The sequence below is a fragment of the Lampetra fluviatilis genome, chromosome 40 (genome assembly GCF_964198595.1).
Source record: "Lampetra fluviatilis chromosome 40, kcLamFluv1.1, whole genome shotgun sequence".
Taxonomy (NCBI): domain Eukaryota; kingdom Metazoa; phylum Chordata; class Hyperoartia; order Petromyzontiformes; family Petromyzontidae; genus Lampetra; species Lampetra fluviatilis.
In genome coordinates, this window is record NC_136314.1 from 7,100,276 (window position 1) to 7,156,962 (window position 56,687).

Consider the following 56,687-nt stretch of genomic DNA (forward strand, 5'->3'; position numbering starts at 1 on the left):
TGCTTCAGAGAATAGACATTTGCAAAACAGCACACAGCACATTACGAAGCATACTCTCTCTCTCTGTGAAATGTTTTAAATAATTTTGGTTAAAACAGTGATTTTGATATTAAAATGACCAGTGATAAGGTCCAGGTGTAAACAATCACTTACATACCCGTCAATTTCACGAGTCTATATTTATTTCAAACGTCCGGTGTTTGGCACAAATTAAAAAAAAAATGCAGGTTGCGATTGTTTTGTTTGTGTGTGGCCATCAGGATATTACTGGTCGAGGTCTCTCCACAATGGACTGACAGACCTTTCTCTTTCTTTACGATCAGAGGAAACAACAAGATGCTCGGTGTAGTCGGCACTTTGCTTCGTTCATTTCGTTTTTTTTAATGCTTTGCTTTATGTAAACCCCCCCCCCCCTTTTTAAAGGAAAGATTTCACAATTGATTTCACGCTCTGCTCTCCTTACCCCTTACCCCTCTCTCTACCCCCCCCCCCCTCTCTCTCTACCCCCCCTCTCTCTCTACCCCCCCCCTCTCTCTCTACCCCCCCCCTCTACCCCCCTCTCTCTCTACCCCCTCTCTCCCTACTCCATGTCCCCCCTATGTTTTCTATGTAATATTTTTTTATTTAAATTTTTTTACAAGTGCTGCATCTGCACCCAGCCATTCTCGCAGTTCTACGGCCTCCGACGGGTAGCTCACATCTACATGCAGAGCACTCCGTCTTCTGCCACCGAGCACACGGCCTCCTCCCGTGCCCACCGCTCCTTGAAGGCCGCTCTCTGATACGATCTCGATTCAAGAGAGCGACAGAGCGACCTCTGATGAGGTCTCTATTCAAGCGAGCAGTCTCTGATGGAGTCCTCCATTCAGTCGACTGACTGAGCGGGTCTCCAGGCAATGCATCAATCCTTGTTTAAAGACAACTCGTGACCCTGTGTATGTGTGTGTGCATTAGACGTGCAAAATGGTGATGTGCCATGCGAGGCATAATGGAAGGACCGATCCTTTGGTTACAATCGAACCTGCTGTTGTTGTTTACTCATCTTTCGTGCGTATTGTTAGTCTTTTTTGTTTTGCAGCCTGCACACACAGTCTGATGAGTTTCTCATCATTTACAGAAAGACAATTGATTTACCAACATTCCTACCTAGACACCGACAGCATACACACCTGATCAAATTTCAACATGAACAGTTGATGACATGCCCAGCGGGCTATGATTTTCGTGCAATAATTCACAACAAGGAACAAAGCCTATCGTTCAAGGACAGCTGGAGGATGCGCTTTCCAATGGAGCACCGTGACAAGATTTTACTGGACAGGAAAACCTGGCCGAACACGTGTTCTAATTAACGCATGTTCTATCTAACGCGTGTTCTAACTATCGTGCGTTCTATCTAACCCATGTTCTATCTAACGCGTGTTCTATTGTGCGTTCTATCTATCACGTGTTATATCTAACACGTGTTTCGGCTCTACACCGTTTACTTCACGAGGTCTGTTTTCCGGAACGTGTGCCGAATGTTCCGGCTGTACGCCGTTTAAAGCCGCTAGGATTTTGCTCAGGTAGCTGTTCGCCAGGCTTGCGAGAGGCGGGAGTTGCTGCTTCAATTGGAAGGTAGTTTTGGTGTGAACGGATCGACCGTGAGAACGATTTAATACCGTGTGCTGTGTTTTTGCGTGATACGTAACATCCTCAACAGGCACAATGCAAATGTTCACACACGGTCATTGAAATGCTGAGACATAGTTAAATGCAGTGGACAGTTTTGTCCCGGATATGTTTGCAAACTACGTGCTTAATTCGTAAATAGATAGCTAACTAAATAAACCATTCAGATTCTTGCATCATAAAACGCAATCTAGAGTGCAACAAGGGGAACGCACGTGATGTCACCGGTGCCGGTCAATGCCCGTTGCAGTGACAGCATTCGCATCTTAGGCGTGTTCACATGCAACTACTTTCATGGAGGCTGTGAATAGAAATGTGCTGTTGCACATTTAACTGCATCGTCGGGTTATGCTCGTTCCAAGTGCATTTCCACGTCATCTGAATCGCAACAATCTCCAAAATACGTCTCCTTGTACACTGCACACACACGCAATCGTCTGCGCACTCCACACGTTTCTCTAAGATGCATGTCGAGTGTAGGTCTTCTTCTTGGTTCTTTCGGTAAAGTCACGTAGAAGGAAAATAATAATAATAAAACATAATAAAATAATTCTCACGACGTTTCGGCCACAACGCAAGCAGCCGTCTTCAGGTGGAGAACAGGTCTGTCGAGAAGGCTGCTTGCGTTGTGGCCGAAACGTCGTGAGAATTGTTTTATTATCTTTTATTTTTATTATTTTATTATTTTCCTTCTACGTGACATTACCAAAAGAACCAAGAAGATGAATCCCTGCAGTCACGAAAGCTTTAAATCGAAAGAGTGTAGGTCTGTTCCCGCACGACGTCATTCTGTGTTCACACGTGGGGGCGAGCTCACGTGCTACATGAGGGAGTCGCGCTAAACGATCGGGGTGCGTAAAAGATGACACATCCCTGTGTCCAAATCTCTCGAAACGTGGCCAATGTCATTAAGATCTCGAAAGCTAAGCAGGACTAAGCCTGGACAGTGCTTGGATGGGTGCACGCCACGATGCGTCAACCAGGTTGTCATAAGGCAGCGGAATCTACTCTTCTACAGTACCTCTAAGCTCCCGGCAACCTTCACCATTTATTTACCATGTAAAAAATTAACACGTAAAAACTAAGTTTTTCACTATAAATCCTTTATATGCGTGGCGGCTAGAGTCCTCTCGTCCTCTGGCTTGAGATGGCTGCCACCTATGGGTCAGATGATTGCCTGCCACCATTAAGCAATTGGTAATTAAATATAATTAATTTTTTCCTAAAAAGTGTAAAGTTATGGAAAAAAAGTTTCCACGAAAATAAATTGTCACGCACAACGAGTCTGTGTGCAAAATGTCAGCTCGATTGGATCACGGGAAGTGGGTTAAAAAACGACCGAAAGATTTGCACGGTCGTAAGCGCGCAAGCAAGCAAGTGAACTTAATATAAAGGATTTAAAAATTAGCACGATTGGCTAAAATAAGTTTTAACGTACGTACACAAACACGCAGCGTGGTGAGGTGTGGTCAATAACCCTCCTTGTCCTGATGATATCGTACTCTTAGGTTCTTTCGGTAAAGTCACGTAGGTAAAAAATAAAATTAAAAGTTAATAAAAGTAATAATGGAAATAAAATAATAAATCACGACGTTTCGGAGGCAACACAAATCTCCATCATCAGGTGGGACCATCACAGCTAAATTTACTGTATCAATACATTTAACTGTGACGGTCCCACCTGATGACGGAGACTTGTGTTGCCTCCGAAACGTCGTGATTTTTTATTTTATTTTATTTCCATTATTAATTTTATTAACTTTTAATTGTATTTTGTACCTACGTGACTTTACCGAAAGAACCTAAGAGTATGAATCCTTGCAGTCACGAAAGCTTCAAATCTAGAACTGATGATATCGGCCGTTGTCCCGGGTGAATCGGCCATTTCGTCTCAGGTCTACTTCGATGCCATGCGCAGAGAACATTGTTGACGGCGTGAATTGTGAGCCCCTAGCGGAGCCAGCGGAAGGCCCTGCTGGCTGGCTCGTGTGTTGTGAAGGTGCAGCACGTGCTGCACCCTCCTCCTCCTCCTCCTCTGCAGCAGAAGATGAGCGCTTGGCAGAGGTCGCAAACGGGTTTTGATTCCTTACCCGTATCCGTACCCGGCCGCACCAGGGTCGCAAATGGGTACCCGTACTCGGCCGGGTACGGGTAGCTGGGTATCGGGTAGGGTACGGGTATCGGGTACCCGGTTGCGACCTCTGGCGCTTGGTGTCTTATTCCTGGTGTCTTGCATAGCGGACCTGTACCAACAGGGCTTAGAGAATGCATTGAGAGGTAGTTTAAAGTGTGCACGTTGTGGCTGATGATTGTTTTTAAGATATGGTTTCATGGGGAACAGAGGCGGAGCCCAGGACCTGTTCAGATATCAATCACCGCTGTTGTTAGCAGTGGTAGAGAATATAATAATAATAATGAGAACAGCCTGTCAATTACGAAGTGATCAATACATGTGGAGTGTACTGATCATTTAATGGGTGACCGGACGATGGATTGTCTGGGAACTCTTGTAAAGGGGGCAGCTTTTGCAGGGATTGGCAGGCTTTGCCCCTGGATTGAAAACTTCAGGGAGGGCATTTGACTGGACTCAGATATGTCTTCCGCGACCACTGCTTGCAGTGGTTACCAATAACGTTACAAACATTATAATCAGTGCCTTTTCAGTCGGCAGAGCTGCAGGGCTTCCCATCCAGTGCTTTGCAGGTGAATATTTGCTCGGGATAGAAAGCTCCAGGCAGCTTTCGTCGCATCCTTCAGAACGCAACAACGGTTACTTCAAGTTTCATGCAATAGTTAAAAAATCTATGAAATTATTAGAGACTCGGAGTTTGTGTCTTTAAAAAACCTGAAATGTTACTGCGGACCTGAGTTTCCATCTCGTTCGTTAAAGGTGACGCTTAAATATTTAAGTGAGCGCGGCAACCACAAAGGCGTGCAGAGTGTGGCGGGGCTGGGGACGCGTCCACACGACCCGCGGTCACAGGGCTCCACTCAAAGGAGAGCTGAACATCTCCTAGTCACCGTGGGGGCGCCACAGCGGCTAGGAGATGTTAACTACCTCGCCTGGTACACAGGAGGTCGTGGGTTCGATCCCGACCCTGACGCCTGCTGCTGTACATTTGGAGTCTGCGTGTCTCTCTCCCCGTGGTTGCGTGGATTTTTATCCGGGTCCTCCGGTCTTTGCCTCCACGTTTAGAAGCACGCGTTTAAGAGTATTTGACTGTTGTACATTTCCACGTGATAAGCCACTTCGTTGAGCTATCATTTGTGGCCAGGTCGCTTATGAAAAAGAGCTATACAGCTCAGAGGGCCTGACCTGGTAAAATACAAAATAGTTTAGTTATAGAACCCAAAACCAGACCCTCTCCTGCGCCTGCAACTAGACCCCATCCTGGTTCTAAAAACCACTCTGTCCCGGGTTTAATCATCAACCCTTCCCCCGGGTGTAAAAATAAATCTTTGATGTGATCCAAAGACCAACCGTGTTGGTCTGAAATAAATAGTACAAATTTACAAATATCTTCAGACCTTAGACATTACTGCCATTTTAACCCTGCACGTTGACTATTATTAGGGGAATGGAGGAGAAATGCTTTTAGAGCTCATGTTAAACAAAAATAAGTTACAAAAATAACTGCATTGTTGAACCCTACAGACAATTTGTGGAGACCCAGCCTCCATTCTTCTGAGATGATGTATACATTCAGATATCTCTCAGTGCAGTGCAATCCGGCATCTGAGACCACTTCACAGACCTCTCGTCAACACAATAAGGAGTATCGCTTTCTCGCCTATTCTGCCTCTGCCCGTGATGTTCATCACACGACAGTCAACCAATATCGTTCATTCTCTTTGTTTTTTTTCGGTAAAGTCACGGAGGTAAAAGATAAAATAATCACGACGTTTCGGAAGCAACACAAGCATCCGTCATCAGGTATGACCGCCCCAGCAAAACCACTGCAGCGTGATTTAATTTAGTCGTTTTCATTCATTTTGTTTTATTTTATATTTTACCTACGTGACTTTACCGAAAAAAATCAAACAGTATGAATCCTTGCAGTCACGAAAGCTTAAAATCTAGAATATCGTTCATTCCCACAGCTAGAATTTAACCAAATTAAGTTTCAGAATCAAATTTAGCGTGATGTTTTTTTGCGTGTGAAACCATTGATGTTCGGGCAGAGACCATCAGCTCTCGCTACATTTTGCGAACTCAGTTTCATGACGGGCGACCGTCTGTATTCAAACCCAGGGTCTCGCCAGTGCCGGTTAAGTCCTCTGACCTCTGACACTGGATACACTCTCAGAATGTGTGTGACCTGATAAGTCTGCGACGGCACGAGCGCTGTGCGGCATGCCGGGGCGGTCAGGGCAGGTGGCGCTTTCAGAAGCGTGCCAGCGTGCGCAGGGCAGTGGGGCCGTGACTGCTGATGAGCTCCAAGACGTGCACGCCCGAGTGGAATCCGCCACAGAGGATGCGCCCATCGCCACCCGAGCACATCGCTGTGAGTGGGCCACCCAGGATCGCTACGCACACACACTCTGCACACAGACACGGCGTCGTCACGCAACCTGCACACAGACACGGCGTAACACACACACTCTCCATACACACACAGCGTCACACACACACCCTGCACACAGCGTCACACACATTCTCCACACAGACACACAGCGTCACACACACACCCTGCACACACACACAGCGTCACCACACACCCTGCACACAGCGTCACTACACACACCCTGCACACAGACACAGTGTCACCACACACACCCTGCACACAGACACAGCATCACGACACACATTCTCCACACAGACACAGCATCACCACACCCTGCACAACAACCGCCATTCGCCACTAAGTGGCGGTGACGTCACCACGACGCTTGTGCCAGGCCATGTGCACCTTGAGGCCACGTGAAGTGTCGAACGCCCGCTGGCAGGAGGTCACGGGGCAGACCCAGGTGCCACGGGTCGACTGACCGAGATGACCGAGATGACTGGCTGATGCACCACCTGTGCCCCCTACTGTGCCAACTTGCTGTGCTTTAGCCACCCGGCGCTCCGCTCGTTGTTGTGAGCGTCGCTCCTCCGCCCTCCGTTGTTGTTGGAGGGCGACTGCCTCCAACTGCCCAGTAGCGTCCTTCACGAGCCTCCTCCACTGAGGCCGATCTTGACACCGCTGGTACCAGTCATCGGCAAGTCCACTCAGCTCCACGTCCTCCTGTACCACATCACTCCATCTCTTCTCTAGCCCGTGCCGCGCCCGTTTAGCCCCCTCGATCCGGCCGAACAAAAGCTGTTTAGGCATGCGGTGGCTGGGCATGCGGGCTACATGACCCAGCCAACGCAGCCTTGCCTGCCGGAGGAGCTCACTGATGGGACTTTGCCCAGATCTTTCAAGGACTTGTGAGCTCCTCACACAATCCAGCCTGGTTAAACCCAGGATGGATCGTAGGCAGGCCAGCCTAAATGTTTCCAACCGGCGAAGATGCTCCACTAGGGGGGTCCACGTTTCGCAAGCATAGAGAAGGGAGGGAATGACCGTGGCCGAGAAGACCTGAAGCTTCGTGCGGAGCGACAGACCAGGTAGCTTCCACACAGCGTCACGCAACCGATGAAAAGATATTGCCGCTCGACTGATTCGGAGTGAGACCTCTGCTGATAAACTGGAGCCGGTCATGAGCACACAGCCCAGGTATGGGAAACTCTCTACTCTCTCCACAACTGCCCCATCACCGATTGGGAGTTGTGGGGGCGGAGTGCCCGATGGTACAAAATACCCAGGCAGGTGCTTAGTTTTGGTGGGGCTGATGGTAAGGCCCCACCTCTTAGTGGCACGCTCCAGTCTCAGCAGCAGCGTCTCCAACTCCTCTTCTGAATGAGCAGCTATTACCAAATCATCGGCATACATAACGTGGTTGACCAATAGGGAGCCATCCCTTGATCGCACCCGGGCGTCGATCAGCCTCCCATTATATCTGTACCAAATGGTAATTCCCCCGGTACAGCTATTGAAGGCTTCACGAACTACGCAGTCGAAATAGATGTTAAATAATGTGGGAGCCAGAGGACATCCCTGTCGCACCCCAAGGTGTACAGGGAAAGGCTCCGACTCCCGGCCACGTAGTTTTACCCGGGCCCGCTCACCATCATGAAGGTCCTTAATGATCGTGAGCAGAGGGTCAGGGACTCCGAAAGCACGAAGAACAACCCAGAGCCCAGTCCTACTGATGGTATCATAGGCCTTGACCAGGTCAATAAAGCAGAGATGTAGGTCTTTTTGGAATTCCCTACACCTCTGCTGTAGCAGACGGACAGAAAATATGGCATCTGTGCAGGACCGCCCTTTCCTGAAACCACATTGGGGCTCCGCAAGCCTCTCCTCAGCATGCCTAGCAAGGCGATGTTGAATAATCCTTGCCAGGACCTTACCCGGCACACTGAGGAGTGAGATGCCCCTGTAGTTGTTACAGTCGGTACGGTCCCCCTTCTTAAAGAGGGGGACCACCAGGGCATCCTTCCAGTCCTGCGGAACCCGTCCAGTGGTCCAGACTGTTGTTATGATGTCATATAGGGCAGTCTGTGCACAAACGCCACCCTCCCTCAGCATTTCGCCTGGGAGATCATCTCTGCCCGGTGCCTTCCCTGGTCTCAGACTCCGGATCGCCCTCAGTACTTCCTCAACAGCCGGTACCTCAGCCAGCCACTCACAGGGGGTGACCTCTTCCAATATTTGAGGCACCGCAGCCTCAGCAGGGTTATCCCCACTTTGTGCCATGATGTTTTCCTGGCTGAGAGATTTTCCCTCCCCCAGGACCTCACAGAAATGCTCAGCAAATCTGCAAACCTGTTCCTGGGGGTCGGAGATTGGATCACCGTTTTTTCCTCTAATGATGGTAATAGGTGTGGCGCTGCAGGTTACTTTTTTGATGGAGTTAAATAGTGATTTGTGATCGCGGGCCACTGAGGCAGACTCCATCTCCTCAGCAACCCGCGACCACCACCCATCCTTACAGCGCCTCACGGCTCTCCGAACCTCCGAGCGAAGACTGCGGTAAACCTCCTCATTCTCTGACGTGGGATGCTGTAGGCGATGAGAGTGGGCCTGTCGCTTTTTCTCAATTAACCTGAACACCTCCTCCGTCAGCCAGGGTTCCCGGGGAGGTCTGGACCGCGTACCCAAAGCAGCCATTGCAGCTGCATGAGTCACAGTCTTAAACCTCGCCCATTTACCCTCGACATCAGGTGGAGTGGGGGACGATGCCAACCCCAGCTGCAAGCGATGATGAAATTCTCGCTTGCAACTTTCATCAGCTAACTTAGACCAGGCCACTTTTGGTTGGAATGGGATCCTGGGTGTACACCCACCACCGGAGTGGAAGAATGGCAGGCGCATCTTACAGATGACTAGTCGATGGTCAGAGGGCAGATCAGCTCCACGGTAGGTCCTGGTGTCAAGGACATGGGCTCGCATCCGCTGGTCCGTCACTACGTAGTCCAGCAGATGTTCTTGCTTGGACCCGGCATGCATCCATGATGTTGTGTGGATGCGCCGATGCCGGAAGAGCGTGTTAGTAATTACAAGCCCATGGGCTGCACAAAAATCTAGCAGCCTCCTACCGTTATTATTGAGCTGATCTGGCCCATGCCTTCCAATCACTCCAGACCAGGTGCCAGCATCATGACCAACTCGGGCATTGAAGTCACCCAACAAGATGACTCTGTCCCGAGTGGCCACTTTAGCCAGCACCTGTGACAGGAGGTCATAGAAAGCGTCCGACTCATCGGCTTTGCCTGCATCCCTCCACAGATGTTCGTCTTCGGTGGGGGCATAAGTAACCACGACCACCACTCCTCGCCTCTGGTTGATGGGAAGGCGAGCCCAAAGTATCCTGGGGCTTACAGCTTCCCACACCTCACCGCCACGCTCCCACGCCCCCTTCATTCTTTTGTTCAGAAGAAGAGCCACACCCTGTTGTTTGGCAGTCTCCTGCCCCGAGTAGAGGACTGTCCACCCCTCATGGTGGCAGGAGCCAGAACCGGTCCACCGGACCTCCTGAATGCCACAGAGATCCAGGCGGTACCGGTCCAGCTCCCGACAGAGGAGTGGCAGCCTCTCCTCCGCAGTGAGCGTTCGAACATTCCACGTGGCCATCCGCAATGGTTTTTCGTTGTTTCTGGAGGAGCCCCGAGGGTTAAAATTCAATCTCCTGGCTCCGCCAAATGGGGTTTGGCCAGGAGACGTCATAAAAGCCTGACCCCCCGGGGCCTCCGGCACAAGCTTATTAATTACAGGTTTATGTTTACTTCGTAGTTTAGTGGTGGTTAATTGAAGGTGGAGGGGTTACCAGCTCCTCGCACCCGTCCAGAGCCCCCGTTTAGCCACTGTGGTGGTCACAGACGCCATGAGGGGAGAGGCCAATGGGCATTGGCCCTCCCCCCACAGCACTGCCCACGACAATGTTGCCCGTCCGGCACCGCGAGGAGGTAGGAGGTTGTTTTGCCGGACACCCTGCACACACACACAGCGTCACACACACACCCTGCACACAGACACAGCATCCCGACACACATTCTCCACACAGATACAGCATCACTACACCCTGCACACACACAGAATCACACACACCACCCTGCACACAGACACAGCATCACGACACACATTCTCCACACAGATACAGCATCACTACACCCTGCACACACACACAGCATCACTACACCCTGCACACACACAGCGTCACACACACACCCTGCACACAGACACAGCGTCACACACACCCTGCACACAGTGTCACACACACCCTGCACACAGACACACAGCGTCACACACATACCCTGCACACACACACAGCATCACCACACACACCCTGCACACAGACACAGCATCACACACACACCCTGCACACAGACACACAGCGTCACTACACACCCTGCACACAGACACAGCGTCACTCCACACAGTGTGCACAAATCCCGACAGCATAAAAATATACATTACACTGCAATGCTACGCAGTATGTACAACTCATCAGCAGGAAAGCCACACACGCCGTATGCAACACGGACATGCCCATGTGTACATGTCGTGCGCCTGCATGTACGTGCTCGCGTGCACGCGCTCGCGTGCGCGCGCTCGCGTGCGCGCGCTCGCGTGCGCGTGCTCGCGTGCGCGTGCTCGCGTGCACGTGCTCATGTGCACGTGCTCGTGTGCACGTGTGCACGTGCTCGCGTGCACGTGCTCGCGTGCACGTGCTCGCGTGCACGTGCTCGTGTGCACGTGCTCGTGTGCACGTGTGCACGTGCTCGCGTGCACGTGTGCACGTGCTCGCGTGCACGTGCTCGTGTGCACGTGGGCTCGTCGTGCCTGTGGCGTGCAGCTCCCAGACGCGCGCGGTGCCGTCGTGCGAGGCCGTGCCCAAGAGGCCCCCGGGCAGGAAGCAGCAGCTACTGCTGCTCTGGCTGTGTCCATGGAACTCCCGCACAGCGCCGCACGGTTGACGCCCGTCCCACAGCTGCTGTTCGCACGCCACACGGCCACGCGGCCACAGGGCAGGGCAGTACTTGACAGGGCATGGCAAGGCATTTCATCACCATTGGTACCTCATTTGCCAGTAAAAAATATGATAATTGTTTTTTTTTACCCTTTTATCTGGCAACAAAACTGACACCTTTTTTACGAGGAGTCATGTTTACATATGTAATAAAGGACTCGATCCTGGGTCTGTCTCCGTTGTCCTTTATTCGGGTTCTTACACTTTTCCCACACGGCCCTCGCTCAGAGCTCTCCCCTTGGCAGCTCCATAGCTGCTCTCGCTCCCGTAGCCTCCACACCTCTGCAGCTCCGCTGCAGATCCCCTGTGCAGTCCTCCGGCTGCCCTCACTGCAGCTCCACCGCTGCCCTCACTGCAGCTCCACCGCTGCCCGTCGTTCCTCCGCGCTTGGTCACCGCTGGCCGACGGTGCCAAGTCTTACTTCCCCGTGTGTGTGGCGATCTCGCCACTCCTCGACCTCCGCCCTGCGTGGCCTCACTCTAACTCTGTCTCCCACACTCTCCCGTCTCTTCCGGTATCTCTCCCTTAAGACCTCACCCCTCTCTCTCACGTGACCTAACTCCTCCCCCCCATGACGTCATATCCGCGAAGCCGTTTACGCCCGCATTACACATAGACCACAATACCTGCAGTCATAATGCAAACAAAAAACATAACGCTGACAGTGCATACATTATCAGAGTTGTGTTTTTTGTTTGCATTATGACTGCATCTATTGTGGTCTATGCAAACATGACTCCTCGTAAAAAAGGTGTCAGTTTTGTTGCCAGATAAAAGGGTAAAAAAACAATTATCAAGACATTTCATATTTACGATATAGTTTTTTTTGCATCTGAAGTTTGCGACCTGAATTCCTGACCGCAGGTAACAACGACGACAGGTAGCCTGTCCTGAACCATCTGCCCCCTTTACCAACCCGCACTGGCTAGCAGAGTCAAGACCCCCACCAACACCAACAGGCCGTGGGGAGGCCTTCGTCTAGCCTTGGATTGTCAAACGGCTGTATCGATATCGCTGATGACGTTTTCAGCAAAGATGTTGGTGGTGATAAATGGTAATAATGGTTGGTGGTGATGTTGGGTAGTGCGGAGTTGTGGAAGTGGCGGTGTGTGGTGGAGGCAATTGTGATGGTGGCAGTGGGGAATGATGGTGGGGTTGTGGTCGTGGGTGGTTGTTGATTTTTGTAGTGGTAGTGTGTTATAGTCGGGAGTTACAGTAGTGGATGTGGGTGGTTATGGAGGTGGTAGTGCGGGCTTATGGTGGTTGCAGCGGTGGTCGTGAGTGGTAGGAAGAGATTATAGTGGCGATGGTGGGTTGTCACAATTGTAATTATTCGCGATGGTTCTACACTGAATCGTAGGGTCACCACCTGTCTGTGTTCGGATGGCAGGAACTAATTTGTTTATTGCAGGAAACTGCACAGTGCTGAAACGCCGAGGTGGATTGGAATAGGGGCTCTAGGTGGCAACCCCGCCGTACCGTGGCCTCGCAGCCCTCTGCGTTGACCCCGGCGCTGGTGCTGAGGAGATGGGTGGCGCTGGGGGACACTGCACAGCTCGTCTGGATGTGGCACTTGGGGGGAAACAGCACCGACACCTTCGCCGTGCGGCTGTCCCACAGCCTATGGCAGCACCGCACAGCACCAAAGCAGCAATGAAACGCCACACCACAACACGACACTACAACACGACACCACAACACGACACTACAACATGACCGCCGTACAGACCACAAACACAATGAAACACAATGCACGACAACACTGTAACATTACAACACCACAAGGTGACACAACACCACAACACGACACTACAACATGACCGCCGTACAGACCACAAACACAATGAAACACAATGCACGACAACACCGTAACATTACAACACCACAAGGTGACACAACACCTCAACACGACAATGTAGTATTGTTGTGAGTGATTTGGTAGTTTGGTTGAAGTGGTGGGGGGCAGCTGTTGTGTTTTTTGGTGCGTGGTGGTATGACTAATGTCGTATTAGTGCGATTGATGTGACAGCGGTGTGAGTGATGGAGTGTTGGTGTGGTTATTGTGGTGTTGTTTGACACGGTGGTGGTATGATTGCTGTATTATTGATATGGTTGATGTAGATTTGAAGCTTTCGTGACTGCAAGGATTCATATTCTTAGGTTTTTTTCAGTAAAGTCACGTAGGTAAAAATTAAAAAATTTAATTAATGAAAGTAAAATAAAAAATCACGATGTTTCGGAGGCAACACAAGCTTCCGCCTTCAGGTGGAACCGTCACAGCACGATTTTACTTTTATGAATTTTTATTTTTATTTTTTACCTACGTGACTTTACCGAAAAAACCTAAAAATATGGTTGATGTAGTCGTGTTGTATGTTAAGTGGTAACGGTGTGATTGATGTGGCAGTGGCGTGGTGAAAGTGGTGGTGGTGGTGGTGTGGTCGTGGTGCTCCTCTGACCGCACAGTTTTATCCTCGGATGCCTGGGCCACCAGAGCGCTGCCAGGCACCCAGCACACGTCCGTCACCTGCGCAACCACCACAAGCAACCGCATCACCCAGAGTCACAGAGCGGAGGGCCAGCGACTCAGGGGGCCTGCGTCCATCCTTGCACTGAGCCACCGCCATCCCCGAGAACTTAGGCCTCGAATCCAGGCAGCCACACACGGTTAGTGGCGTGAGATGATGGTCTCGGCCCGGTCACGAATGAACACCTCGGCTAAGCATGTTCACTCAGGGCACCCTCACTGAGTCTCAACTCTCTTTTTCAGGAGGGTCCTGCCAAGTTTTCGCAGCAAAGGGGCGATGTTGCTGCTGTGTTTGTAATCCCAACCGAGAAATTTCCAGGTAAATTTTTCAGCATTGGGAAAGCTGGCCATTTCCAGTTACGTTGTATTTATTTTAGCTATGGGAGGTAATTGGAGAATCTTGAGGAGACCCATTGCATAACAGGGGTAGAACTACAAACTCCAAACAGAAAAGTGCTCAAGTCGGGAATCGAACCCAGGCTCTTCTTATTGTGAGGCAGGAGTGTTACGACTGTGCCACCCTGCCACCCAACCTCACTGTTCCCAGGCTCCTCTCGCACACTCTGTATCTGTGGCCTAAGTCTGGCCACAGTCGCATGCTGTGGACGAGGTGGACAATCACTCTCTGAGCAGACTGGATGGAGAAGTGAGAGCACTGGACACTGCAGACGATGACGCTGCCGCCCGGCTCAGCCGACGTGTGGCTTAAGAAGAATAGGGCAAAGTCACGTAGGTGTAAAAAATTTAATAAATTAAAAATGAAAACAACTAAAAGACACACTTAAGCGGTTGTGCTTTCGCTACGTTGTCCCCACCTGAAGACGAACGCTTGTGTTGCGCCCAAAAACGTCGTGATTTAATTTAGTTGTTTTAATTTTTTATTCATTTTATTTTTTACCTATGTGACTTTATCGAAAAAACCAAAGAGTATGATCCTTCAATTTCGATTTAAAGCTTTCGTGACTGCAGGGATTCATTTTCTTGGTTCTTTCGGTAAAGTCACGTAGAAGGGAAATAATAAAACAATCAAAATAAAACATAATAAGATAATTCTCAGTATGATCCTTGCAGTCACGAAAACTTCAAATCTAGAAAGAACAGGGCAGTGCTGCCCCGTCCGGCGTATGCCTCACACTAGCCCTGGAGTGACGCGGGGGGGTTGAGAGAGGCACGCGTGTGTGTGCATGTGTGTGTGCGTGCGTGGAGGAGTTGAGAGATGGAGAGGCGTTTGTGTGTGCGTGTGGAAGTGGAGCGTGTGTAAGTGGAGTGGGCGGCTGGGAGGAGTCACCAGGTTCCGAGGCAGGGACGCTCGCCGCACGCAGACGCCCGTGTCCACGTCCCAGAAGCAGAGCGCGTTGTCACGGGAACCCGTGCACAGGATACTGCCGTCTGCACACGCAACGACGCAACATGTCTCAGGGTACACGCTCTGCAGGCCACTGTCTAAACAATAATGGGCCACGTGCCGTATGCCTGGTCTCCCCGTTTCACGTCCTCGTGTGCCCACGTGCTGTTTCTCCGTTTTCCATGTCTCCACGTGCCGTGTTTCGATGTCTGTGTGTCTCCCTGTCTGTGTGTATCACTGTTATCCCCGCCCACCCACCCATCCCACCGTGCGCTACATGTCCCTGTGTCACCGTGGTTGAGGGAGAGTCCCGTGAGCACGAGCTCGTGGCCGGAGAAGGTGGCGACGGGGCCGTCGGCGGGGTGCGCACGGTGCCACATGCACGCGGTGCGGTCGCGAGACGCGCTGAACACGTGAGTGCCGCCTGGCACACACGCCACCTACACCACGTGACAGGCAGAGGATACGACGGGACGCTGGTACAGGTCGGTGTAGGTGTCAGACCCAGCAGCTGGGCAGCAATGTGGGGTCACGTGTTCTCTCACCTTGGTGACATCACGGGCGTGGCCGAGCAGTCGTGCGCACAGCTCCCCCCTCTCCCAATCAAAGAGCACCACAGTCTACAGCACAACAACAACAACAATCACAGAGCACCACGGTCTACAGCACAACAACAACAACAATCATACAGCACCACCGTCTACAGCACAACAACAACAATCACATTGCACCACGGTCTACAACACAACAACAACAACAATCACATTGCACCACGGTCTACAACACAACAACAACAATCACATTGCACCACGGTCTACGGCACAAGGTGTGTGTTGATAGGTGGCCCGCCAAGGGGATCTCTGAAAGTCCTTATCCAGCCCTTGGTAAGGAGAGAGTCCTTATCGGGACTGCATTAAGAGGCTTCCCTGTGCGTGTGCATTGTGAGAGTGGTGGGACAGCGGTTAGCGTGCTGCGCTTAGAACCTGGCGACCCGAGTTCGATTCCCACACCCAGTGAACACCAGTTGCACGTCTGAACCCGTCCTGGGCTTCCCCTAGGTCGACTCAGTCTCAAATGTGCAGTGTGTAAACATCGGCACTGGGGAGACAAAGGCGCCCATGTGCCGTGCCGGCCTTCATACGTGCTCGCTAACAGCACTTGCCCCAACAGTCTGTTAAGGCTACACGGGGGATCTTTGTCTTTGTGAGTGGCTTACGCAGTCCTTGCTGCCCGAGAGGCTGAGTCCAGGGCCGAGCAGCGCGAGAGAGGCGACAGCGTCACGGTGAGCGCGGGGAAAGTGCCGCACCGACGCTTCGCCCAGAGCGCATGCCGGAGACTCGACCCTGCACATACACGGCACGGTGACAACCGCACACGTACACACCGCTTCGACCACGGTGACCCTTCCCGTGAACTTCACTCATTGATTTCACCTACCATGTTGAGGACTCGATCCTCCAGAGTGTTTCGTCTCAGCCACCCTGTGCTCCGTCACCACACTGTAGGTCACAACGCTTCTCAGCGGCCAGTTGCCCAGGCGCTGAGCAGAGGTCGCAACCGGGTACCCGATACCCGTACCCTACCCGATACCCGGTACTCGTTTGCGACCGTGGTGCGGCCGGGTACGTGTACGGGTAGGCCGTGAGTCACTGGTGAGTCACCGTTTGTCACTCATTTCCCAACGTCTTGTCTCTTCTCACAATTCAAGTTCCTAGAATCAACCCACCCACGCCTGCAACATTGCTTCATCCCAGAGGTCGCAATCAGGTACCCGATACCCGTACCCTACCCGGCCGGGTACGGGTACCCGTTTGCGACCCTGGTGCGGCCGGGTACGGGTAAGGAATCAAAACCCGTTTGCGACCTCTGGTGCTGAGCGCTCACCTGTACTTGTGCGGGGGGCGGACGCTGGGCTTGCTCTGCAGCTTCCCCATCGCCACCTGTGGGGCACTCAGCCTCGGCAGGCGACGGGCGCCATTCAAACCTGCGGAGTGAATGGAGGCCTTGGGCTTAGGGCAGGGGTGGGGAACCTTTTTATCTGCCAAGGGCCATTTGGATATTTATAACATCATTCACGTGCCATACAAAATTATCAACTTAAAAATGAGACTGTTATATTTGGTCAAACATTTCATTAACTGACCCCTAATGTGATGGCTGGAACGGCTTCTCTTTGGCGAGGCGTGTGATGTTAGCTGGTGTTGATGATGTTGCTACTCGCAGCTGCTTTTCCAGGTTTTCTCCTAGATTTATTGAATTTCGAGTCCCGTCTGCGGTTGCCTTGGCAGGGCCACACTAAATGATTTTGCGGGCCTTGTACGGCCCGCGGGCCGGACGTTCCCCACCCCTGGCTTAGAGCGTCGCACACAGCGCTCCAGAGACGCTGCATGACTTCCAGATAACATTTAAACAGAGTGTGCGACACACGTAGAAATGTCACCGCACAGCTTGAGTCCACACTTATACACGCACTCTACTGTCAGATTGTTCAATGACATTCAAACTGCGGATGCTTTTAATTCTCAGAGCTGGAATTTTGCCAATTAAAAAAAAACGAATTTAATGTGACGGTGTTTTTTTGTTGTTCAGTAATTGGCTGAGACCAGGTCACCTCGATTAAAATTCTCATGATTAGGGTAACATTGTGTGTATGTGTGTGGGCAATAATTAAATGTGATTTATATACTGTGTGTTGTATCTAATTAAAGGTTATACATTCTAAATTTGAAGCTTTCGTGACTGCAAGGATTCATACTCTTAGGTTTTTTAGGTAAAGTCACGTAGGTAAAAATAAATAATAATACTAAAAAAAATAGAAGTAATAATAGAAATTACATTTTATTACTTATTTTTACCTACGTGACTTTACCGAAAAAACCTAAGAGTATAAAGGTTATACAGCCACCACAATGGTAAAGTACGAGAAGAAGAATTGTGAGCGAGGATCATGTCAAGCCACTGAGGTGGTGCTCATCTCTCGTTTACAGCCCTGGAAATTCCACATTCCGATGGCGTGAGTTTATCCACCACTTCATATTCTTAGGTCTTTTCGGTAAAGTCACGTAGGTAAAACATTAAAATTAATGAAAGTAAAATAAAATAAAAATCACGACGTTTCGGAGGCAACACAAGTCTCCGTCATCAGGTGGGACCGTCACAGCCAGATTTGCTGCATCAAGTGAGGCAATGATTCAAGATGTAATCCCTTAAAAGCAACTTGTATGTTGTTTCTACTTGCTTTTAAGGGATTACATCTTGAATCATTGCCTCACTTGATGCAGCAAATCTGGCTGTGACGGTCCCACCTGATGACGGAGACTTGTGTTGCCTCCGAAACGTCGCGATTTTTATTTTATTTTACTTTCATTCATTTTAATGTTTTTACCTACGTGACTTTACCGAAAAGACCTAAGAATATGAATCCTTGCAGTCACGAAAGCTTCAAATCTAGAATTATCCACCACTGTTGACTTCCCCACAAAAATAGTCCTAATTGTATCAGTCCCCGTGGGATGATCGATCTTCTCTTTGCGAGCCGCTCGCTTGACCACTGAGCTGCCACCTGGCCGGATCACGGCGGCGAATTATATTGAACCGCGGTGAGTGAGAATCGTGGCAGCCATGGTGATGAAGATGCACATTACAGCACACAGCTGCAGTTTGTTTCACTGCGGAGTTAACTCAATTATACCACGGGCGGTTTACGCGGGTTTCATATTCACCGTGCTCATTCGCACCTTTTACGGGCACACTGGTTATACGATCAGCTTCTCACTCTTCGAACATTGCATGTGACCTGGAACGCTAGAAACACATTCCTGCGGAGGGAGCTGGTAGGAACGTTGGGTTGCTCGGTCAATAGCCAGGGTCAACGGCGGCGTGGTGTATTCCGCAAATATGCCCGACTGTGAGGGCGGGCACAAGCCGGCGTGAGTAGGTTAAACGTTGAGTTTTATAAGGGCACCACGGGGTGACCAGCCCCTCCCCACCCAGCCCCACCCCTCCCACCCCACCCAGCCCCTCCCCACCCTCCCCACCCAGCCAATCCCCACCCAGCCTCTTCCCACCCAGCCCCACCCTCCCCACCCAGCCCCACCCTCCCCACCCAGCCCCTCCCCACCCTCTCCACCCAGCCCCTCCCCACCCTCCCCTCCCCACCCAGCCCCTCCCTCCCCACCCAGCCCCTCCCCACCCTCCCCTCCCCACCCAGCCCCTCCCCACCCAGCCCCTCCCCACCCTCCCCTCCCCACCCAGCCCCTCCCTCCCCACCCAGCCCCTCCCTGCACGACCGACGGACACAAGGACACAATAATCCCCTGTGGGCTGGTGGAACCAGTGGGTTCCTACCAGTATAAGAAAAGCAAGTATCCGAACAAACGCCGTCACCTAGGCACCAGCATTCACAAGCTGAATGTTGCCATCGTTGGAGCAGGTGCCAGAAGTCGATGCACCCCTTTCTTGTCGCATATGGACGGATGAAGAGCAACTTGCGTTTACGTTTCTGTGTTTGATCATTTATTATTACACGCTTTTATTTAACTCACTCTGTCTGTTGTCGTATCCTCAAATATTGTAACTAAATTTTAACCCACTTCCCAATGTGGTATCGACTGCAAACTTCGTATACTTATGTCATACTGATGACAATACTATATTCTATCATAAAAATATTTTAAACAATCTTTTTACATGCTTTCTATTAACTCACTCTGTTGTTGTTGTCGTATCCTGAAATCTTGTAACTCAATTTTAACCCACTTCCCAATGTTGTATCGACTGCAAACTTGGTATACTTATGTCATACTGATGACAATACTATATTCTATAATAAAAAATAAAGTATTTTTAAACATTCATTGTTATAGGTTATGTTTCCGCTTGGGTCTAATTGTCCACGCTCAACTAACGTTGGCTGTAAATCACCACGGTCCCTTACGTTACGGCAAGCTTCGGGCCCACTTCCTGGAGTCGTGGAGTTTTGCCATCACGAGTACGGTACATTTAATGAAAGCGTGTTTTTTTGGTTTTTTTTATATTACTTATCCAGGAAATAGCTTCAGTGAATATGCGGTAGATTGATTCTCCGCCTCCCCCTTAATTAAATGACATTGGAGTGGAGTTGGTGAACCACGCAGGAATACGACTCCCAAACCATCAGTGGTATTAAGAGTCACGATGATGATGACGATGATGATGTATGCGAGACACCCACCTGACAGGTAACGAGGTGGTGCCTGTAGCAGCTGCACAAGAAGCAGGTTTTTGACCAATCTGCCTGGAGTTTCAGCATCCTTCCCTTGTGTGCAGACGTTTACTCTGGGCACGCTAATTTTGACACAAACACAAACAATAAACTTAACCTCCCAAGCAGGCCTTTATTATGAACACGTTTTACTGACTCAATGAGCCACAGAGGTCGCAAACGGGTTTTGATTCATTACCCGTACCCGGCCGCACCAGGGTCGCAAACGGGTACCCGTACCCTACCCGTACCCGGCCGGGTACGGGTAGGGTACGGGTATCGGGTACCTGATTGCGACCTCTGGGATGAAGCCATGTTGCAGGCGCGGGTGGATTGATTCTAGGAACTTTAATTGTGAGAAGAGACAAGACGTTGGGAAATGAGTGACAAACCGTGACTCACCAGTGACTCACGGTCTACCCGTACCCGGCCGCACCAGGGTCGCAAACGGGTACCCGTACCCGGCCGGGTACAGGTAGCCGGATATCGGGTAGGGTACGGGTATCGGGTACCCGGTTGCGACCTCTGGTGAGCCATTAGAGTCTGCGTTTGGATTCAGCTAAAACCACTTAAACCGGTTATGGTTCAATTGGCTCTGAATGGTTTTAGAAAGGTTAGGTTTGTTGATTAACTAATTGTTAGAAACTTGTTTGAACCAATTCTAATTTGCATATTTGTAAAAAAAATATCTAAATAAATATCTTCCACCTAAGATACATTGCAGGCGACAACAAAAGGTTACAGAGGAGGTCTTGGCTTAAGAATTTTGCTACGTTTTAACTAATATGCAGTAATCACTGTTTGAATTGGTTCAAACATCCTTAAATCTAGTTCCAGTTTTAGGTTTGGTTCGACTGTCCGGACTAAACACATTCCTGCGGAGGGAGCTGGTAGGAACGTTGGGTTACTCGGTCAATGGCCAGGGTCAACGGCGGCGTGGTGTATTCCACAAATATGACCGACTGTGAGGGCGGACACAAGCCGGCGTGAGTAGGTTAAACGTTGAGTTTTATAAGGGCACCACGGGGTGACCAGCCCCTCCCCACCCAGCCCCACCCCTCCCACCCCACACCCTGCCCCACCTTCCCCACCCTCCCCTCCCCATCCAGCCCCTCGCCACCCAGCCCCTCCCCACCCTCCCCTCTCCACCCAGCCCCACCCCTCCCATTTTTGTATGCACGACGGACGGACACAATAATCCCCTGCGGGCTGGTGTAACCAGGAGGTTCCTACCAGTAACATGTATACTACAATGGATGGCTGTAGATACAGTATTTGCAATTCTTAATACAAAAAGATCCGACCAACCGCCTCGTCACGAAAACCAACAATATCATCAAGACTTCCTCTTGACTGATGAAGTAAGTCGGCTTGGGCAGCACACATCACATGGATGAAACTGGTGACCTCCGATTAGCGCGGTTGGCTACGTACGGTGCGAAAAAGAAGTTCAATATGCATACACACAGATTGGCAGCCAAAGGATAACAAAAAAACGTCCAAGAACATGACCACCATAGAGATGACATCAGCTCGTGTGATAACATCAACTCGTGCACAGGAGTGAGATGGACTGTGGCATCGCAAAAAGGACCATGAGGAATGGTGAGAAGGTTCGAGTGGGGAGGCCTCCTTCCAGCAGTGGAAACACAATTGTGCTTTATGAGTCTCCTTTTCATCTTCTTGGTTCTTTCGGTAGTCACGTAGAATGGAAATAATAAAATAATAAAAATAAAACATAATAAAATAATTCTCACGACGTTTCGACCACAACGCAAGCAGCCGTCCTCAGGTGGAGAACAGGTCTGTCTTCTCGACATAGTCACAGACCTGTTCTCCACCTGAGGACGGCTGCTTGCGTTGTGGTCGAAACGTCGTGAGAATTATTTTATTATGTTTTATTATTATTTCCATTCTACGTGACTTTACCGAAAGAACCAAGAAGATGAATCCCTGCAGTCACGAAAGCTTTAAATCGAAATTTCAGTCTCCTTTTGTTAAAAAATAAAAATGTTCCGACTAAAATTTAAAATGTTGCCAATGTAAGTATAATTTAATCATCATCAATGATGAAACACAGTGGATGATGATTCTCCTTCATGGATGACGATTAAATTGTACTTACGTTGCCAATATTTGCAATTTCAGTCATAAAGAGAATTGCATTCAACACTGACGGACCGTGACTCACCTTTACCAATGATAGAGTCAGAGAATCGTTAACAGCAGAAGAAGAAGACGCACTTTGGTAAATCCCCACAGAAATTACCGAGTGGCTACAGTGGATGTGGAGTCTTGGGTTCCGTGCGAACCATCTCGGCGGAGAAAGTACCGCCCGCAAGCCCCTCGTCTGTTCATCTGCCTACTGCTCTGCCTACTGCTCAAGCCGGATTGAGGTCAATCTCTCATTAGACCTCCCGCAACGCTAAAATAGCATCGTGAACCTCCTGTGTCTCTATGCCCCAGTAGACAACATATCTCACGGAGCCGATTCATATTTTCCATGACCAAACTCCCGAACCTGCTCTGTACATGTATTTGTGGAGATCTGTACGGTTTACATTGAGCTGTAGTATATTAGAACCCTTAGATAATGGTGGCAATCCATTCTTGAGCCAGCAACAACTCACAGCCCTTTGTCAATCCACTGCTGGATGAATGCCCCCCTACGTCGTGTCCACCGTGGGGGTTGTTATATCAGACTTCACCACACTGGCCAATGCGCACTGGTCTATGCATACTGGTAAACAGAGTCCAGGATTGGCTCGTATATCACTGCAATATTTTGCTGTCTTTTCTTGGATTTTCTGTTTGCACAAAATCACATAGTCACTTTAAGATGTTTTCTTGTTCATGTTTTTGTTTTTTGTTTGTTGCGGTTGCACCCGATTCAAGAGCCGAATGGCTCACAGGGCTACACCTAATACATGAACTTGAACTAGCCACTGATGTTAGCTGCGACCAGGAATTTAAATGGGCTCGCTGGTTCAGAGTCCAGTGCATTATCAACCACTGTGCCACCGCTCCACCGCCTGCAACAGTAGGAATATGTACAACTTAATTGTCAATCCATTGCTGAATGAGGCCCTCCCCATATCACACGCTAGTCAGTACCGGTTGGCAAAGTGGGGGTGGCTGGGGCTGGTTCAGACATATAGCAATGACCAGCCACTTACATTGGTGGTCGGGATCAATGAGCAGTGTGCTAACCACAGCGCCACCGCTCGTCGCAACTAAATGACAATACAATACAGTATTCTGATTCTGTACATTGTTGACTGTAATTCACTGGTACATGCAACGACCTTTATTGCAGTTGCATTTGCAAGAGTCTCATGACCCGCTTTGCAAAACGTATTTTGGTTCCCATAGTCACACGGGCCTTTATTACCTTATTGCATTGTCCACTTAATTGTGGCTACAAAGTGCTATACGACCGCACTCGTTGCCAATTGTTATACCCTGGCACAGGTTCAGTTACTACACTATATGGGGCCAATGAAGACGGCACTTTGTACGTGGTAATGAGTCGCACACCGCTTGACGATGGCAATGAGTCGTATTCACTGCCTGACGATGGCCGATGGTCGAGCTGGTAGCCACAGGAGGAGGGAAGCATGCCGGAGAGGATGTCCACCCGAGCTGGAGAGGGAGCGATGTAACAGCCATCTCGTGTGCACGTGGGTTGTTGTTGCATCGTTGGACTGAAACTTTCTATTCCTGCGTTCGGTAGCGGCAATATGGTCACGAGCTAAATGCCGATGTGGAGAGGTCTGCCAAGGCAGGAGGGGGAGGGCTCCAGGAGGGGGGGGGGGCTCCAGGAGGGGGGGGGAGCTCCAGGAGGGGGGGGCTTCAGGAGGGGGGGGGGCTCCAGGAGGGGGGGGGGGCTCCAGGCGGGGGGGGGGCTCCAGGAGGGGGGGGGCTCTAGGAGGGGGGGGGCTCCAGGAGGGGGGGGGGCTCCAGGAGGGGGGGGGGGGCTCCAGGAGGGGGGGGGGCTCCAGGAGGGGGGGGCTCCAGGAGGGGGGGGGGCTCCAGGGAGGGAGGGAGGGGGCTCCAGGGAGGGAGGGGGGGCTCCAGGGAGGGAGGGGGCTCCAGGGAGGGAAGGGGGGGGGCTCCAGGAGGGGGGGGGGCTCCAGGAAGGGGGAGGGGGCTCCAGGAGGGGGGGGCTCCAGGAGGGGGAGGGCTCCAGGAGGGGGGGCTACAGGGAGGGAGGGGGGGGCTCCAGGAGGGGGGGGGGCTCCAGGGAGGGAGGGAGGGGGCTCCAGGGAGGGAGGGGGGGCTCCAGGGAGGGAGAGGGCTCCAGGGAGGGAAGGGGGGGGCTCCAGGAGGGGGGGGGGGGCTCCAGGAAAGGGGAGGGGGCCCCCGGGAGGGGGAGGGCTTCATCCAGGAGGTGGACATCAGGTCCGTGCGTGGTTGATCATGATGAAGCGGTTTAACACGTAGGCTTACACACCGGTGTGCTGTACTAGTGACAAATTGGCCACGTTCTGTTTACGTGACAACCCTTACTAGTTGGCTGTGTAGGGTGGTGGAGGGTTTTAACGACACATTTATATATTTACGCGATCTAACTCAACAAACCTCTCTATTATCATGATGAAGCGGTGAGATGATCATCGTGTGGCGCAGTGTCTGTGGGTCCAACCCCAGACGCGACACCCAAGCATCCAAAGTGGTGTTTGTTGGTGATGCTGGATGAACTAAATACCAGATCCAAAAAAAAATTAACCCGTAAAAACAACGTTTTTCACTATAAATCCTTTATATGCGTGGCGGCTAGAGTCCTCTCGTCCTCTGGCTTGAGATGGCTGCCACCTATGGGTCAGATGATTGCATTGCACCATTAAGCAATTAGTAATTAAAATAATTAATTTTTTCCTAAAAAGTGTAAAGTTATGGAAAAAAATTTTCACGAAAATGAATTGTCACGCACAACGAGTCTGTGTGCAAAATGTCAGCTCGATTGAATCACGGGAAGTGGGTTAAACAATGACCGAAAGATTTGCACGGTCGTAAGCGCGCAAGCAAGCAAGCAAGTGAACTTAATATAATGGATTTAAAAACAGCAGCTCCTATCTTTCGTCTACACACACGTAGGCTGTGTCCGATACGAGTTTTAAGCTCGTGTTAATATATTTGCCATGCTTTAATATTACATTCAACCACGTCATCTTATATATTTACAAAACTACTGTGGAAAGTATAAAACCCTATGGCGTCACTACACGCAACCTCACACGGATATCGCGTTCGATTTAAATTTCATTTGACCATAAAGAATGCGGCGATAATGCGTTGCCAGTGGTGCACAAGCAAACAAACATCAACTCGACACATTCACCACTCTCCATTACTGCCCTGCCATAAAGATGAACAATATCGAGTGGGTAACGTTTCGGGCAAAGGCCCTTCTCTATGAAAAGTCTCAATTCCGTTCTGCTGAGGGCTATTGCCCGAAACGTCGCCTATTACATATATTTTCATCTTTACGAGCAGTGATATGAACGAACGTGTCGAGGTTTTGTTAATCTAACTTTAGTTGACTACGGACGCGACGAGAGGAGGGAGCAACTTGCCTGGGCTCCCGGGGGGCTCCACGCACCGAGCCGGGCAGCGCGTCCAGACCAGCCCGAGGCTGCACGGGGAGGCCCTAGGCCGCGATCGCCTTCATTCGAAACGAGGACGACGGCGGCCCGAAGCGGACGACGAAGCAGAGGCGCGAGGTGCTGACGAGGAAGAGGAGGGGTGTGAGGAGGAGGTGGTGTGAGGAGGCGGACGAGGAGGATGTTGGACGACGATGAGGGGAACGAAAAGCGGGGACCGCGAGGGGAAGCGATGGGCGCTGCCGTTACCGTGGCAACCGTTAGCATGACAACCGTTACCGTGGCAACCTCACGCGGCTTCAGCTGATGTGAGGCCGTGGGTTGTTTGCATACAAAACAAATTCAAGTTCATTTATTAGGCGTAGCCCCTGTGAGCCATTCGGCTCTTGAATCGGGTGCAACCGCAACAAACAAAAACACGAACAAGAAAACATTCTGCGGTACTCTATGTATTAAGGCGTTATAGGTCGATTAATAATTGTTTGCGAGTGGGAGGAAAACGGAGCACCTGAACAAAAATAAGGCACGAGATGGGTCAAGGGGCCGTCCATAAATGACGTCACGCGATTTTGGACGATTTTTTACCCCCCCCCCCTCGTCACACGGCGTCACAAAAAGTTAGACCCCCCCTCAAATATGACGTCACAAAGCTCTGCCCCCCCCTCCCCAAGAAATAAAACATGTTTCAAATCGCTTTAAACTATTGTCATTGTAGTGCGTATTTAATGTGCCGCTGCAGGAGAAAACATTTATTAAAAAGTCTATTTAATTAAGTAGAACGTGTTGTCTATATTTATTTAAAGTTGCGCATTTTGACGTGACGTCACATTCCCCCCCCTCGTCACAAATGTCTGACCCCCCACTCCTAGGTGCGTGACGTCATTTATGGCCGGCCCCCAAGGGACGCGACATCCCTTCGAGACAGACGGTAGAAGGCGGGTGGAGTCGACATTTGTGCTCTAGCGCCTCCTCCTGGCGAGCCAGGGAGCAAAACCTCGGTGCCCACGTGGAAGGGAATTCTCGCAAAAGTTGTGCGGTCATCCACCAACCCTCGCTACCTCTGCAGTGCCGGATTACCGGCGTGCATAGCCCCCGGATGAGCGACACATTTGTCAATAATGCTGTGGCCTTAAAAGGAAAATAAATATGTTACAGGCAACGTTTCGGGACATTACCCTTCTTCATAGCACAACAAACATGACTCCTTGTAAAAAAGGTGTCAGTTTTGTTGCCAGATAGAAGGGTAAAAAAACCCAATTATCTTATTTTTTTACTGGCAAATGAGGTTCCAATGGTGTAAATGCTTACCCCGAGCTCTCATACTCTGATGGTGCGTTGTCCTTGAGTTGTGCGCCTTTTGGCGTCATCTGGTCCAACCCATGTGAGACTAGGCTCTAAGGAAAGCTGTCTCGGGTGTGGACCAATCAACTTCAAGGACAGTGCACATTATCAGAGTTATGTTTTTTATGTGCATTATGACTGCAGGTATTGTGGTCTATGCAAACATGACTCCTTGTAAAAAAGGTGTCAGTTTTGTTGCCAGATAGAAGGGTAAAAAAAACAATTATCATAATTGTAAATGTTGATTTAAAACTTTCGTGACTGCAGGAATTCATATTCTATGGTTCTTTCGGTAACGTCACATTAGATAGATAGATAGAAAAATAATAACACGTCTCCTGATGACGATTGCTTGTGTTGCGATCGAAACGTCGTGATATTTTTATTATTTTGTATTCACTTTATTTTCATTTTTTTTTATTTAATAGGACATAATTGTCATTTAAATTGTTAATAAAGGGAAGTTTGGCATCAATATGACACGTCATGACTAACGAAGTGGTAGCCAAATAATGGAACGAGTCTAAGAAAGCACCCACCAAAACCTCCACCAGCCAGCAGGATATGTATATGATGGCTTATGTGTGTACGTACTGTATGTAGAACTTCTTTCGCACCGTACATGGCCAACAGGGATATAATCGGAGGTCACCTGGCAACCTCGCAATGTCTCACAGTTCCCTCTGCAAGCAGTAAATCATTAACACCCATCACGAGCAACCCTTCTATGGGCCATGTTTGGTTTCAGTTTTCAGTTTCATTTATTAGGTACAGCCCTGTGAGCCATTCGGCTCTTGAATCGGGTGCAACCGCAACAAACAAAAACAAAAACATGAACAAGAAAACATCTTCAAGTGACTACGCGCAAACAGAAAAATCCAGGAAAAAACTGCAAAGTCTTCCAGAAAAAAAGCACCGTACACCAACGCTGTGTGCAAGAATCCCAGTGGGATGCAAGTCAAACAACAACAACAACAACCACAAGACAACTTAGATTAAAGCCATTATTCTACCTCCGTACTACAACAAACAAACATGGCCAAACCAAAAAAAACGTTTTCGAAATCACCAAAATAAAGCCATAAAAGCAATGTAACAGTGATCATAGGAACTGTGACCGAAATTTCACAATAAACGACATTAACAACATGTACCACCAAAACCCTGCAGCCATAGCTGACTGCATGAGTCACTCCACAACAACAGAAGCATCAGTAGGATTATCAACAATTTTCAATGCTATGTTTATTGATACATTTTGACTATATCAAGATGTAATCATATCCAAAGTTGCTGATGCAAGCATTGTGACCTTGTTACAACAACGTTGTGATCGTGGCAGTCTACTGCAGTATATTTAAGAAGGATTTCACACTGGGAGATTTGGTCAATCGCCGATTGTTTTCCTCCAGTCCTGGGGCAGCTTCCCCCAATCCCACAGCAGATGTAATCACCGTGTGCCCACGACTCCATCACGTTCTGACTTCGCTTCTTTCGACATCGTATTGCAAAGTTTGTGCGGGGACGCGGTCAGAATTGAGGGAGGTCACGCAAAGGTCAATGAGATTTGTCGCCGCAACGTGGCGTTGACGTTTCCCGCGAATACTAGACACTTTCCCTGCACGGTATCCACGACGCAGCCTCTACCCCTCCCCCTTACTTCCAGACCCCGCCCCTCACCGCCAGAGCCCTCCCCTCACCCCCCAGACCCCACCCCTCGCCCCCCAGACCCCACCCCAGACCACGCCCCTCTCCCTCCAGACCCCACCCTCACCCCCATACCCCGCCCCTCACCCCCAGACCCCGCTCCTCACCCCCAGACCCCGCCTCTCATCCCCAGACCACGCCTCTCACCCCCAGACCCCGCCCCTCACTTCAGACCCCGCCCCTCACCCCCAGACCCCGCCCCTCACCCCGGCCCCGCCCTTTACCCTCAGCCCCGCCCCTCAGTCGGAGTCTCCCCGCTCAGGTAGGAGGCGCGGCCCTGGTCGCTGTGGTGGCGGTTATTATTGTTGTTGTTGTGGTGGTTGTTGTTGTTGTTGTGATGGAGGTTGTTGTGGTGATGTGGTTGTGATGAGTGTCGCGCTGCGTGAGTCGTCGCCGCTGGAGCGAGTCGCGACGTTGAGACTCGGGGAGCCGCTGCTCAAGCCTCCGCCGCTGGGCCCCGGCGCTAGGCCGAGGCTTCTCCTAATTCCCCGCAAATTGAATAATAAAAATGTAATACTCGACCAGGTTAACACACGCGGTGCGAAACCAACCTCCACGCGTAGACGCACACACTCAAGTTGTTGCGCGTTATATAATTTAGCAAATTAACAAAGGCGAGCTGCCATAGTCTCAGCGAGGTGCGGTATAACGGGTTGGTTAAAAGTCGCGTTACCAAGGTTACCTTTAACAAGCTTAACCTTTAACAAGCGTTACCATGGTCTAGATAAAGCTCGCTCGTGTTACGGGGGGGGGGGGGGTTGACTTGGTGATGAAAGTAACATAAACTGACTAATGGGGGGTTAACGTTAACTAGTGGCGTACCGGTAACCTGGTTATAGCATTAACTCGTGTTGCCGTGGTAACGTGAAATAGTGTTATGGTGACTGGGTTAGTGGTGGCAGTGCTGACGTGCTGATGGAGGTAACGTCCATTCCTACGGCGGGAATGGAGGTTAACTTAACTCGTGTTAGCATGATAACCTGGTTAACCTTAGCCGGTGTTAATGGTTAGAGGTATTAACTGGGTTAGTGTTAGCTGGTAGTGACGGTGCTGATGGAGGTAACGACCACTGCTGATGACATTGCTGATGCGGGTAACAGGTGCTTCGCTGGTAACGAGGTTAAGGTTACTATTGTAAACAGGGTAATTATCCATAATGCAGGTTTTTTTGGGGGGTAATGATAACGCGTGTTACCGTTAGAATTGAGGCAACGTCAATTAGTGTTACTGTGATAAACATTGCCGGTGTTGAAGTAAGTTAAGAACTGACGTTAGAATGGTAAGAGTTAATTATTTGTGTCATCGTAACTTCTAGAATGGTAACTCATGTTACTCGATTACTGTGGCAGTGGTGTTAACATAACGTTTTCGACTGTTATATACCATTGATAGCTAGTAATACTCATTATGTATCGACATTAATTCGCGCGGTTGTTACTATTCAAAGGTACAACAGAGAGAAGCAGCATGTCATTTCGTGTCGCAGTAGTCATTGTGTTAATGTTCATTCGTGTGGCGACAACTCCATTTCGAATGACACGAATGCACTTTTGCACTTTAAGTGTTAATGTCGTCTAACTTTGCAATAAGTAAAAAACCGCAGTAACTTTTTTTTTAATTCCGATAACATCAACTGTTGATGTTAAATAGTGTTATCTCAACTTAATATAACACGCCTTATCAATGCGATCATACGTGAATCGAGACGGGTCTGTCTTGCTACTTAATAATAAATCGTGTCACTTTATCAGCCTTTGGGCCATTTAGAGTGGCAGCCAAAAAAAGGGAACGCCCAATAGAACTTCGATTGTGGAGATGGAATCAAATAAATCCTCTTGTGGCAGAAACAATATGGATTCTTTTTTCTCCCGATGCGAGAGAAAAATAGATTATGAGAGGGTGGCCTTCATTCAGCAGTGGATTGATCGTGCCTGATGATGTGGACAAATGTTTTCCAGAAGAATCTCTCAGAATGAGGCCTCTTTTTTTCTCAAATGTGTTCTCCCACGCCTCCGTAGCGTTGTAAGCGAAATGTGTGCGCGTTATGAATGTTATAATTGTTGAATGAAGGCGGTTAACCCTGGGCTGGTTTCCAGTCCCGTCAGCAGTGCAATAACCTTTTAAATGCTGCTGGGTGTCCCGATATTGACAGCTAATTTCTGTACATGTTTATAATTTAGCTTAGCTGTGCAATCGTGTGGGGGGGCCCCACTGTTGCTTGTGCTTTCACAAACCTGCAATATCTGGCAACGCGGCTGAATTTAGTTAACAGTATTAGTTTCGGGATGCATCGATTCATATGCTGTAGATTCTGAGATGTTTGATACGTTCGATGTGAATCACTTTTAAAAACCATCAATTGTCACGTCGTTCAGTAACCCAAGCAGCACCAACTGGACACTGCATTCACCACAGTGTTAATTAAACAAGACTCACGTTGTAAAATCGAATTTGCGACGCTGAATTCATCGAATCGCCCCTAGTTAGCAGACTTGGCTGTTAAGATTCAGAAACATTTAAACCAGTCCAGTTTGCCTCCATGAAACAACTAAAAACATTGGTACAAAAGGCTCGTACACTGGTGGACTTAAATACCAAATTATTTTGCCAAAAGGGTCCCTCTTTGTGGCAAAACCGCTACTTTTCATTTGTCACGTTGCCAACTATTCACCACCATGTTACTTAACATAACTTGATAGCTTATCCGTGTCTTTGTTACGTCACACGAGTTGGAGTTTCTCCTCCTCCTCGGTATCCGTATCTCCTGCTACACTTGACACGGTCTCAAACGAGACGCACTCAACACCACATCGCTGTGGTCATCAAATCATTCGCCGTTCGTAAAGACTCCGGTTCAGCGCTGGACTAACCTCTTATCTGAACAATCAAATACTCTACCGATTATTGGCTTCATGAATCTACTCAATACCAGAAGCGACTGTAGTTTTAGTAAAAGTAACTTCTATTCCCACATGTGCTGATGGGCTGAGCTAGGTGACGTCACCTCGCGTCACTCTGGGCTTGGTTTTTGTGGAGCGTTTCCTGTCTCTGGGAGGGAGGATGTGGGGGTGGCCACCATTTGAGAAAGGGTCTGAGTGGTCACATAACAGAAAGTAGTTACTGTAATTATAAAGTTTTGATCGACTATTCGTCGCAACGCTCCTCTCCAGGTTTGGGTTTACTCCTGGACTCTGGCATGAAGCTGCCCAAAGAGTGTGTGATGCATCTAATCTCGCCTCAAGCCTGAGCTCTCGTTCCCAAACTCCCTCCACTTACACAACACTGCCACCCCCCCCACATCCGCCACTTCCTCATCCTCTCTGCAGCTGAGGCTCTTTCCTTGCCTTGTCACATCTCTGCTCGAGTACTGTCCTGACTATGGCTCCAAATTATGCAGAATGCAGCAGCCATATTCCTCACTTCCCATGTCGCTTTGTGCCCTTCTGATCCCTCCACTGACTCCAAATCGAGGTATCGATTACAACATCGCCCTCACTGACTGGAGGACTAGTCTCCTCCTGCATTTTCCTTTTACACAACTCTGCTGCTCCCAATGCCCTCCATTGCAGTATCCGAGGCTTTCCGAATGACACCGCCAGTTAAACTTAGCTCATTGGGAGGTAGCTTCTGTTTTCTTGCCCCTTCTGGATTTAATTTCGCCATATGTTCAAGGCAAAGCCAAGCCTCTGCTAAAATTATAAGAGGGTCTCATTCATCGCCGTTGACAACCCCTCGGTAGTGATGGAAATTCAACGTTTCCACGATCAGGACAGCATATGTTGCAATGTTAATTATCGTCAGCAATTATCTACCCACTGCTGGATGCCTCCCCACGTCATCACCGTCCCTCATAATCCCGCGATGTCATTCCATCTAAACGCCTCCCATTACATCGCCACACTCATCCCTTGGCTACCACCCATTCTTGCAATATGTCCTGCCCAAGTGCAATTTCAAAAAATTCAATCTGACGTTTCTTCTCAGTGTTTGTTCCCTGATCCACGTGTTCCTCTCGCTGTCTCTCTGTATTTTCCAGCATGTACCTCTGCATACTCCTTGCCATGCATTTCAGCTTTTGTCTAATTTTAGTTGTCAGCGTTAATGTTCCGATCCGTCTGTCATAGCTCGAAATATACACTGATTATTTATTGTTAACATTGTTAAGCTGTTTTTCATTTGTTTCCACCATGAGCAGCCCAACCTGCTCTCATCTACACATCTATTGAATCATTTTGATGTTGGTTCACCGAGTAATTGCCACAAGTTTACATATTCTGCTTTGCGTCCAGTTCTGCCCAACAGTTTTTTATTTGCATATTTATTTATTTGCTTGCAAACTTGTGGCTTTTGTGAAGTTCCTCATTAATTTCCTGTAGATAATTTTTATATGGCTGTCCACAAATGTGAAATGGCTAGTTGTTTCCTCCTCTAAATGTTTATACGTTCCTATCTACATTTTGAAAGATATTTCGGTACCACATTTTCATGTTTATTTTTCTTAACCAGTAGAGACCTCATGAGACCAGGATGAGAGTCTCGTTTGTAGCAGTGACCCGTAGCTCACAGGGAGTTGCGACTTTGTGCCGAATATGTGGTGGCGCTTCATTCGCTCGTACTGAGATCATTGTGGGGTTTAGTGGCGGGTTGACCAGCCGGGTCCTAGCAACGTCTAATCCAGATGCCTTTGCCTGATACTTTTCTACCTTGCAAAGGCTGCCTTGATCTCGTCTGTTTCACCCGGGGCTCACAGAGAAAGTGACTCGGGGCATTCGGCCATCTCTTATGCCCCCCCCCCCAAGGTCTTCAAGATCTGCCGATGGTGCCGTTTTACATGTACCTCAATCTTGGTTGCAATTTTGGGGTCATCGGGTATTTACTGTGGGGGCTGCCACGTTGTGGAACTCCCAACCGTTGGACATCTGGCTCTCGGACAGTGTTGATGTCTCTTTAAGTCCCGATATATATTTTTAAACCGTTGCTTTGTTCCTCTTCGCTTCTGATTTTGCCGCCCAGTTTCTACGGCATCATTTTTTTGTGTTTTTTTATGCACGGCGCCTTGAGACATTGTGAATGGTGCCCCTAATAAGTGGAAATTATTATTATTGTCACTCGGCAGCGTTGTCTCTTCTCGCTACGTGGACGTCTGTGAAAAAGAGCTTTATTGCTCATCGGATTCCTCCTGTATAAATAAATATGGGGACTCCTCTACTTGCTAACATTCGACTTAAGAACTTTCAGAGGTATGAACAAACCTCTCCGTATGTCCAGATGCCTGTTCCGATCGAGGGTTTGTAAGTTAAACCACCGCGCAATAGATGGCGGTGGTGGCATCTACATCTGCAGAACACGAAGAACCAGTGGCATCTACAGGAGATGATACAACTTTTTAAAGGCGTTCCCCGTGTTTAGTGTACACGCCGTACAACACCTTCTGGTCACGCTCGGGAACGCGTCTCATGGTGTGGATTAACAAACGTTACACATCTTTGTCGCTGCTGGATATTACATTAATACCTTGGACCCTGGCAGGGAGACATTGTATTGTCACTACTGATGATGAACCATCCTCATAAGAGCAGATAACCTCTTAAAGGTGCAATCATCACCTTTACAATTTATTTCAGCATAATGAGTTATATCAGTCCATTCGTTTTAGGGTTTAAAATAAATACATTCGAAATATTCCATGGTGGTTTGTGCGTTCAAGTGTATGCATCGGTCACGATTGCAAAGGCTGAACCAATGAGGCCATTGCCTCTGCTGAGGAAGTGAGTTTGCGTTGTGTTTGGTTCTAAACGCAACGAGCAGTGGCGTAGAAAGAGCTATCTACAACTCGAGGTGGAGCTCGGGGTCAGGCGCTGGTGAGGCATCTTCCTCCTAGATTTGAAGCTTTCGTGACTGCAAGGATTCATATTCTTAGGTTTTTTTCGGTAAAGTCACGTAGGTAAAAATTTCAAATTAATAAAAGTAAAATTAAAAATAAAATAAAAATCACGACGTTTCGGAGGCAACACAAGCTTCCGTCTTCAGGTGGAACCGTCACAGCACGATAGCTGTATCAAGTGAGAGAAATTCCAAGAAAACAGTCCTTGTATATATACTGGTTGAGGGTGGGAGGAGCCAAGGTAGGCTTCAGCCGCACCGAACCTCACAATAATAATATCCAGGGCCTACCTTGGCTCCTCCCACCCTCAACCAGTATATATACAAGGACTGTTTTCTTGGAATTTCTCTCACTTGATACAGCAATCGTGCTGTGACGGTTCCACCTGAAGACGGAAGCTTGTGTTGCCTCCGAAACGTCGTGATTTTTATTTTATTTTTTATTAAACTTTTATTAATTTTAATTTTTTACCTATGTGACTTTACCGAAAAAACCTAAGAATAGGCATCTTCCTCTTTGCTCCTGGAGAACCCAGCAGCATCACAACAACAATTCCACTTCTAAAGGGTGAATTGCCACCGTTAGTGTGAGCGCAAGTGTGTGTGTGTGCGCGTGTGTACATGTGTTCGATTGCAAGTCTTAGTAAATGGCAAGTGGTATCTGAGGCTGTCTTGGCCCTCCTAGGTTGTCTCAGGCCCTAATGGGTACCTAGTGTAGTTTGTGAACAGCAGCATTTGGGAGGCAACGGCACCTCTGTATGGTGCACTACACCACCGCCTCGTGTGCCGTGCTAACCTTAATAGGTGCACTATTAAGGTGAGCACGTTGGGCTACGTACGGTGCAAAAGAAGTTCTACATACCTCTACACTCGTGTCACACGAGAAGTTATTTTGCTTTGTATGATGTCAGCCATGGCTAACATCATTGGGAAATATCTGATCTTGGTCTGGACCTCCCCAAGAGTGACTCGGCCATAAATGAGTCCCTCATGTGTGTAATCAATACCAGCACTGGGATACAAATTTGGATGGTTGAAGGCCACACCGCTGACGGCCGAACCTCCCCAGAGTGTGTTGTGCCGGCCTTAATGGGTGCTCGCTAACAGCACTCTTGCCCCGACAAGTCGGTGTGGGCTATTTGTGGAACTTTGTCTTTGTGTGCTTGTTTACACGGCGCGCGCTCACGGGTGTGTGCCACAGCAATGGCCGCAATCCGCAAGAAGCTGGTGATCGTGGGTGACGGCGCGTGCGGAAAGACGTGTCTGCTGATCGTGTTCAGCAAGGACCAGTTCCCCGAGGTGTACGTGCCCACCGTGTTCGAGAACTATGTCGCCGACATTGAGGTGGACGGCAAGCAGGTGAGGCTACCGTGCGTTCATCCGTGTGCATCTGTGTGTGTGTGTCTCGCTGTGTCTATGCGTCCATGTGTGTGTCTGTGTCCCATCGGTGAGCTGCGGCAGGCGAGGCCGCATTGGCTGAATCATATAGCCCACATTCCCAGCGACTACATGTCCAAGCAGCTTCTGTTTGGCCGGATAGAGGGGCTAAACGGGCACAGCATGGGTTGGAGAAGAGATTTGCTGACGCAGTACGGGAGGAGGATGTGGAGCGGAGTGCACTTGTCGGTGACGTACCAGCAGTGTCAAGATAGGCCTCGGTGAAAGACGCTGCTACTGGGCAGTTAGATGCAGTTGCCCTCCAGCAACAGCGGAGGGCAGAGGAGCGATGCTCGCAACAATGAGCGGAGTGCCGGGCGGCTAAAACACACAATGTTGTCACAGTAGGGATCGCGGGTGGTGCATTTGCCAATAATCTGTCAACTGAGTCTCGAAGGTTCGCTGAAACTCCTTTCAGCGAACCTTCGACACTTCACGTGGCCTATAAGTGCACCAAACCTGGCACAAGTGTCGTGGTGACATCACCGCCACTTAGAGGCAAATGGCGGTTGTCGGTGTTGACTCTGTGTGTGTGTATGTCGGGGAACGATAGTGTAGTGGTTCACGCACTAATTCTCGTGCAGGATCAATAACGAATATTTTAACTGGTCCTAGGCCTCCTCCCTTAGGTTGTCTTAAATGAGTACCTGGTGCGGTGTGTTGACATGACCATTGGGGGGACAATGGTGACTCAGCGTGGTACTGGTCACACCACTTCCTCTTGGGCGTTGCCGGCCTTGGTAGGTGCTCGCTCGAACAGGACTTTCCCCAACAGTCTGTTAAGGCCGTAGGGGGATCTTTGTTTTGATCTCTGTATGTAGCTGCGTGCACATGCCCCTGTTTGGCGCTTGTGTGTGTGTGTGCTTGAGAGAAGAGAGGTTAGATCCGCCATGGAGCATTTCCACAGGCTGTCGGGTGCAAGTGCTGTTAGAGGCAGAGCCCACTAGGGGGAGGAGTGGAGCAGTGGTCTTGTGGTTAGCGCACTGCGCTACTCGTAAAATAATATGACCATTAGCATGTTACATTATTTATTAGTAATAATAAATAATGTGACCTCATCAGCATCTCTGCCAATGGGATGAGCGCTGCCCAGTTTGGCTCCCACCACGGCTGGGCGTCCCGGCCAACGGTGTCACGAGGGCCGCAGTTGCACTGCATTGTGGGAAACCATCAGCAGACCTCGGGTGTCCAGAGACTGTTGCACAACAGCGCAATGTGTGTCGTGTGTCGTGAGCACTGGCGAGGTCTGGGGGTATCATCGGCATTGACCTTTGAATCTCATAGCAAGAGGTATAGGATTCGTGGCTGGCTGCCTGCATACAGCCCTTAGTGATCCATAATACAGGATTTTTTGTGTTAGATCACGTAAATATATTAATGTGTCGTTAAACCCACCACCACCCAACACAGGCTGTAAATATATAAATGTGTCGTTAAACCCGTCACCACCCGACACTGCCTGTGTCGTTCAACCAGCGATCTAATCCTAAAAAACCTGTATTAGGGATGATATTGGTCTCGAAAGCCTACGTGTTAAAGTCCTCGGTGAGTCTCAAGGCTCTCTCACAGGAGGGTCCTGTTTGGCATGTTTGACCAAATCGTTTTCGAGGGGAAACCAGAGTACCTGGAGAAAACCCACATGTATGACCAGAGAACATGAACACAACTAGTATAATACATGTGGGGTAACAAACTAATTCTTGTGCTGCTGGTCAATTCCAAGTCCTGTAGGTTGGGTGGTTCTTCCAAATTATCCTTGTGTGATCCACCCACCCATCCCCAAAGCCCTGCCTACAGGCGCGTAACACCTCAACTGCTATGTGGTACGGAATGGGTTAGTGTTGACGCCGCATGGTAAAGTCTGATAATGCTTCTGCTTTGATTTGAAGCTTTCATGACTACAGGAATCCATACTCTTTGGTTCTTTCGGTAAAGTTACGTAGGTAGAAATACAATAAAAACAAATTACGACGTTTCGATCGCAACACAAGCAGGTGATGAAGATTGCTTGTGTTGTGATGGAAACGTCGTGATTTGTTTTATTTTGTTTCTACCTACGTGACTTTACCGAAAGAACAAAAGAGTAATGCTTCTGCTGTTTATGATAGGAATAATGATGCTGCTGCTGGTGATGATAGTAATGATGATGATGCTGATCGTAATGTTGGCTCCTCCGTGGTGAACCAGGTGGAGCTGGCCCTGTGGGACACGGCTGGCCAGGAGGACTACGATCGCCTTCGACCCCTCTCCTATCCCGACACCGACGTCATCCTCATGTGCTTCTCCATAGACAGCCCGGACAGCCTCGGTTCGTACGCCCCTTCCCCTCAGCACTTCTCCTGCTCAGATTCTCACATGCGCGGCGACGTGGCCAAGCGGCAGAGGTCGCAAACGGGTTTTGATTCTTTACCCGTACCCGGCCGCACCAGGGTCGCAAACGGGTACCCGATACCCGGTTACCCGTACCCGGCCGGGTATCGGGTAGGGTACGGGTATCGGGTACCTGATTGCGACCTCTGGGATGAAGCCATGTTGCAGGCGCGGGTGGGTTGATTCTAGGAACTTGAATTGTGAGAAGAGACAAGACGTTGGGAAATGAGTGAAAAACGGTGACTCACCAGTGACTCACGGCCTACCCGTACCCGGCCGCACCAGGGTCGCAAACGAGTACCATACTCAGCCGGGTAGCCAGGTATCAGGTAGGGTACCGGTATCAGGTAGGGTAGCCGGGTATCGGGTACCCGGTTGCGACCTCTGCCAAGCAGCAGCGCGTCAGCCGCTTGTTGCGTTGGTTCACGGTTTGAATCCAGCGGCCGCCCCGGTGATTATTTTCGGCTGTGTTAACCGCAGAAGACTGCGCGCCGTTTGCTTCACGGTCGACGGTAAATATCCTGCGTCTGGTTCCCGGCAGGATGCCCGTTGTGCGCTGGCGTGGTCGTCCAAATTTTCCAAATAAAAAAAAAATCCCCCAAATTACTCGATTGGAATTACGACAGACTGAATGCCGCTTACAGCTCCAGTGCCGAGTCTCCTCCGCAGACTGCAAGAGACGACCGCCACTCGTGCCTTTTTAAAATGTTTTGACATGGCAAGCGCCCAGTTACGGCTTTCCTTTCTTTTCCCTTTTGCTGCCCTCCGCTGGAACAAACTTCCACTGCACATGAAACCTTGACTCTCCCACTTCCCATCCTCCCTTAAACCCATCTCTTCTCTCCTAGGCCATCATCCTGCTACTGCTAGTCCCAGCCCCCCAGCTACGACCAGGCCAACTCCAACCCCTATCACTACCTCTACCATCACTACCCCTATAACTACCTCTACCATCACTACCCCAACCCCCATCACTACCTCTACCATCACTACCCCAACCCCTATCACTACCTCTACCATCACTACCCCAACCCCTATCACTACCTCTACCATCACTACCCCAACCCCCATCACTACCTCTACCATCACTACCCCAACCCCTATCACTACCTCTACCATCACTACCCCAACCCCTATCACTACCTCTACCATCACTACCCCAACCCCTATCACTACCTCTACCATCACTACCCCAACCCCTATCACTACCTCTACCATCACTACCCCAACCCCTATCACTACCTCTACCATCACTACCCCAACCCCTATCACTACTTCTACCATCACTACCCCAACCCCTATCACTGCCAAAATCACTATCACTACCCGCACCCCTCCTTAATCACTGCCACCTGTTCTCCTGTCACCATAACTACACCACCACGTTGAATAACCAACTCTTTCTTTCAGCGACTATAATCTTACGTACAATGTTATAATTGTTGTAAAGTTCATTGGAATAAGGCGCTATAAACATCCATGTAAGATAAGTCTGGGCCCCGCTCGGAACCCGGCGTAGCTCCGCAGGCCTAACGTTACCGTGCGTGCCGTCGCTCAGAGAACATCCCCGAGAAGTGGACGCCGGAGGTGAAGCACTTCTGCCCCAACGTCCCCATCATCCTCGTGGGGAACAAACGGGACCTGAGGCACGACGACGCCACGCGCCGCGAGCTCGCCAAGATGAAGCAGGTGAGGAAGGCGCGTGAGCCGCACGGCGTGTCACCCACACGGTGCATCACTCGTGCGTGACCCACACGGCGCGTCACACACACGGCGCATCACTCGTGCGTGACCCACACGGCGTGTCACCCACACGGTGCATCACTCGTGCGTGACCCACACGGCGCGTCACACACACGGCGCATCACTCGTGCGTGACCCACACGGCGCGTCACACACACGGCGCATCACTCGTGCGTGACCCGCACGGCGTGTCACCCACACGGCGCATCACTCGTGCGTGACCCGCACGGCGTGTCACCCACACGGCGCATCACTCGTGCGTGACCCACACGGCGTGTCACCCACACGGCGCATCACTCGTGCGTGACCCACACTGCGTGTCACACACACGGTGCATCACTCGTGCGTGACCCACACGGCGCGTCACACACACGGTGCATCACTCGTGCGTGACCCACACGGCGCGTCACACACACGGCGCATCACTCGTGCGTGACCCGCACGGCGTGTCACCCACACGGCGCATCACTCGTGCGTGACCCACACGGCGTGTCACGCACACGGTGCATCACTCGTGCGTGACCCACACGGCGCGTCACACACACGGCGCATCACTCGTGCGTGACCCGCACGGCGTGTCACCCACACGGCGCATCACTCGTGCGTGACCCGCACGGCGTGTCACCCACACGGCGCATCACTCGTGCGTGACCCACACGGCGTGTCACCCACACGGCGCATCACTCGTGCGTGACCCACACTGCGTGTCACCCACACGGCGCATCACTCGTGCGTGACCCACACGGCGTGTCACCCACACGGCGCATCACTCGTGCGTGACCCACACGGCGTGTCACCCACACGGCGCATCACTCGTGCGTGACCCACACGGCGTGTCACCCACACGGCGCATCACTCGTGCGTGACCTACACTGCGTGTCACACACACAGCGCATCACTCGTGCGTGACCCACACGGCGTGTCACACACACGGCGCATCACTCGTGCGTGACCCACACGGCGTGTCAACCACACGGCGCGTCACTCACGCTGTGACCCACACGGCGAGTGAGCCGCATGGCGGGTGACCTGCGCGGCGAGGCGTGACAGGCTGCCCTGGTTATTCCTGCGTGTGTGTATCCGTCGTACAGATGCGCGCCACTTGCATCACAGTGGACATCCAACAGACCCTTGATATTCTTTGGGTCTTTCGGTAAAGTCACGTAGATAGAAAAAGTAATGACAATAAAATAGTAAAAATGAAAATAAAGTGAATGAAAAAAATTAAACCCTTGATGTCATTCAAAACGAGTAGGCCATTGCGTGGCAAATTTGAGGAATTTCTCAATTGTGATTACACAGCAACACCGCCTCCTACTGGCAGACCGTGACTGCAACGTGGTGCCTTCGTGAATGGGATGAATACCAAATTACATAGCAAAGTGTTACTATCTCAGATTACACATCTTACAGATCCCATCTACCACGTGTATTCAGACCACATCTTTCTCATCATTCCTCTGCCGCAAACCACTATCACCACCACCACAAATGTTTCACCACCACCTTTATGAGCTGCTGCTGCTGCGTTGGCATTGGTGCACCAGCACAACTAAAGTGTATAATCGGTGACGTTTCGGGCAATGGCCCTTCACGACACATAGACCAGAGAGGACCCTTAGCTAACAACCGCATCGGTCTCATCAACACCGCGTGTTGTCTATGGAGGTGCTGGACGTGGTGTAGATGATGGCGAAGTGTTCCAGTGAACATTTTGGAGGGATTGGTCTCATCTCGGTGTCGTCGTGATGATTCTAGATTTGAAGCTTTCGTGACTGCAAGGATTCATACTCTTAGTTTTTTCGGTAAAGTCACGTGGGTAAAAAAATGAAATTAAAATAAATAAAATAATAAAAATCACGACGTTTCGGAGGCAACACAAGTCTCCGTCATCAGGTGGGACCGTCACAGCCAGATTCACTTGATACAGCAAATCTGGCTGTGACGGTCCCACCTGATGACGGAGACTTGCCTCCGAAACGTTGTGATTTTTATTATTTTATTTTAGTAATTTCATTTTTTTACCTCGTCGTGATGAGTTGACCATTGATGGGCACCCCCTACGATGCCTCCAGATCATGTCGCAAAGCTGCTGAGACACAGCCCAATGTGGACGTTATCCCTTGAAATTTAAATCTCAATTTTCAGTGTCTCTCTGTTCAAACGAGTGTGAGGTGACCCGACAAGGCTGATGCGTTGATCAGAATTTGAGCTTGGCTGCCTCGTGATTGAGACGAATGACCACAGCAACATCTGCGCGTGGGCCACCCCATGTGATATGCGCCACTACAGCGCCCTCTCGTGGCTCACGGCCACACTGGAATCCTTTCTCCCGTCATACGGCGGGGGCCATAGGGGCCGTCCATAAATGACGTCACGCGATTTTGGACGATTTTTGACCCCCCCCCCTCGTCACAAAAAGTCAGACCCCACCCCTCAAATATGACGTCACAAAACATGCTTCAAATCGCTTTAAGCTATTGTCATTGTAGTGAGTATTTAATGTGGCGCTGCACTCTGATGTTGTAGGAGAAAACATTTATTCAAAAGTCTATTTAATTAAGTAGAACGTGTTGTCTATATTTATTTAAAGTTGCGCATTTTGATGTGACGTCACATTTCTCAAACCCCCCCCCCCCTCGTCACACATCGTCACAAATGTCTGACCCCCCCCCCCCCCCCAGGTGCGTGATGTCATTTATGGACGGCCCGATAGCACCCCAGCTAATGGTAACAATCGAGTGTGTTTGGTATTGTGCCGCTCTTGTAGCACGAGGCTACAGCGCAGGAGGCACGATGTTTCACGAGTCTGCGGTGGCTTCACTCAGCAGGGGGCGATGTTGCCGAGTGTTTAATCCCAATTCGAGTCATTTGCGAGCAACATTTCGAATTAGCTCAATCTTGACCACGACGCCTGCTCGTCTTTCGAACGACGTCACCGGACCTTGACCCTCCGCCGTGAAAAGGGCGACGCGGTGTGTTTCACGGTGAATCAGCCCGTAGTATTAATCCTGCCCGCCTGCCGGATTCGAACCTCGGGCGACGAACGTGCGAAATCGTCACCGGGTCACGTCGCCACCCTGCGATGCATTGTGGGATCTGCTCCGGGTCAGTGTGCGGAGCGATTTGAAAACCCCCCTGACCCTCATCCCCCGCCCCCCCAGGAGCCCGTGAAGTCGGAGGAGGGGCGCGACATGGCCAACAAGATCGGCGCCTTCGGCTACATGGAGTGCTCGGCCAAGAACAAGGAGGGAGTGCGCGAGGTGTTCGAGCTGGCGACGCGCGCCGCCCTGCAGGTCCGCACGCGCAAGAAGAACGGATTCTGCCGCTTGCTGTAGCTCGCCGGCGCCTGCCACCGTAGCCCCGTGCCGTAGCCCCGCGTGTCCCCCCCCCCACCCCGTACCCGACTAATGTGCCTAACCGCGACGAGCCGCCCGTCAGTGCCTGCGTGTGGGCACTACTACCCCCGTGAGTTCCACGAGACGGCACCGTTGCCGCCGATAGAGATGGACGGTGGGTGGCGCACGAGCCTCTTGTGCATCGGCATCGCCTTTCATCCCGGCAGGTTTAGCGACTTGTCCCGCTCGGAGCACGGCATCGCTCCCGTCATTCGGTGACGTTCCGCGCGCCGCGGCGTGGAATCGATCAAAACGACGCTTCCCTTGTGCCGCTAGGACCCAGGGTGCCTGCAGCATTCCCACGGAATAGCCGACCCTTGTACGCACGACGTCCGCGCGCTTGTGTCTTGAGCGTGAGAATGAAGTTCAAGTGGTAAATCTCCGCATCGTTTATCGTTCGGTGTAATCGGCATCGAGCGTAGACGCTGTACGAAACTGGTCACGATTCATTGATTCGCACAGTGGAACGATTCATCACGCTCGCGATACGTGCATCTTGGATCGTGCGTCTTCGAGTCGAGCATTTGTGTAAATTATACCCTGGTGTACCTTAAGGGCCAATAGCACGAACGAGATAACATTATTTTGACGCGGTGTAAATGAGACGAGGAAATTTGATTCTGAATTGATCACAACCCTGAGTCGTGCAAATGGAGCAGGGTGTGGTCCGGGTTCGTGGGTCAATGTCCGTGGCGAACGGTGAACATCCGTCCCAAGCCCTCTGTTGCCGAACTAAAAAACTATTAACCCCAAACACCACACGAGCTCAAAGTTAACCTTCACTTTGGCGACAGCATTGCATTCCGTTCAGCGACAGATTAAAATAAATATATTTTAGCATTTTCCTAATTGAATTCATCTTGCGGCGATGGCTTCATGTCGTTGTCTCGAGGCGATTTTTGATTTGAACTGTCAGGCCGCAGGGCACCGCTTGTCACGAAGAGGGCAGCCCGTGGATGGTGATGTCACCAAACTACTGAGATTCCTTCTCCTGTCTCTTATCTGCACAACAACGGGTGCTTTACTTTGCCGCGTGCTTTGCTGGAATATGGCACTGCAGTAAAACAACGTCATCGAAGCTAATTCAATATGGTTTGGCAACAGGGTACTGTGTCTCATTGGTTAGATTTGACAGCACTGCAGCTTTGACAACACAAAAGTAAAATTTTACTTTAAGGGAAATATCTTGAGCGGAATTGATCACGACGCGCAAGATGCCGAACCCCGCTCTGCAGCTTAACGAATCTTGGTTTTGGGTCACGATACCAATGAAGGATCGATTCGCGTTTGTCTCATTTACACCGTCTCAATGTTACTCTCTCGTTACGTTCCATTCCCCTTAAAATCACGTTTGCATAAAATTAGCATCAGTGTTAAGCAATCGATGGTCACGCGCACGCAAGGCTGCGGCGTGTGCCGTGAGCACGAGGGTCGTTGCGTGCTCCCCGAAGCCGCGTCGCCAACGCATCTCGCTGGCGCCACGGGGGACGCCTCTCGGCGGGTTCCTGCCGCGTCGCCATCCTCACGCACGGCTTCGCTCGTGGTGCCGGACTGGTGGTTCAGCGTCGAAGCAACTTGCCATTTGTAACACATTTTAGGTCCTCCTGCTTGGAGCTGCTCGCACTATCGCCGTGGTTACAGTCGGCTATCGCTATTGGTCCATCGCCAGCGAGTCCACCCGCTGCTGTCGGTGTTGCGCTGAACGACGGCTATTGCCGCACCCATCGTGCCTCCCCGAACCTCGGACTACCAGCGCTTATGAGATTGAAGGAATAGTAGCCGGTAGGATTCTCTTCATAAAGCAGCCTTAATGTAAAAAAGGGAGAGCTCGTACGGTCAAGTGTGCCCGTTTCTCCAAACCACGACGCAATGGCCATTAATAACGGGGGAGGGATAAAAAAAAATTTGCCGTGAATATCACGTGGTCTGACGCTGCACTCGCGTTCACCCATAACTCGAGCTTGAGTTACACGAGTAGCGCTGTTTAGAACTAAAGCCGGAGTGAAGTGCCCTCAGCGTCGTGAGGTCGTGGCGAGTCCCTCGTGAGCTGCCCGACTCAACTCGTAAGCACGTTGAGCGTCTGTTCGACTCGGCGCCATTCCCCGAGACTCGGAGCCAAACTAAAGCAACCCATCCAGACGTCTTCTTGGTTCTTTCGGTAAAGTCACGTAGAAGGGAAGTAATAAAATAATACAAATAAAACATAATAAAATAATTCTCACGACGTTTCGGCCACAACGCATGCAGCCGTCCTCAGGTGAAGAACAGGTCTGTCGGGGAGACAGCGTCTGAATCTATTCGGACTTTACCGAAAGAACCAAGAAGATGAATCCCTGCAGTCACGAAAGCTTTAAATCGAAAAATCCATCCAGACGTCTTAAGAGCAGCTGAAGGAAGGTCCCAAGGCAGCCTGAATGTCAGTCTTGCCATTTGATCTATCAACATGAACATCATCATTGTCCATGGCCTACCTACTGCTGGATGAGGGGCTCCCCTTGCCATCACCGTGCCTAACAGTATTGCAATTGAACAATCCGTCTCGTGCGCACGAATTGTCGTCGTTCCATCTCCGCGGTTGTCATCCTCTCGGGCATCTGTTCTCTCGTTTGGCTGCCATTCCGTCAACAAGAGCTGTAGTTGGGAAGATGAAAGTCGTGGCCTTCGTGCCAGAAACGTAGTTCTACTGTCAAGAAAACCTCAAAATCGCGTTGCACATCCTGCCACAGGCAGCCTTAGCGTGTGGACACGAGAGAGGAGAGTTGTGTTCCTTGTATTGCATTTTAGCTTTTCACCAAGCGAGAGAGACTCCTTTGCCTCCGGAATCCACCTCTTGACCTTCGCCTGGCCATAACCCAACCCTCTGGCATCCTGGCTCGAAGCACCATGGCCAGGAGTTGACTCACAACCCTCTAATTTTGCTGGCCTTTGTTAGGCCCAGCTGGAGATGATGGAGAGACTCCGTTATGTGTGTGTACACGTGGAAAGGCAGCGATTCTGAGTATCACATCTGCCCTGCCTATGGGTGAGGATTAATTCTTGTTATTGGCCTTGATTTGAGAATTCAACACCCTCGTTGCTTGAGGACCTCACTCGTGGCAGCTGGGAATATGGATATCCTAAACAAGTCGGGGCCCGCCACTGTTTGATTCAACTAGCGAGATGTTTGCGCTACACGTGGGATATCCAGTTACTTAACTAATCGATTTCCCTAAGAATTATTGGTTCGTTTACTCGATGAACACAGATAATATCGAATTAGTCTGGGGGAGGGGTTGGGGGGGGAAGCCTCACTTTTGTAGCCATGTGTGCTCACTGGACAGTGATGTCATCATCCGCGTCACGTTGGGTGTGGCTCGTAGCGGGTTTCCTGCCTTCACGAGGGAGGATGTGGGGGTGGCCGCCATTATTAAAGGTGCCTGAATAATCGGCCACAAAAAGAGTTGTGAATTCAGATTTCCTTCTGCTTTATACTATAACAATGACCTCCATTTTACAAAGCGCCTTTCAAATTGAAATATCTCAAATGCGCTGATTAATCATCGAATGCGACCACTCGCCCGAGCTCTCGTTTCCCATATAGCAGGGAGAAGGTAGAACCCACAAAGGGGAGGGAGGGAGGGAGTGAGTGGCGGGAAGAATTTTGCGTACAACAGTGGATCCCTAGGTCGGGTTGGAAACTTGAGCTGCCCACCTTCCCATCGACCCTCTCCCCTAACTCATGCCTGTCCCCGCACGGTGGGGACATTTGAGAGGTGAGCCTGACTACGATCGCCTTGCTGGAGTCCAAACGTCTCGCTTGTGGTGTGCCCCTACCACACCTCCCCGCTTGTCGTCACGAGCGTCGACTTTCGGTGCCTGAGCGTTCACCTGAACGTTGGCGGGAGTTTCCCTCCCGTGTTGGGCCCGGCTAGCGAGGATTTCCCGCAGTTGCGCAGAAGCAGTGGCTTCTCAGAGCCTCGGGCAGAACAAATCCCCGCAGACGGCAATGGCACATTGCTGAGAAATACAATTCATCATCCGGCACGATTATTCCGTAGCCCAAGTAAACCTAAGTGTCCTTTGACTCCACACTGAAGGATGGAGTCTTCACAAGGGACCTCGGGCAAAGGGAGCCTGGTTCATCGCACGGTCCTCAATCAGGCAGCGCTCGTACAACTTTTCCAAAGCTTGTTGGACATGTGCTCTATTTTATGATAGGGGGGGGAGGGGGCGTGATGGGGAAAGAGATATTGCTGCCAAAGTTGGTCTCTCGCGTGTTTGTATTTTTCTGGCACCGGTTAAAAATCGCTTAACAGTGCGATCGTTGCAATCACGTTGCGGCCGCACTCCCCCGCCGTGCCACCGTCGCCCCGCGTTCGTGCCGTGTTGGCACCGCGACTTTCCCGCTCCGCAGTAGTAGACGCGGCGCCGCGGCACGGACAGCTCGGCTCCCCACTCCGAGCACGGCAAGCCCCCGAGACTCGCTGAGCATTGTGGGATTCCCCGAGCAAGCCAGCTGCGAGCGGTATCACCCACAGTGCCCTGCGCGTGGTGTGACGCGTCGCTGCCCCGTGTGTTGGTGGCCTGCCTTTCACGTCGGCTTATCAATGAAGTTGTGACATTTTGATACGGAAGTTTGTTTTTCATGAAGGGTTTTTGTTGTGCATTCATGACTTATCTCGTCTCAAGCCCAGCGTGTATTTGTCCATGTATTTACAGGGTAATGGAGTAGAGGGTCATGTTGTTTTGATGCCTTTGTGCGAGGGACAATAGAAGATTGGTCTACCAGAGACACGTCGCACTAGAGCCGTGATGCCTTCACAGCTTCTTCTTAATGTGTCCTCTCGCCTCACCGACCCCCATCCGATTCTCTGACCCCTCTGTGCATTTCAGTGACTCTCCGTGGTACAAACCAGGAGTGACCGCTTCATATAAATCAAAAGGAAGTCTAAATTTCGATTTAAAGCTTTCGTGACTGCAGGGATTCATCTTCTTGGTTCTTTCGGTAAAGTCACGTAGAATGGAAATAGTAAAAATAAACCAATTAAATACAATTCTCACGACGTTTCGGCCACAACGCAAGCAGCCGTCCTCAGGTGAAGAACAAGTCTGTCAGAAAGACAGGAAGTCGCCACAACAGAATGGATGAGGTGTGAGCTCGGTTGTCGGTTCTGTGGAGTTGGTGTTGAGCTCTCGGGGCACGGGTGTTGATTTGTTGCCAAAGCCACGTGGCCTAGTCGCGGGGTGAGCCGTATTCCAAGCGTCATCGTCGTGAAGCTTCAAAGAGCCGCTGCGCAACAATGACCTGCTTGGCATCGTGCGCCGCACAGAAGGCGTCACCTGGTCAAATTTGACCAATCGGTGACGTCCGTGACCATATCTAGCTCGATGCCCCCACCTCTGCCCGCTGCTTCTTGAGACTCGCGATGACGTTTGACACGACGAGCCGAATGGATTTCTACACAAGGTTTTTCCGGTAAAGTCACGTAGGTAAAAAATTCAATTAAAAGTTAATAAAAGTAATAATGGAAATAGAATAAATCACGACGTTTCGGAGGCAACGCAAGTCTCCGTCATCAGGTGGGACCGTCACAGCTAAAATGACTGCATCAAGTGAGAAAAATTCCAAAAGACCAGCCCTTAAATACAAGCTAAGCGGGGGGGAGGGGGGGCTGATCTTTTGGAATTTTCCTCACTTGATGCAGTAATTTTAGCTGTGGCGGTCCCACCTGATGACGGAGACTTGTGTTGCCTCCGAAACGTCGTGATTTATTATTTTATTTCCATTATATCTTTTATTAACTTTTTATTTTTTACCTACGTGAATTTACCGAAAAAACCTAAGAGTATGAATCCTCGCAGTCACGAAAGCTTCAAATCTAGAATTTCTACACAAAGCGCTAGGCGAGTTCGTTCCCAGGCAGGTAGATTTATTTCCTCGTGTCCCTCGTAGGAGGCAGTTTGTATTCCGAGTAGTCAGTCTGGCCACGCCGTGCCCTTAGCCCCAGCCTCACTCCGCTTTGCCGAGACGTGACATTATCTTTAGAGTAATTAATGCTTCATGCGTTTGCCTGCCTATTTTTATTGTTTTTCTTGTTGTTATCGTTATTTGGTTGTAAAGTATGAAAAAAAAAGCAAGCCTAGCTGACCGGCCAAAGGTGAACAGCATAGCCTTGTGCGAATCGGCGAGGTTTTTTTTGCAGTAACATTGAGCGTGTGAAGGTGCCGGTTTACACCAAGCCTTAACGTCTCGGTCTGCCCACATGACACGACCGAGTTTGAAGTTCGTGATTTCAGTTTTTGTCACTGTGTAATAAAATGCACTGTTACCTGCATTGACGTGTGTCCATGTGTTTCTCAAAAGGGATCGGAGGTCACAGTCTGCTCCCATCGGTTAATGTGCAGCATGAAATATTGGGGATCCATAACGCGTCACGATGCCACCGCATCTCGGCACACTGCAACTGGAGAGACGTACAGCGGCCCATGTTAGAGAAGAGCCCACAGAAGGTGATGTGATAGAACTACCTCTGAGTTCCTTTCAGGAGACTTCATATCTGCACTTTCCCACGCACTCTGCTATGCAAATGTACCAAATTCATTGTGACATTACACTGGTCAACAACAACAAAAAATTCTGGCCTGGACTTTTGCAGCTGTTTTAGACTAATTTCAGGGTGCCGATTCCAAATCTGATCTCAGATTTGCTCTATCACATCTCATTTTTATGCTATCGGCATACCCCATTTTCATTTATTTTACCCGAAATTAACTCTGTCACTTATGATTGCAAGTTGTTGCGAGTCAGTGACTGCTTTAGTGTTAAAATATGGTGCTGCATTTTTAGGATAGTGTGTTTATAATATCATTTTATGTAGATATCCATATTTAATATTTTCTGCAGTTTTTATTGAAAATGCAATATTTGATATCTCAAAAACCTGATGTAATGGACAAAAACTGATGCCAGATTTGGAATCGGCACCCCAAAATTACCTTGAACCCGTTGGAATACCTTATGCCAGAAAAAGTGTGTTGACCAGTGTTATTGGTGACTCGGCCGAGGCTAGCAACTGGCTTCACTTGAGAACCCAGTCTTAGCACAGGTGGCTCGTACCTGGATTTGAACTTAGGTTCTCTTCAGTGACGGCTCAGGAATGTGATCGCCGAGTTTCCCGGCTGCCACCTGCACGTGAATTTGATGTGGGCCACCGATCAACATTTGGAGAGAGTGCTTTGTAAACATCCAGCAGTTCAGCACTGGTTCAGGCAAACGAAATTTTGCTGATGAGATGCTGTCAAAACCGGGCCAGAGTTTGCTTGTTTTGATCCAATACTGCTGAAATGCACTCCCAAAAGACCACGTGGCTGATACTACTTCGTAAGTGGTGGGACGTTTATGTAAACGTTTGTAAAGGTTTATTTACATTTGTTAAGTGGTTACCTTTGGATTTTCAACCCTTGTGCCCTCTTTCAGAATAATGTGTTCAATGTAACTCACGTCACATGTCTGTGATTTCGATTTAAAGTTTTCGTGACTTCAGGGATTCATATTCTTGGATCTTTCGGTAAAGTCACGTAGAAGGGAAATAATAAAATAATAATAATAAAACAATAAAATTCTCACAACGTTTCGGCCACAACACAAGCAGCCGTCCTCAGGTGAAAAACAGCTTTCCGACAGCCCCGTTCTTCACCTGAGGACGGCTGCTTGTGTTGTGGCCGAAACTTTTATTGTTTTATCATTTTTTTATTTCCCCCGAAAGATACAAGAACATGTCTGTGATTGTGCTGTTGTCTGTCGCCTGGGTCTGGCAGCATTGTCAGGATCACTACACCTGCGGTGTTTCACATGTAAAATGCAGCCAGGAGTCGCGAGCCAAGAGTCACAGCTCTTTAAATGTCATGAAAACTGCACGCTTGAGATTCGATCACTAAATGTCGTCCGAGTCGTGCTCCTGGAGAACCCAACGTGAGACGGGAACTCTTCTGTCCTGGAACCACTCCGCATCTCGAGTTTCACGAGAGAGCGACTTCAGATGATTTCGATGCCACGTGGCTGCTGCATCGCCAGGGGTCTCCGACTTAACCCCAGTTTAACACTTCGATTTAAAGCTTTCGTGACTGCAGGGATTCATCTTCTTGGTTCTTTCGGTAAAGTCACGTGGAAGGGAAATAATAAAATAATACAAATAAAAAAATAATTCTCACGACGTTTCGGCCACAACGCAAGCAGCCGTCCTCCCTTTGATGTTGCTAATCCTGCATAATGCACGGGCATCATATGACTTTGAAACCCCCCGCCCACCTACGCATTTCACAAGTAGTACTAATCACATACCTGCATTTCCCATAAATATGCTAAATTCCTCTTGATATGCAAATTATTTTGTCAAGGCGCCCCTTCCCCCCTTCTAACCCAGCTTAAATATACGCTCCAAGCGTGGTGGTGTTTCATTCAGACGCTGTCTCCCCGACAGACCTGTTCTTCACCTGAGGACGGCTGCTTGCGTTGTGGCCGAAACGTCGTGAGAATTATTTTATTATGTTTTATTTTTATTATTTCCCTTCTACGTGACTTTACCGAAAGAACCAAGAAGATGAATCCCTGTTTAACACTTCGGCTTTCGCGACCAATATCCATAACAAGTTGGCCCTCGCTGTCGTAATGTGTGACCGATGGTGCAGTGTCCTGTGACCAAGGCTGCCGGGTCTATGAACAATCTCAGCGTTTCCCGTCAGAACGGGGGAAATGACTTCACTTCCATGCTGTAAACATTCTTTTTCATACTGATATTTCGCCAGGTGGCCTGGGTGGATCGGAGGTCCAGACACTTGAGCTGGCACCCATGAGACTGAGTAAGATTCGTGTTGTCAGCCACTGCTTCTGATTAAGCTTGCTTCTTGAGCGTGGCGATGTGCTGGTCTCAGCCTTGTAACGTAATGACTGGAGGACATAGTACACATTCAGCTTGGTTCCTCACTTAATATGGCTAAAATACAGCTCTCAGATTTAAAAACAAAATCATTGTGACTCATGCAACGAACATTCCAGGACTCTATTCTCTCATGTGGCAATGTAAATCAAATAAAACTAAACACATCCGACAATAACATTTGCCTTAAAAAATATAATTGGGGACGTTTCGAGCAATGGCCCCTTCTTCACGACACAAATAGGCCAGAGTGTATAAGGGTTACGTTTAAAATGCTTCCTAATGAACAATTTTCAAATGGCATCAATCGCTATGCAAAAAAATCCGAGCGTGACGTCATTTCACAGGGACGCGCCCGTCGCGACGTCATCGTAGAGCAGGTTGTGACCGCGTCACGTCCCCGCGAGCTTCTTCGGCACGCGTCTTGTGACGTCATTACGTCGTGACGTCACCTAAGAGGGGGGGGGGGGGAGTTGCGTCTCTGATTCCTGGACGAAACCAAAGAGACCGGGGGTGGGGGGGGGGGATGCTCAAGAACAGTTTCTTGCAGGCGGAATCCGATGAACTATAAAGCTCTTTTTAAATCCTTTATATTAAGTTCACTTGCTTGCGCGCTTACGACCGTGCAAATCTTTCGGTCGTTTTTTAACCCACTTCCCGTGATCCAATCGAGCTGACATTTTTCCACACAGACTCGTTGTGCGTGACAATTTATGTTCGTAAAAATTTTTTTCAAAAATGTTACACTTTTTAGGACAAAAATATTATATTTAATTACCAATTGCTTAATGGTGGCAGGCAATCATCTGACCCATAGATGGCAGCCATCTCAAGCCAGAGGACGAGAGGACTCTAGCCGCCCCGATGCCACGCATATAAAGGATTTATAGTGAAAAACTTTGTTTTTACGGGTTATTTTTTTAAATCCTTTATATTAAGTTCACTTGCTTGCTTGCTTGCGCGCTTACGACCGTGCAAATCTTTCGGTCGTTTTTTAACCCACTTCCCGTGATCCAATCGAGCTGACATTTTTCCACACAGACTCGTTGTGCGTGACAATTTATTTTCGTGAAAATGTTTTTCCATAACTTTACACTTTTTAGGAATTTTTTTTTATATTTAATTACCAATTGCTTAATGGTGGCAGGCAATCATCTGACCCATAGGTGGCAGCCATCTCAAGCCAGAGGACGAGAGGACTCTAGCCGCCACGCATATAAAGGATTTATAGTGAAAAACTTTGTTTTTACGGGTTAATTTTTTCACATGTCCAGTCGGGGCGGCTCATAACGTTACAACAACAAACCATACAACAACACGATAGGAGTGCTAAGCTCAACAAATCACTCCAATTAATGCAAATAAACTACATTATTTTTACTCTTAGTTCTTTCGGTAAAGTCACGTAGGTAAAAAATTAAATAATAAAAATAATTCATTTTATTTTAATTTTTTACCTACGTGACTTTACCGAAGAAACCAAAGAGTATGAATCCTTGCAGTCACGAAAGCTTCAAATCTAGAATTACATTATTTTTACTTTACCAGGTAAAGCCCAATGACCTTTTCGATTATTTTTCAAAAGCGATCTGGCCATAAATGACAGTTCAAGAAAGTAGCTCACCATGTGAAAAATGATCGCAGCCAAATAATTTTATTGATCTGAACGCATGTTGATTATAAATGTGGAGGGAAACCCCGAGAACCTGGCGAAAAAAATCCACGCGGCCACGGGGAGAAAGACCTCAAACTCAAAATACACAGCAGCAGCAGGCATAGTCAGGGTCGGGATCTCAAACGTAGTTCTATGAGGTACAAGTGAGAGTCGGGGAATTATCTACTCCTACTAGATTTGAAGCTTTCGTGACTGCAAGGATTCATACTTTGTTTTTTTCGGTAAAGTCACATAGGTAAAACATTTTATGAAAACAACTAAATTAAATCACGACGTTTCGGAGTGAGAGAGGGGAGTGAGAGAGGGAGGGGGGAGTGAGAGGGAGGGGGGAGTGAGAGAGGGAGGGGGGAGTGAGAGAGGGGGGAGAGGGAGGGGGGAGTGAGAGAGGGAGGGGGGAGAGGGAGGGGGGAGTGAGAGAGGGGGGGGGGGGGGGGGGGGGGGGGGGGGGGGGGGGGGGGGGGGGGGGGGGGGGGGGGGGGGGGGGGGGGGGGGGGGGGGGGGGGGGGGGGGGGGGGGGGGGGGGGGGGGGGGGGGGGGGGGGGGGGGGGGGGGGGGGGGGGGGGGGGGGGGGGGGGGGGGGGGGGGGGGGGGGGGGGGGGGGGAGGGGGGGGGGGGGGGGAGGGGGGGGGGGGGGGGGGGGGGGGGGGGGGGGGGAGGGGGGTGAGAGGGGAGGGGGGGAGAGGGAGGGGGGAGTGAGAGAGGGGGGGAGAGGGAGGGGGGAGTGGGAGGGGGGAGGAGGGAGGGGGGAGTGAGAGAGGGAGGGGGGAGAGGGGAGGGGGGAGTGAGAGAGGGAGGGGGGAGAGGGGAGGGGGGAGTGAGAGAGGGGGGAGAGGGAGGGGGGAGTGAGAGAGGGGAGGGGGGAGAGGGGAGGGGGGGAGTGAGAGAGGGGGGGGAGTGAGAGAGGGGGGAGAGAGGGAGGGGGGAGTGAGAGAGGGAGGGGGGGAGTGAGAGAGGGGGGAGAGGGAGGGGGAGTGAGAGAGGGAGGGGGGAGAGGGAGGGGGGAGAGGGAGGGGGGAGAGGGAGGGGGGAGAGGGAGGGGGGAGAGGGAGGGGGGGGGAGAGGGAGGGGGGAGTGAGAGAGGGGGGAGTGAGAGAGGGGGGAGAGGGAGGGGGGGAGAGGGAGGGGGGAGAGGGAGGGGGAGTGAGAGAGGGGGGAGAGGGAGGGGGAGTGAGAGAGGGAGGGGGGAGAGGGAGGGGGGAGTGAGAGAGGGGGGGAGTGAGAGAGGGGGAGAGAGGGAGGGGGAGTGAGAGAGGGAGGGGGGAGTGAGAGAGGGGGGAGAGGGAGGGGGGAGTGGAGAGAGGGAGGGGGGAGAGGGAGGGGGGAGTGAGAGAGGGGGGAGAGGGAGGGGGGAGTGAGAGGGAGGGGGGAGAGGGAGGGGGGAGTGAGAGAGGGGGGAGTGAGAGAGGGGGGGAGAGAGGGAGGGGGGAGTGAGAGAGGGAGGGGGGGAGTGAGAGAGGGAGGGGGGAGTGAGAGAGGGAGGGGGGAGAGGGAGGGGGGAGTGAGAGAGGGGAGGGGGGAGTGAGAGAGGGAGGGGGGAGAGGGAGGGGGGAGTGAGAGAGGGAGGGGGGAGGTGAGAGAGGGAGGGGGGGGAGTGAGAGAGGGAGGAGGGGGGAGAAGGAGGGGGGAGTGAGAGAGGGGGGAGTGAGGAGGGAGGAGAGGTAGGGGGGAGTGAGAGAGGGAGGGAGGGGGGAGAGGGAGGGGGGAGTGAGAGAGGGAGGGGGGAGTGAGAGAGGGAGGGGGGGAGCGGGAGGGGGAAGCTTCCATCTTCAGGTGGAACCGTTACAGCCAAAATCACTGTAGTAAGTGAAGAGAGCTAATAGAGAAACGCGACTATATAGGGTAAGAGTGGGGGGTGCTAAGCTGAGTTAAGCCGATTGATAACATCTATTCATTATGCAGGAGAGGGGTGAGTATTGGGGTACCGTGAACAAAGGGGCGGAAGTTGAATTGATTAATAGGAACGGTAAGTGAAGCTGTCTACTCCTTATTCATGGTTGATGGAGAGCCAGCAGCACTCACCATGGGCAATGTGACCGAGCGACAGCCGTTTGTCAATAACCTTACTTTTTTTATTTGTCTCACATAGTACTATATCTCGATTTAAAGCTTTCGTGACTGCAGGGATTCATCTTCTTGGTTCTTTCGGTAAAGTCACGTAGAAGGGAAATAATAAAAATAAAACATAATAAAATAATTATCACGACGTTTCGGCCACAACACAAGCAGCCGTCCTTAGGTGAAGACCACGCTGTCTCCCCGACAGACCTGTTCA

At 50.2% G+C, this 56,687-nt stretch overlaps 2 protein-coding genes across 3 annotated transcripts; one reads left to right on the forward strand and one right to left on the reverse strand.

Moving 5' to 3' along the window:
* Positions 1-3,466: 3,466 nt before the first annotated feature.
* On the reverse strand, positions 3,467-26,214 carry WDR31 (WD repeat domain 31). Of its 2 annotated transcripts, XM_078874998.1 has the most exons (11): positions 25,920-26,214; positions 20,314-20,426; positions 16,986-17,085; positions 16,318-16,444; positions 15,647-15,721; positions 15,394-15,541; positions 15,045-15,145; positions 13,689-13,756; positions 12,709-12,850; positions 11,043-11,190; positions 3,467-6,213 (listed from the first exon to the last, which is right to left on the reverse strand). In XM_078874998.1, the coding sequence occupies exons 3-11, from the start codon at positions 17,033-17,035 to the stop codon at positions 6,056-6,058; spliced, it is 1,017 nt and encodes a 338-aa protein (XP_078731124.1). In that variant the 5' UTR covers positions 17,036-17,085; positions 20,314-20,426; positions 25,920-26,214; the 3' UTR covers positions 3,467-6,055. The 2 variants fall into 2 exon arrangements, with proteins under 2 accessions (XP_078731124.1, XP_078731125.1); XM_078874999.1 differs by lacking the exon at positions 20,314-20,426.
* Positions 26,215-29,201: 2,987 nt separating this feature from the next.
* LOC144946181 (transforming protein RhoA-like) lies at positions 29,202-50,139 on the forward strand. The gene is made up of 5 exons (XM_078875000.1): positions 29,202-29,256; positions 36,079-36,236; positions 38,502-38,622; positions 40,243-40,373; positions 43,592-50,139. Exons 2-5 carry the CDS (start codon positions 36,081-36,083, stop codon positions 43,763-43,765), a joined length of 582 nt encoding a protein of 193 aa, XP_078731126.1. The 5' UTR covers positions 29,202-29,256; positions 36,079-36,080; the 3' UTR covers positions 43,766-50,139.
* The last annotated feature ends 6,548 nt before the right edge of the window (positions 50,140-56,687 follow it).

Coding starts and splice junctions, on each gene's coding strand:
- LOC144946181 (XM_078875000.1), top strand. CDS start 36,081: ATGGCCGCAATCCGCAAGAAGCTGGTGATCGTGGGTGACGGCGCGTGC. Junction 38,623..40,242: donor AGACAGCCCGGACAGCCTCG/GTTCGTACGCCC, acceptor GCCGTCGCTCAG/AGAACATCCCCGAGAAGTGG. Junction 40,374..43,591: donor AGCTCGCCAAGATGAAGCAG/GTGAGGAAGGCG, acceptor CCGCCCCCCCAG/GAGCCCGTGAAGTCGGAGGA.
- WDR31 (XM_078874999.1), bottom strand. CDS start 17,035: ATGGGGAAGCTGCAGAGCAAGCCCAGCGTCCGCCCCCCGCACAAGTAC. Junction 16,445..16,985: donor CGCCCCCCGCACAAGTACAG/GTGAGCGCTCAG, acceptor GTGTATGTGCAG/GGTCGAGTCTCCGGCATGCG. Junction 15,722..16,317: donor TCTCGGGCAGCAAGGACTGC/GTAAGCCACTCA, acceptor GTTGTGCTGTAG/ACTGTGGTGCTCTTTGATTG.